This window comes from Saccopteryx leptura, chromosome 10 (assembly GCF_036850995.1).
Source record: "Saccopteryx leptura isolate mSacLep1 chromosome 10, mSacLep1_pri_phased_curated, whole genome shotgun sequence".
Classification (NCBI taxonomy): Eukaryota; Metazoa; Chordata; class Mammalia; order Chiroptera; family Emballonuridae; genus Saccopteryx; species Saccopteryx leptura.
In genome coordinates, this window is record NC_089512.1 from 38,341,218 (window position 1) to 38,411,721 (window position 70,504).

At 51.4% G+C, this 70,504-nt stretch overlaps 1 protein-coding gene and 1 long non-coding RNA gene across 2 annotated transcripts; one reads left to right on the plus strand and one right to left on the minus strand.

Annotated features, from left to right (window-relative positions):
- The first annotated feature begins 427 nt into the window (after positions 1-427).
- On the plus strand, positions 428-2,941 carry LOC136382203 (uncharacterized). Its single transcript, XR_010747215.1, has 3 exons — positions 428-550; positions 1,248-1,331; positions 2,879-2,941. It is a non-coding gene; the product is annotated as an uncharacterized lncRNA (long non-coding RNA).
- Positions 2,942-6,491: 3,550 nt separating this feature from the next.
- On the minus strand, positions 6,492-52,194 carry KY (kyphoscoliosis peptidase). The gene is made up of 11 exons (XM_066351239.1): positions 51,752-52,194; positions 48,583-48,645; positions 44,024-44,086; positions 30,790-30,864; positions 29,000-29,062; positions 26,039-26,121; positions 22,936-23,044; positions 21,468-21,585; positions 12,302-12,490; positions 10,871-11,061; positions 6,492-7,393 (listed from the first exon to the last, which is right to left on the minus strand). The coding sequence occupies exons 1-11, from the start codon at positions 51,885-51,887 to the stop codon at positions 6,498-6,500; spliced, it is 1,986 nt and encodes a 661-aa protein (XP_066207336.1). The 5' UTR covers positions 51,888-52,194; the 3' UTR covers positions 6,492-6,497.
- Between the last annotated feature and the right edge of the window lie 18,310 nt (positions 52,195-70,504).

Sequence of the window (70,504 nt, forward strand, 5' to 3'; positions counted from 1 at the left end):
TAGTCTTTATGGTCAACAGTCACATAAATAAATCCAGTGATGTATTCATTTTTGAAACGACAAATTGATGTCACTTCAAAAATGCACTGATCACTTATTCTAAATGCAAGGTATTGTGTGATCGTGGAGATGAAGTAGTAAACAAGGTTGGTCTGGGCCCCTTCCTGATGGAGAGGTATGTCTGAGCATTTGTGGGCTCCAGGTGGGTATGCTGAGCGGCGTCCTCCTGGAGCCCAGAGGTGGTCAGGAGGCCACCCGCGCATCCTTGGACCCACGGTTTGGTAGCTGACTGGCTGTCAGTCACTGGGCTAGGTTGCTGGGAAGCCAGTGCTCACCCGCTGATCTGAATAATCGCCTTTTACTCTTAGCCTGATGTGGCTGCCTGTGAGTCAGGATTGGCAAATGCCTGGCACACCTCCTCCTTCAATCAAGTGTCTGTGGACAACTAGCTACTCACAACACTCTTTCCCGCAGAGCTTGTTGTAATCTCAGAATCCTTCTTAACCCTGTGCTCCAGGCAACGGCCAGACATCCGGAGCGCTGGTTTAAGGTAAGGCATGAAACCTCTCTGCAGAACCCTGGCCGGTTTCCTTCTCATTCCCAAACCCTCATGACTCAGCTCTGCCACCGGATTCACCGAGAACCTCAAGGCTGTGTCTCTGACACCTTGTTCTGCAGGTGCTCCCCTACAGAGGCCCCCAGCCTTGAGGAAACCTCGCTCACAGAACCCCAAGCCTTGCGTGTTCACTTGAACATTGTTTTCTAAAATAGCAACTCTCCTAAAGATAGTCCCACATATGGTAGAAAATGTTTATGCCTTTTGGCCATAAATAACCAAAGAGTTGCCATTCCACAGCTCTTTCCTAAGATAACACGCTCTCCTGGGGATTCAGAGCTTCTCTGCAGAAAGGCTTGTGTGTTGGGCTCTGTGGGGGTGGGTGGGGGTGGGACCAGCAAATGCCTTCAGCTCTGTGTGCTTTTCAACAGAAGCACCAAGCTTAGCTTACAGGATCTCCTTTAAACAGGGTTCGGGTGGGGGGAAATCTGGGCAGAACTCATAATTAGGTTGAGAAAAGGAAATTCCATAAAACTATTCATGGCCCCAAAGAGTCCCTGACCATCCTCTGCCACCCACTGTCACCAGCAGGGTGGCCATTCTGCTCTGGTGGCCGTTCTCCTGCGGACAGTCTGACTTACAAGGAGCAGCCTGCTCACCTTCAGGCCTGCACCATTGCATCCTGTCTCAGGTCTCCCTCCGGCTGTGCTGCTGCTAAGAGCCATCCCAGGCATGATCGCTGAGGAGTGAAGGCTGCAGCATCTTGCCTCTTAAGGTAAAAAAAAAAAAGAAAAAAAAAAAAGAGAGAGAGTTCTGGGATTGTTCCTACCTCCCGGTTAAAACTAGTTTCTGTTTGAAGATCGAGATTTTCCACTAGTGCCTGCCACAGATTATGCCTTCTCCATTGGTGGTCAACTTCTTCTGGAAGGCTTTCTGGAAGGCTTTCGTGGAAACCTTGTCTTCACACAGTCCTGGTGTTCATATAAGAGGAAACATGGAGGGTCATGGGGCAGGGGAGGGTTCACGCCGTCACAGCAAGGATTCACAGCAGTGTGACCTAGCGATGACGATGGCTGGGATTATGGCAAAGGCTGTGCAATGGAGCAGACATGGAGTTGCAGGAGTAGCAGGTCAGACATGAGGCACAGACAACACTGACCAGATCTCACCACTCAGGGGGATGAAGGAGGCCCTAGTGGCCACCACGAGTTTGTCTTCGGTACCTGGAGGTGTGGGGACGTAGCTACTGCTTTGGAGGCCCAGGAGGAGTTGGCAGTAATCGAGGGGGAGATAAATGACTTTGGTTCAGTATCTTTTGACTCCGGGAGCCTATGGGACATCCAAGATATGACATCGTGGTTCCTGCCTTTCAGTTTTCTTTAGTTCTGCTTGCAAAATCAGAGCGAAGCAACGTGCTATCAGGGGCTGTTGCTTCCACCTTTGGTCCCTCAGCTGGGTTCTCCCCAGCCCCTCGACCTCAGGCAAGAGAGAAGCCAGTAGCACAGTCTGCTGGGGGCTGCAGGGCAGGCTTTTAACACAGTGGGGCCCTTCAGATGTTCTGTAAGTGACAATCCCAGGTCTACCGCCTGCCAGCATCTGTTCTTGGAGACACAGCATCACAGACTCTTCGGACTGCAAGGGACATTATAGAGGTCACCCATTCCAGCCTTGGGATTGGCATTTTCAGACTGTTTTGATAATTCAAGAGTTCCTCCTTCTTTTATGAGAAAGACTTGTTTCTTCTGATTTCTCTTAACATGCTGTTAAAGATATGGTCTACCCGTGGGCCTCCTTCCTAAAGAGAACTTGTGCTGGGACTTGTGGTCGTGGATGGGGCCGCAGTTGGGAACACAAGCTCTTCTCGTTCTTTGCACCACAGCTAGGAGAAATGGTCTCCATGGTTACAGCAGCTTCCTAGAGGTGTCTAGATTTTCATTTTCTATATTTCCCTAAATGTCTAATTTATGAACAATCTGTTTAGGAAGATTGCTGGAAAGTTTCTGCATGTACATGAATATCAAGAAATTTATATCTATTCAAAACAACAATAAAAAGTATGGTGATAGGCATTTTGGGTAGATGTTTTTCCCCCACCCACTTACAAACAGAAATTAGGATTGACTTTAAAATTTTCAGGTTAAACAAGATTCAATGAAAGAAAGACTGCCTTCATGTTCTTCAAAGGCGTGTGAGCCGGAGAGGGGCTGGAGCTAACCTAATTATGTTTTCTTTAATGTGAAATAGCTATTTGCCTGACATTCTATTTGCATCTCACCATCACATTCAAATGGCTGGGACATTGATTTTCTTTTCTTCCCCTAGGGCTTCCTTTGAACATGAAAGTGTTTCCTCCTGTGTGTGTGTGTTTTTCTTCCCCTCTTGTGAGAACAGTGATAAGAACGGATCGATAATTACATTGTCGGATAAAAATGAATATAAATTTTATTGAAAAACAACACCAGCAACAATGTGGGAAAAGCATACTCAACAGCCACCGGCCCACACAACTCAATGCACGCGTCATGAAAAGTAATCACCTCTTAAGATGTCCAACTACTTGTTCCAAAGGAAAAGAAATGCCAGACCTCAGGTACATGGATGTGGGACACAAAGGCGCACCGCCTTTGAACGCTCTGCCAGCGGCAAAGGACGCCGCCATACCATTCGCCCTGTGTTTGCTGTGGGCGATCAAGTGTGTTTCAAGACTCGCTGGTTGGGAGGGAACCCAGCCCTTGCAGTTTGCGTGGCTTCCAAATCCTCAGACCACTGGGAAAACCTTTCCACTTTCCAAGTCCTTTGAGAAGAGGATTTCTTTTGTCCCTCCTACTCCACAACAGGAAACAGTTCCTTATGTCTAGCCTAAATCCTTCATGCTTCAGTTAATCTATTTATTTCCCTTTCATCTCGGCAGGCGCTGTGTGCGGAGTGTGTCCTGGTGGGACAATGTAACATATGGGGAACTCACAATGATTATAATCAGACTGAAAACGGAGTCCAGCTGTGCTGGTGCCGCTTGGGAAACAAGCTGAAAAGAAGATAATTGCCCTTGTGGTGGTAGCCCCTTTGCCCCTGCACTTTCCCTCCTTTCTGAACCCTCCCACCTGTGGCCTGAGGACTGGCCATCCTGGGACCTGCCCCCCAAACCTCTCTGAGTTTCATCAGCTTCAGTCCTTCATTGGCATAGTAATGAGTGAGGTCAAAGCTGTCCCATGCAGTCCTGTGTCCGGTGTTTCTGCTTCAAGACGGATTTCCGGGCCAAGCACGCCCCAATCCTATTATATTCTGTGTCTTCTCGCCAGACAGTCCCCCAGGCTCGCTTCACAGCTTGTCCGCGGCAAAATGGTGCTCGAAGGAAGCATTGAGAAGCCACGTGAGAGCACCAAGTGAATTTAACATAAACATCTCAGCAGCATTTTTCAAATTCTGCGGAAAAACCCTTGTGATCGGTTCCTCCTCGCGGAGTGCAGCAACGGCAGCTCCGCACATTGGGCACCAGGGGGCGCCCGTGCATTTCCACCGGCCGCTGGGATTCGTGGACTGGGAAACAAAGATGGGGATTTGAATAAAAGACTTCAAAATGCAACCCCAAATTCTTCCCTGAGCAGCATGCGTGTAAAAATTCATGAATATGGGATTTCATTTCATGTATTTTTACTTCCATGGAAAGAAATGCAGGTGATTTTCTGACCGTGTCTACAGCTGTCTCTACAAAGAGGAGGCCCGATTAAATGATGAGGGAGGGGCACGCGGATGCTCCGCAGGCACTTGGAGAGGCTGGGCCTCCGTCTCTGGTCTCCGGACAGCTCCTATTTTGCTGGGTGGCATCCTCTGCATGCTCCAGAATATATTGTTTTAAAAAAAGATGCATGTCCTTCTCAGCAGGAGGCAGCCAGCTCTGAGTCTAGTGAATGACACGAGTCATTGAAGGCACTTATTATTTTGATGAAACAGCACATTTCTTTCAGCCCATTAAATCAAAGGTGTGAGAAAAGGCCGTTTTCAGGGTGTAAACACCCCCCTTGTTTCCCGGTCGCGGTGCACAGCAGCTAATTCTCTGGAGCCTTTGTGCGTTTTCTAGCGAGTGACATGGTGCTGAATGCCTGGGTGGCAGAGTCTGCCAGAAGGCACTGGACACCAGCCAGGGCAGCTCGGCCCCCACGGGGGTACTCCCCTCTGTCCCAGGGCCTCCAGCCTGGTGGAGGATGGGCATGCTGCGCCGATGCTCTGGGCCAGGACCATGCTGGGTGGCAGTGGGGACCGTTGGGGAGGGAGCCTCGGGGGATGATAGATGGAAGTGTTGGGAGCATGCAACTTCAGACAGGCCTCGACGAGGAGTCTGCTGCCACCCACCCTGCGCTCTGGGATGGCAGGGGCAGAGCCCTCTTTGTTCCCCCTGTAGCTCTAGCATGTAGCACATTACTTGGTGCTTATTAAGTGCCCACAAACATTGGCTGAATACACAACTATGCGAATGAAGGCAGAGGAGGCTGTGAGAACCCCTCCTTGGCTGGCCCTGGCTGTGGCTGAGCCTGGGGGCCGTTGGAGCAGCAGTAGGGGGAGAGTGCTGGGCAGCGCTGCCTGCAGGGGTGGGGACGCTGAGATAGGCAGGGGCCATAGAGCTGGAGAAGCCAGGAGGTCAGCAGGGACCACCCCGAGTGTCTCCATGTGCCAGGATGGTGCTGCATTCTCCAGCCTTCCCTCTCCACTGCCCTCGCTGGAGCCAGCCTTTCCACAGTTGCCATGGCAACGTCTGTCAGAGGTGCTGCTGAGGGCCAGCTAGGCAGTCGAGGCTCCTCAGACCTGAGCAAGCAAGGGGCGCTGAACTGTCCTCACAGAAGGTGGGGTCCTGAGGGTCTCTCTTGTCAGCGAAAGGCTGGAAGGGAGAGGGAATAGGGACAAACACAAAAACCGCTCCAGGGGCAGGTTGAGGTCCCCTAGCTGTGGCTTTGCTGGCTGGGACTCCTGGGGGCCGGCAGAGCCCTAGTATGTGGGAGTCTCCCTGTCATTGCAGCGTACCGTTGCTCCCTCACCTGTCCTCTCTGCTCAGGTCTGCACTTAGGGTTCTCCACAGGCTCCCCGGAGCTGACAGGCCTCTCGAGGCTCTCTGTGCAGGGGGCAGGCTCTGGGCGAGCCTGGAAGGTCACCCCCAACTAAACCAACTGTCTGGCAGTCTTCCATGACAGCACAGTCAGGGGGCTTGTCCCTGGGACTCAGGCAGTGGGACTGCCATGGCGCCCCACCCAGGTCACCCAGGAGGGGGCACTGGCTTCTCTCTGCTGTGCAGTCTCCTCCTCCTTCTCTGTTGCCACATTCCCAGTATACACAGGGATTGTGGGGACCACCAGCCTCCAGCCTGTTGGGGGCGCTACCTTCCTCTCCACTCCACTCCTTCCTTTCCCCCAGGGCTCTTGAAGAGCAAGAAACATCTAATGCAGAGGCAGAGCAAGAATGCAGAAGACAGTCAGGTCTGGGAAAAAATGATAGCCCAACCTTCCCAGGGGTCCAGGAGTGGGTGAGAAACACTGTGTGCTGCTTGTGGGAGGGGGCTCTACCGTTCCAGATGACTCAGCCTTGCAAATCATGTCCCTCTGGGGCCTGAAGTAGAATTAATTCTCTCACCATCACGTGACTGCGCTCTCATCAACCCTATAACAACAACAACAGCATTAATACGAGAAGGGGGCATCTGGGCAGTGGTGTACAGTTTACAATACCTTGGATATACATAGCACCTTTTTCTTCCAAAGGGCCTTTGCCTCTGTCCCCTCGGCCCTCGCCACAACTGAGTGAAGGCATCAGAACACAAACGTCACCGCTCCTGCGGCAGAGCAGGGAGACGGAGGCAGGGGCCTAGAAGTGATTTCATGCAGACTCAGTGGTGTCCAGGGCTCTCTGCACTTCCCTCGGGCGCTCCCTGGATGGGTGACCGGGGCGCAGGCCCTCACTGGTCATTCACTTTATATTTCAGGATGTAGGAATAGAAGTTGTGGTTGGCATTCTCCAGCACCATGACATAGACTTCTTGGCAGCCAGCCGTGCTACAGCTGCCCTCCCAGTAGCCCTCACCGTTCAGGGTCAGGGGCCACGTGTCCTGCCCCTTCACCAGGGCTTTGGCGACACCGTGCAGCTTCAACTTGAACGGGACGTTCCGGTTGGCAGGAAGCACGCCCGACAGAGGCTCCAGCAGCTCATTGTCCTGCCCCCAGTTGCCGAAGCTCTCGGGGAACATCGGCCAGTTCACCTTGGTGTTGCTGCAGCACAGGAGATAATTGAAGACAAAGACGTAGTTGCCCGCTTCCTGCCTCTTCTTGACGAAGATCTTGAGGGCGAACTTGCCGGCCCGGGGCAGCTGGACTTTCAGCTCTGTCTGCTTCTCCCGGTGCAGCTGGAAGATGTAGCGGCGCTGGGTCTCCTCGGTGATGAGGCCATCGTCCCCGTGCAGGGACGCCAGGACACTGATGCCCTCCTCCACGCCGAAGCTGACGGAGAAGCGCCCATCCGTGGTGTGGATGATGGGGTCGGGGTGGGAGGGCTTCAGAATGCCCATCTGCTCGGAGAACCAGCTGGGGCCCACGGGCTGGAGCAGCTCGGCGGGCAGCCGGACGCCCACGTCCACGTAGTTACACTTGATCGTGTACTCCAGCACCGAGCTGTAGATGTCCGAGCTGCCTTTGGCGAAGATCTGCAGCTTGTGGGTGCCCATGGCCGGAGGGTAGACATCCAGCTTCATGCCGTTCTTCTGGAGGCTCAGCAGCCCGTGCTCCTGCTTGCCGTCGAGCATGAACATGAACAGCGTCGGGGCGCAGCTCTCCACGGTGATTGTGGCCTTGCCGTTCACTGTGGAGAGGAAGCCAAGGTCAGGTGAGACGGGGCCAGCCTGTGATGATGTGCTGGTAAATGTTTAACGACCGGCTCTCTGGATGAAAAAGCCCTGACTTGTAGCGTTTGCTTATTTCCATGGTGTAACTAATTCTTCCCACGATTGATGTTAAATAGCCGGTGTGACATCACTGAACAGGACATAAGACAGCTGCAGCACACCCTTGGAAGGGGCCCCTTCCCCCTTTTAGGTGGTTCTCTTTGAAGGAGTTGAAAGCTAGGATCTCAAGAAAAAAAAATATCTGCCCCCAGCTGTATGTGCTCACCTCACCCATTTGTTCCACATTAGACTCTAATGATTAGAGGAAGGCTGTGCAGAGGCCCAGGCTGATTCCAGAGCCCGGGCGGGGCCCCGGCTGGAGAGCCACTGACCATCTCCTCCCAGCCTCGAGCCTTGCTCTCACACTGCTCCCTCCAACATCTGTTCATTACGGTGTCAACAGCTGTCATGTCTACACATCGCCTACAAACTGTTTGGAATAGCTTCTCTCCTGGGGACTGTGCTCACAGCATGGCACTGCTTTCTTGCTGCACCCCCCACCCCACCCCGTGCTTCTCTCACGGGCATGTCTTAGCCATGTTTGTGAAGAGTCAGTGGGTGCACGGAGGGTCTTTGGCATCCACTCTGCCTTTCCCCTTTCCCTGCAGTTTTGTCTTCCTCTTTCCTGGTGATTTTTGGGGGGCACAGGTGGTCAGTTCTCTGGTCTTTGCAGCCCATAAGCACTACCCGACCTGGCCCTTGTCCCAGTAACCTCCCCAGCCCTGTTCTTAGCACACTGGAGGGAATCAGGCCGTGTGATCTGTGATCACTGTGACTTTACCCAAGATGGGGGTGCAGTGCTCTCGCTGGGGAGACAGAAAGCCATGCCAGGCTCTAGGCAAGTGGCCCCCGAGACTTCCTATCTGATCTGCCGTGAGTACCCTGATTCCAGGCTGCTCAGCTACTGCACGCAGGGCCAACTCCAGTTTGGGAATGACAATCCCCACACGGGCAGCAGGACAGGATGGGCGCTCAATGGCCCTGCCTCTCACCTTCCTCCCGGACTCCGGTGCCTGGAGAACTTCCCCGGCCTCTCGGGCACTGCCAACTCCTCACCTACCTCACACTCCCAGCACTCCCCACTGCACGTCCCCTCTACCCATTTGCTCTGCAATCTGGCCTCTCTCTGCACTCTCCAAGTCTTCAGAGACTTTCTTGGAGAACCTAGGCTACTGGCCACGCCCTCTGGAAGCCCTCTCTTCCCCCCGTACCGCCCCCTCTCCAGCCTGGCCCTCTTCCCACCCCTCTGACTGCTACCACATTGCTGCGGTCACCCCTTGCCTTTCTGTTACACTCACTATGGGGTGCTTTGTGCTTTTCGTGCTATTTTCTTTGTCTACATGCTTTGTCCATGGCCTTCAGCACCTGTGGGACATCTATCCCAAGGTGACCTCCAAAGAAAGTGACCAAGAATAATGAACTTGTTCCTCTACTTTGGTTGAAAGCCTCTCCTCTCACATCCTCGTCTAAACCCGCTCAGTGGGCAGAGGTATTCTCAGCCCTCAACTGCTCGGGGCCCCTGTCCTGCTCCACCTGGCATCCGAGCTGGCTGTGAGGTGCCCGTGCAGACCATGTTTGTGGTGTGGACACCGTGCAGCGCCCGCACGAGGCCGCCTGAGGGCTCCTGTGAAAACGTCCTCCCTGCCACTCCTGGGCTCACTGCTGCGGCCACCATCTAACCGGAGACCATTGGAGAGGCCTGTTCCCTCAGGGGCCTCCTTCTCGGGGCCACAGGGCATTCTCTCGTACCCTCCAGGGGTAGTCCCCTTTGCACCCCAGAACCTCTCCCCTGTTCGTCCCCTCCATTGATTCCCCAAACCTGGATATGACCTGACTGCAAGGAAGCCTTTCCAGATTCCTCAGGCGAGGCTGTGTGTCCTGGAGGCCTCTCTCCTGTCCTCTGTCCCTTTCAGGGAACTTAGCACGGCTGTCATCCATTAATTTTGTGTAACGTCTGTCCTCCCTGCTGGCCGTGGGCGCTGTGGTGCAGTGGCCCGCTGTCACCTTCCCTGCCTTGTTCCAGCGCCCCGCCCGGAGGGTTCTTGGCAAAGGCGAGGGGCACGGCTGGGAAGACTTCAGCTGGAGGGCTGGGGACCCCTCAGGACTGTAGAAGCCTGTTACCTCCTTTGCACCCGTTCTCCTCCTCCTTCCTCACCCCTCCTTAGCTCTCTGCTCTCGGTGGCTTTCCACCCACTGTCCTTGTCCTCGTCCTGTCCTACCTTTGTGCACCTCAGCATCCTTGTGCTTCCTTCCCATCCCCACTCTTATCACAGCTAACTCCAGCCAAGAGATCTTCCTTCAATATGTGTCATGAATACTGAATCAAACTTCAGATTACTCTCCATTAAAGCACCCAGTGTTTGTTTACATTTCTCCATCACGGGAAAAGGCAAATTCATCTCCGTGGCATTAGCTGGATGTTGGCGTGGCCTGGTACACTCTTCCCTGCGGCTCCCAGGCCCACCCACCACAGACACCAGGTTCCCCATCTGATAAGACCTGAGACGGTCAAGGCCTTCCTGCTTCAAGCTCAAGAAAGGCATTCTCCACAAGAGTGGTCTCACGCTATTATTTTAGCAGCAGGAGCCACCGGGTATTTGTAGTTTTATAAAGTATGCCAGAATTCAGCCGTGTTAAGGAAAACATTGTGAGGCAGAAGGAGCAGGCAGCTGGAACTGACGTGGGGACACCTGTGTTCCCAGGTGCTCTCGTCACCCCTGCTGTGTCCGTGGGGCTCCCATGGGCTCTGGGCCCACCCACAGGCTGTGCTACGGCTCATGCGAGCTCAGACCTTCCCCTGTAGCACGATGCCTGCTCTACTCCAGCTCCCAAGACCCAGTTCAGCAGCCATATTCCTCAGAGAGCCTCCCCCGACTCTCTGTCCCGGGAAACCCCTGTCACTCCCGGGCTATCTGGTTAGACCACTGACACACGGATACTGATTCAGCTGGGCCGACACGTGCTCTCTGCCAGGAGTTGGGGAAGAGAATGGCAGAGTAGACAGCTGCTGTTGGCACCTGAGTTGGGAGGGGTGTGGCCACGGCGAGCTGTCCTGGCCTGCTGTGTGATCCTGGGGAGGCTCAGCCACCTGGGGGGTTCACTCTGCCTCCCTGACAGGCTGGGCGGAGGAAAACCCACAGACTTCCTTCGCACCCCCTTCTTGGTTTGTGCTGGTTTGAAGGGGCTTCTGTCCCTGCAAGTGTGACGGATGGCTGCATCCTGCCCTGACGGCTTGACAGCTTTGCCTGCCTCTGTAGCTCCCCGCAGGCCCCCACAGAAAGCTCACACCGAGCTCATGGGCCCTGAAGGACAGTCCCAGGGGGCCCGCATGCCCAGAGGCACTGAGCAGGCTGCCCTCCCTGCTGCTGGTGCACGGCTGCTCGCTCCGGGGTTACCTGTTCTGATCACGGGGGTCGCCGGGTGGGCGCTCAGCATCCCCTTGTTGTAGAATTCACTCTTGTGATACATGTTGTTCTCAAACTGCCTCAGTGATTGAGGAGGTTTAAGCAGTTGCCAGTTCTTGTTGTCTGGGAAGTGGTCCTCGATGAACAGCGCGGGATGCGTCAGGAAGTAGAATTCATTGTAGCTGGAGCAGAGGAAAAGGTGGTCAGCGGGCTGGCAGGGCCAGCTCTGCGGAAAGGGAGGGGCCTCCGAGGGGGACCTCACGCCCACAGGGGGGTCCTGCCAATGCCCCGCATGGGAAGAGGCACCATCTCCACCCTGACACGGGCACTGGAGACTCCCTCTCTGCATCTGCTTCCAGGAACCGGAGCCACGGCAGGATCTGAGGCCCCGTCGGAGAAGGCCACAACCCACAGCTGTGTCCGGGGGGAACGGGCTCTCCTGCTTGAAAAGCCAGAGACTGGAAGGGAGGAGAAGGTGTGACCCGGGGGCCACGTGCCGGGCAGTGGAGTGGAGGGCAGGGAGAAAAACGCTCGGTGGGCCTGCTCTATCGCCCCTGCTAGTCTCCCTGCCTGAGCCTGAGCAGCTGTGTGGGTGGAGGCCCTTCTCTAGGTTCTAGGGTCCACCAGGCGGGGTTCTCTGGGGGTCAGCAATGGGGACAAGAAGAGAATGGACAGACTCATCTGAGATGGAGATGAGTGAGCAGTCCTGGGAGTGGACAGAGGTAAGGAGGCATGTGAGTGCACAGAGTGTGTGTGTGTGTGTGCGCGTGCGTGCGTGCGTGTGTGTATTTGTCCTGTGTGCAGGGTGGTCAAGATTTAAACTGAAAAGGTCAAAGATAACGCTCATTTTTCCATTGGATTTGAGCTGCCGATGGGCATCATAATCCATAATGAACGCCAGGACCTTCACTTAAGGCCAGGGTCAGCCAGAGCCTTGGAGGACAGTCATGTTCCAGCCCCCTGCACCCCAGTTTGGCTCAGTGACTCTGCACACCAACAGCACCCCTTCCTTCAAGATGTGATACAGCTGCGTTCAGCCCAGAGAGGAGGAGAGGAGCCCGGGTGTCAGCGGGAGCAGCAGGAGAGACCCTGGTGTCTGCATCAGGATAGTCAATGGGCCAAAGTCTGCAGAGAACCGCAGGGCGTTAGAGAAGGTTCTCAGCCCTGCCTTTGCTCACACATGGCCCGCAGCAAGTGCTGGAGGCTTTCGGAGCTTGGGTGTAGAGAGCAGAAGTTAGCCAAGGAGGGACTTAATGGAGGATGAGGTGACAAAAAATTCTGGGCCTTGATAACTGACCTGGAGCTGAGGAAGGGTGGGGGTGGCCACCCCAGTTCTCCTCCCCCACCCACCCCCTCTTTTAACCTTGGATCGCCCCCATTTCCACTGACCGGACACCCAGCAGAACTGAGGCTTGTACTTACAGGAAGGTGAATTTAGAGGTGGTGGTGTCCACCAGGCCGCTGCCCCAGGTGCTGTCCACCAGGTGCCACCTCCCCTCCAAGTACACGGCGTTCCAGGCGTGGTCAAACTCCCCAGAGAAGCTCTGCCCCGTCTGGTAGCCGAAGCCCTTGGAGTAGCCCGGCACGGTCATGCACTGCACTCCAGCGATTCTGGGGGTGGGGCAGGGCTCTGAGAGGCGGCTTCTGCTGAGCTGCTCCCCCCAAGTCTGCCTGTCCATGGCCCAGGCCCCAGGCACGCCTGTTGGCCGCGAGTCCCTCTGTGTCCCTTTCCTTGACTCTCCCAGAGCCACATATAGACGGTCTAAGGGCTTTAATCTCCAGGGCTGGCCTGGCCCGCTGGTGAAGGCTGGCTGTCCTGCAGCCTGCTCCTCCCGAGACAACACGTCTCTCCCCTGAGCCTGCCTGGGTGCTCGCCTGCAGCTCTCCCCGACAGTGAGGGCCACAGCGAGGGCAACCTCAAGACACAGGGACAAGGGACATGGTGACGTTCTGGAAGAACTAGAGCAGTTCTCACCATGGGTTGAGGTGACACAGGTGGGGTGTCAGGGAGGTGTGCTGGAAAGAAAGCTGAGCTCGACTCCCCCTGCTCCATCCTGCCCACGGACCTCTGTGTGGGGACACCCGAGGCAGGCCAGCCTGTGTCTCCAGCCCTGGCTCAGGAGGAAAAACTCGCTGCCAGGGTCGTTGTGGTCGGACCACCAGGGCCGCAATGGCGCATTAAGGTCGTTTGCTGATGATTGCTCTGGCAGTGGCTTTGGAGTCCCCATGGTTGTCCTTCGGGACGTGGAATACTGATCAGTCTTTATGAGTTCCTGGGCCTCTTTGACAGTGCACTGCCCCAGTGCTCACAGCAAGCTGGTGACGCTTTCTGGGGCCTGGACAGCAGGGGGTGGGTGCTGACCACATCTGGGAACCACAGAAATCACTGGCAAGCCACAATCTGTGTGTCTGTAGCTGAGATCCTGAGGCTCCTTTTTTTATTTTGAGAGAGAGCGTGTGTGTGGGGGGGAGATGAGAAGCATTAAGTTGTAGTTGTGTCACTTTAGTTGTTCATTGATTGCTTCTCATATGTGCCTTGATGGAGAGGGGTGAGGCCCAAGCTGAGCCAGTGACCTCTTGCTCAAGCCAGCAGCCTTGGCCTGAAGTCAGCGACTTTTGGGATCATGTTATTGATCCCACACTCAAGACAGTGACCTCAGGGTTTCGAACCTGGGTCCTCAGCGTCCCAAGTCGATGCTCTAGCCACTGTGCCACCACCAGTCAGGCTAGATGGGGCTTTTTGGAGCACAAGACAGCCTGCCTAGCCACCCTCCGCAGCAGTGCTGACCCTGCGCTCTGCTCAGATGAGCTGGTTCAGGGGCAAGGCCTCTGGTGGCCGGGGTCCATCCTCGAACCAGGTCTGCAGCCTCAGTTGCTCTGAGCAAGAGCACCGTGGAGCCTCGCAGGCACTGGGATGAAATGGCCACACATTCACTATGGGGATGGAAAATTCCCCTATAAAAATGGATGTTGAATTAACAATTTGCAGAATATTGGATTAAGTATTACTTCTCTGTGGCTACATATCATTTGTTGAGAGAGTCAACGAGGTGAGAAGTGGAGGCTGCAGGCTACCATACTCCACCCTGCCTGGCTGCTGCTTCACCTGCGGGGGACGACCCTGTTCCCACGTCCGCTTGGACTCCCCCCCCCCCCCCCCCGCAGGGAGCAGGCCGCTCGGTGGGGTTCCCGGTGGGCTTGGCTGTTCCGTGGCCCCGTGCTTCTGCCTGCAGCTCCACGTAGGGAGGTCAAGGCCTCGCAAGTGGGCTGAGGGAGAAGACCAGCTGGGCCGTGTGGGAAGGATTTCCGGAGCACGTGGGGGCTGGGGGCAGAAAGCAAGAGGGACTGGATCCTGATATCTAGATTTTCAGCTGCTCTTGTAAAACTGGGCACCTGAAACCTGTATAATTGTGTTAACCAGTGTCACCCTGTAAATTCAATGAAAAAACCCTGACTCAGAGCAGGAGGGGTGGCTCAGATGTTGGGCGGCCCGGGAGGCAGGGCCGGGAAGATGGAAGGCAGGCACGCCTGGGGGGCCCCTGCCTCGTGTCCCTGCACTCAGGGGGGGCGCTAAGTGGGTGCAGGGCCCGGGGCCTGTTCTCAGAATGAGGAGATCGGACGTGTTCATCGTCTTAGAGGAGCTGGCCAGCGAGGATGGAGGGTCAAAAGCAAGGCCAGAAGGGTGGGAGGGAGGTATGGGTGAGGTTGGGCTGCAACAGGAGGGTGCCATTTACTCAGAGTGGGTGAGGAGAAGAAATATGGTGAAAAATATTTAGTGAGGTAAGAAATGCTCCTGAAGCAGTGCTGATTGACAAGAGCCGATACCACTCTGTCATCAGTACACTCTGTGTGTGTGTGTGCGCGCATGACATACATGGAGGACGAGAGAGAGAGAGAGAGAGAGAGAGAGAGAGAGAGAGAGCAGAGAGAGCGACAGTGCAAAAGTCACCTGGTCTCTTGGGAATGGGATTATGGGTGATTTAACTTTTCTTCTTTGAACTTCTCTATATTTTCTAAAATTTCAGTAATGATGTGTTACTTTTAGAATTGGAAAATAATTCATACATACTACTTGAAGTTACTTTTTTCAGTGAGGTATTTTCCTGTCTTGCCCAGAACGTCTGTGCGTGTCGACCTCTAGTACAGTGTGGAGGGAGGAGGGGAGCCCGCCTGCTTTGCGGTCTGGTGCACTGAGTGGAGCCGTGCCCGCTGGACCTGCCGCCCCCTGGTGCCCGTCCTCTGCTCACAGCCACCTGGAGCCAGGGCAGGAAGGAGGCGCTCTACAGCGAGACGGGGCTGGCGCTGATGGCGGACTGCATGGCCAGCTCAAACCGGCCTGAGTGTCCTCCTAGGTGAAGTCGTGTCCCTGGACTGTGTGCCGGGATACCCTCCTGTGGATCAGATTTGAGAACCTGCCCAAGCCTGGGGAGCCCTTAATCTTGGGGTGCTCCAGGCTGGGTTGGGCAGTCATGGGCTGAGCCAGGAGATCTTAGCTCTACTCCCAGCTCTGATGGTCACCTCCAGGGTGACCGTGCCAGGCAAAAAGAAAAGCTGTCATTAAATAATGGGGGTTGATTCTCCTCTGGCAATCTGAGGAGGAAGTGGGAGGGCCATGGGGAATGCTGGGGGCAGAATAAAGATAAAAAAATAAACTCGGCTCTAAGCTCATGCCATGCTTGACTGTGATACAAGGGTGTTTTATTACTAAGCAGTGATGTGCAGGATGAACTGGACAAAGCTGTCGTAATATAAAGCATTGGTGTAATATTTTATAATTCCCATGCAAAAGTGTGGAACTAGTAATATCCAGTGGCTGGTAGCTAGTCAGGGTGACCTATGACCATTTCTTGCCATCAAGAGACCACGGCTGCATGCATGATGAGCAGAGTGCTGTGCCAGGCACCAGGGAATTACATCACAGCACATTATGCAATAAATACTATACTATAATAAAGTGTAACATTCCAAAAATAAAGCTCACTGGCTGCTTTGGATGTGCTCGGAGTTGGAAGGGGGCAGCTATGTGAACCGTCTCCAGAATGTAGTGATAAGCAAAGCCCTGGGACCCCCAGAGGAGGAGGCACTGGCTGGAAGGAGCTGGGAGAGCTTTGAAGCAGGGGCAGAGGACAAGAGACGTTTCTGCCTCCTAAAGAGCTCAGGCCAGCTGTCCGAGAGCCCCAAACAGCACCCAAGGAGACCTCATAACCTCGGGCTGCACAATCCTGGTTTTTACCTTTGACAGTTTTGAAAACCCCAAAGCCAATGCTATTAGTTGTGGAGGCAGAGGATCCAGACGGTGACTGTCATTTTGTACAGAGATGGTCCAGGCCCCGCTGTAGGAACCGCGTGATACTGCCTCAGCCCCACATGGACTCCCCGGCTCTGGTCCCCTCTCCCAGCATGTCTGAACCACGCAGGGAAGAGGGATGCAGGAGGGAGCGGGAAGGAAGGAAAGGTGGTGGTTGCAGGAGAGGCAATAAAGCCCACTTTTTTATATATTTTTTGATATCTGTGAAAAATATTGGGATTTCATATAATGAAATTAGGAAATAAGATTTTGTTAACGTTAAGCTCAAGGCTCCCTTTCACTGGGCAAGCATATGTGATTTAGAAGTCTTGGGGCCTTGCTGTTCCCAAAATGTTGGTCCTCAAGAAGGTTACTATTATTGCAATAAAGATGCATTCTAAACTGGCCACAGGATATTGGGATTTCCATTCTGCAGCAGGACAAGCATATCCATGATTTAATGTTTCACAATTTGCATGGTTGATTCTTGTAAATTTGGAAGTGTCTTTACATTTCTGCTACCTGCTTCCCTTTCCTTGTTCTTACATCACCCTATGCTGAGGTCAGGAAGTATAATCAGGGTAATAATTCTCTCTTGAAGGCCCTGTGTAGAGTCTCTTGGGGTGTGACCTCAGGGGCCTCCTCTCCAGCAGGTGAGGAGACAGCGGTGCAGAGAAGGAGGCTGAGTTGCCTGGACACACACACAGCCAGTCAGTGCCCAGGGCAGCACTCCATTGTCCTAACACCCAGTTTCAGAGGCTTTTCCTTGTACAAGCCCTTCCGTACACCAAGATACGTTTCAATCTAGAAATTTATGGGTGGTACACAGAGCAAAATTAAAGGGTAGTGTGCTGCAGTGGTATCGTTCGTATATGAAGGCTTTACATGAACGGTCAGACTTGGGGATAATATAAGGTTATCCAATGTATTTGCCTCTCTCAGGGAGCCGAGAAGGTCACTCCCTGGTGCTGAGGCCTTTGGAAACAAGAGATGTTTTGGTATCGTCCGGGACATTGTGCAAGGCAGAAGCATGTCACTATGCTTACTCTCTGTGACAGCTGAAGAATGGATGGAAAACAGACTGACATCTGATTGGTGACAACCAGTCCCCTCCACATCAAAGCCTCAAACCAGTAATAAGCTCCTGGTTTTATCAAAAGTGTCTGGAAAGCCAGCTAGCTGGCGCTGGAGCTGTGAGAAGAGGGTGAGGGCGTGTACTGCAGGCCGGTTCACTGCAGGAACCTGGGGAATTAAGCTTGGCCTCGCAAGGAAATGAAGCGATTCATTAGGGCTGTGATAATTGAGGCAAAGGGTGAGACAGGAGTGCTGGATGACGGAAAGTCAGAAAGAAAGCACACCAGCGGTTAGTTACAAGTGATAGCATCAATAAATAACCCCACGTCGGTGATTTGGGAAAGACGATGAGGAAATGAATGATGCTGGGGAAAAAAAAATCTGAATTCCTCACCAAATTACTTTATTTAATTAGTACTTAATGAGGCCATTGCAGGGGCAGAATGGACGGGCCGCAGTAACGATGGCCGCATGGGTACAACTCTTGCTAAGAGAACATTCTGACAACTAAGAAGAGATAAATCAGCAAGTGCGGGTTACATGTCTCTGGTTATTAAGGAATCAGCTAATGAATTTACCAAACCTTCAACAGTGATTTGAAAGGTAAGGGGAGTTAGAGGAGTGAGGCATAGACCAGGTTGGTGATCTTTAAAGTAAAAGTTCAAGTAATTCAAGGAACTGGGAGCTATTGTTAAACATCCTGAGCAATGTGAGAAGTCTTGCACCTTGATAACTGCCAGGTTGGCACCTATCTTTAAATGATGTAAAATGTTGGAATGTGTGTTAATGATCAGCTTCAGGCTGGAACATGGCTATTGTTAAGCTAAAAACGCTGACAGTTTCACTCAAGGCCAGTGTCAATTTTCTGTCTTTTGGAGTCTATATAGGTCTGTTGGAAAGTTCTACAGAGCAAAAGAACTTCAGTACTTAAGAAAGACAAGAACAGAGGTGGATTTAATGGTGGGCGCACCGGGCGCACACCCTGGGCTCCGACTTCTAAGGGCCCCGCAAAACCCCAACTTCACACATTTGTCTAATGACACCAAGTTTGGTTTCATATGTGCAATTTTAACATTAATAGTACATAATATTTTTCATTTATTTAAAAATATGGTTAACATGCATTTTTATTTTCCCAGTCTTTCCCTTTTTTTAAGGGGCCTAATATTTTCTTCTGCGCCAGGGGCCTCCACCTACTTTAATCCGCCTCTGGACAAGAAAGCTTAAAAAAACAATCCCAAAGTCAGGTTAGCAAACTGCATGTTCTCACTTAGCCCTACAGTCCTGCCTGCAGGCAACACAGTTCCAGTGTGCAGATGAGGAAACCGAGGCTCCGAGAGGCGAAGCGCCTTCCAAAAGGAACCAGACTAAGAAGTGGCAAATTAAGGACTCATACACTGAGGACCAGGGACATCTTTCTGGCTTTAAATCTGTCATTCCTTTTTTTTTTTTTTTTTTTTTTATATATTTTTTTTCTTTTCTTTTCTTTTTTTTTCATTTTTCTGAAGCTGGAAACAGGGAGAGACAGTCAGACAGACTCCTGCATGCCCCCGACCAGGATCCACCCGGCACGCCCACCAGGGGCGAGCTCTGCCCACCAGGGGGCGATGCTCTGCCCATCCTGGGCATCGCCATGTTGCGACCAGAGCCACTCTAGCGCCTGAGGCAGAGGCCACAGAGCCATCCCCAGCGCCTGGGCCATCTTTGCTCCAATGGAGCCTTGGCTGCGGGAGGGGAAGAGAGAGACAGAGAGGAAAGCGCAGCGGAGGGGTGGAGAAGCAAATGGGCACTTCTCCTGTGTGCCTTGGCCGGGAATCGAACCCGGGTCCTCCGCACGCTACTGTCATTCCTTTTATTTCATGCTAGAAAGCTTATACTGGATAGGGAAAAATATCCTCTGTGACTTAAAAAAACCCAGTATTTTAAATTTACAAATTTAGATGAAAATAATTACAGTCTGAAAGATGCTACACACAAATAGAGCTGAAGACAGACTGATGGCTAGTTCATATTTATAAAAGGTCCATTTCATACAAGTTTGCCGGAATGCCCTGTCTTTTTCCTGTCTTTGAGGGCCTACTGTGTGTAGAATTCTGAGACGGGTGGTCACAGAGGAAGCAGGGGGAGGGGTGGCTACTGAGAGATGAAGACGTATAAGACCTATAGACGTATCAAAGGAAATGAGCACATTTCTGTTTTATGATAGAACAAAGTCCAGAAAGAATAGGACAGAATGTTATCTCTATGTGGTCAGATGCAGGGTAATTTATTTTGCTTCCTTTTGTTTCTGTGAACTTTATAAATTACCTACAATTAAAAAGTATATATTTTTAATTTTTAAAAATTTTACTTCAGTGGGAGGTAGGGAGGCAGAGAGACAGACTCTCACATGCACCCTGACCAGGATCCACCCAGCAAGCCCACTAGGGAGCGATGCTCTGCCCCTCTGGGGCCTTTGCTCCATTGCTCTGCCATGGAGCCATCTTTTTTAGTGCCCAAGGCAGAGGCCACGGAGCCATCCTCAGTTCCTGAGGCCAATTCGCTCAAACCAATTGAACTATGGCTGCAGGAGAGGGGGTGGGGGAGGGAGAGAGAGAGAGAGAGAGGAGAAGTGGAGAAGCAGATGGTCCCTTCTCCTGTGTGCCCTGACAGGGAATCAAACCCAGAACATCTACAGGCCAGGTCAGCGTTCTACCACTGAGCCAGACTGGCCAAGACTATTTTTAATTTTGGAAGTATATTCAACACAAGCATAAGGCAAGGTGTGAGCTTGTGGGTAAGGTGCGCTGAGGCATCCTGGTGTGGGGCCTGGGAGGAGCATTAGGGAGAGGGGAGCGGAGTGAGCTCTGAAAGTGCGGGCGGCGTCAAAGGGTGCAGGGCTGGGGGGTGGTGAGGTCAGGTTTTGGAGGACTTTACAGATAATCTTGTTCAGGATCCTGGGGCCTGGGGAGCTTGGGCAGGGGGCTGGAGAGGATCCCGGTCCCTGGGGAGACCCAAAGGCAGGCACGTGGAGGCACCAGGTCTGGGGCGGGGGTGGCAGTGGGAACGTCTGGGGTGGTGAGGGCTGCTCTGGCTGAGGAAATGGGCGTGGAGGAGCCGGTGTCCTAGGGGTGGACAGCCCCTCTGGGGCTGTGGTCTCAGGGTGGGGGAGGAGCTTGGGGACTGGGGAAGGGAAGAGCAGGCAGGTCAGAGCAACACAGAGACCAGGCACATCGTGGTGGTCATGGGGGCTGGGAGGTAGACACCTGGGGCTCAGTCCAGGAATTGGTTGCGTGGATATCTAATGGAGTAGGACATCAGGTAGCTGCCTGTTCAACACAACATATCACAGCTGCCGCCTGTGGATTCCAAGTGTTTATTGCTACCCTTAGTTTGATGACCAGCAAACTAAAGTCCTGGGTGGGCGGCTGACATCTGGATGCCTGAGAAGACCCCTCCCAGAAGCCTGCAGAGACAGTGGATAGCAATGTGCCCCTCCCCTGGGGACCCATCCCTCCTTTTCCAGTGGCCCTTAGGGCTGGCTGACTGTTTCCTGGGGGGCCCAGCAGACCTTGGGGAGCAGGTCCAGGAAGCTGTCGGGATTAGTGGGGCTCCCTCGAGCTTTGAGTCTGTCTCAAGGAACCAGCAATGAGGACTCCAAACACAAATGGCTTCCTTACCGGCCACTCAGCCACTGTCAGCCACCCAGGCGGCCTGGCCAGGTGCTCACTCCCAGAGCAATGAGAACGGAGCCCAAGGCTCCAGGAGAGACACTGCTTCCTAGTTATTCCACGTCTCCTACTGACAGATCTCAGGTAGGAGAGTTTCTGTTTCACCCAAGAGAGGGCCCCTGTGCCAGACTTGAGGACAAGCCTTTCACAGTCCCTTTGGTGTCAGCAGCCACCGTCCTCCTGTTCCCAAATCTGCCATTCTTCTAACCTTCAGCTGCACAGAGATGGGAGAAGGTGGGAAAAGGGCCTTTTATAACCAAATTATCTCTGTGCATTCATCTGCCATTATGTTAATGCCTTGCGAAGCCCGGCAGATGGTACAAAGTCAATTATGCTGGTGTTAAAGCGGGAGAGATTGACCTTTCCAGGATTCACTTGGATTCCAGAGCAGAGTTTGCAAACTCAAGTTTCAGGGCTGTCACGTGGGTGGAGGCACTCGGCAGTTGGGAAGTGGGGCGGGCTGGGAGAGTGTGCGCGGCCCCAGCCCTGCCCGCCTGTGGCCGGACCCCTCTGGTACCTGCACATTTTCTCAAAGAGCCCTGCGTAGCCATCACAGTTGGTCTTCTGGGTTCGCAGGATCTCACTGGGTTTGAAGGCCTGGCGGTCCTTCTCCTGGGCAGCCTCGATGTCATACTCTGGAGGGCAGAGGAGGAGGCCATGAGGGACCAGGTCGTGGGAACCCACCAAGGCAGGTGCAGAGGAGACAGGGGTCCACAGCCCAGGGCACGGCCCCTACCTGGGCTGTGCTTCCAGCAGCATTGGTTTCGGCCTCCCTCGGGCCTGGGAGAAGCACTAGGGGTGGGGGGCTCTTCCCACATGTCCCCACTGCCACTCCGCTCTGCAGGTCGTTCCCGTTAAGCTGCTCCTGCCCCTGCTGTGGCCCCCAAAGTCAAGGCCTCACACTGATCCACAGTGGGCGCACTGAGCTACCATCAGCGTTTGCCCCAAGTAGAGAGGACTGACCTCCTACTGCCTGTCACTTCATTAACAAGAGAGCCGGGGCCTGTGCTGAGGCCCCGAGGCACAGTGGCCACTGAGGGCACAAGAATGTGTGTGTGAGTGTGTGTGTGTGTGTGTGTGTGTGGGTACAGTGAAAGAGTCCTATCAAACACTCTGTTTCTGACCCCGCCCTCTTAAAGCCCAGGCTGAGCTGCTGGGGCTAGTGGGGAGCAGGTGGCCCCTCAGGTCACATTCCTTACCTGTGTCAGGTGAGTTCATCCTAAGATGCATCACTAACTGATGCTTTGAGAAGACAAAGGAAAAGCCCAGGGGTAGCAGGTCAGGAGAGCCCCCTGGTTGTTATGTCCCAGGAAAAACACTGACAGTCCACCCACCGTCTGGTTCTTCCAGGACTGCAAGGGGAAGCATCCATTACCCCCTTAGCCACCAGCTGAGGGGCCTGTTGTGACCTGGTGGGACTGCTGAGATTGCCCTTTGAAGAGCTGTCGGCAGCTGTACAGGTCTAGGTCCCCTGAGGGGGCTCTGAGAATCTGGAGACTGGGCTGAGACTGGTGACCGAAGTCGCCAGGGTGGGAACAGGAGCGGGAAAGGAGAGCTCGCCCTTCCTGGCACTGTTACCTTACGCAACCTCTAGTTGCAAACACTTCAAATAGCTATGACTCCTCCCAACTGATGGTCATTATTTTTGAAGATGACCTTCTGTCCTGTGTTCTCATCTCTCTGGAGCAGGTTTACCAGGAAGCCAGGGCTGAGAAAAGGTGGCCGCTGGGTGAAGAGGCTCAGCTCTGGCCACTGGCCAGAGGGACCCCTTCCCCAGTGACCCTTTGTGGAGACTGTTAGAACATGGTGACTTTTATTCTGCTTGGTTATTCAATCTAGCCATCTGGGAGCCCCTGTCTCCATCTTCTGTCTCATTCCACACTCACTGGTGATTGAGCGAGTCCTAGAGATACTCCCTGGGAACAGGGGCCTGCAGGAGTGGCACCAAGGGGTCCTAGAACCAGTAACACCACAGGCGGTCCTACCTATGTGGTGGCAGATCCAGATCCAGATGGCACGGACCCTCTCCAGGTCACTGTGGGCCTCCTGGAGCAGGTCATCCACCAGCTCGTCCAGGCCACTCTTGACTACTACCTGGGGAGTGGGAGGGGGATGCTGTATCAGGGCCTGGGTGAGGGCTCTGGGGAGCTTGGCACCCTGCCACCTGCAGAGAGTGCTGGCTCTCCTCCAGGCAGAGGGGGAGGAGGAGAGGCACAGGGGGACAAAGGCTGGGCTGATGGCCACCCTTGGTGGCAGGGTGGGCTAGACATGGTGGGTATGGCTGACCAGCTGAATCACTGGCCCTGGAGCCACTACATGTTTTCTTTGTAGATTTGGGGGCCAGCCAGGTGGGTATCCGGGCAGCTTAGGCAGCCCCTAGTCATTGTCAATACTACCCAAAGCAATCAACAGCAGTAACACAATCTTTATAATATTCCTACAGTTTTGTTTGCAGAATTGGAAAAGCCATGCCTCAAGTTCATATGGAATTGCAAGGGGCCAGAATAACCAAAACTATTTTTAAAAAAAGAACAAAATTGGAAGACTCACATTTCTATATTTCAAAACTTACTACAATGCTATAGTAATCAAAATAGTGTGGTAGACAAATGGAATAGAAGTGAGAGTCCGAAAATATACCCATAATACATCTATGGCTAACTGATTTTTGACAAGGGTGCCAACTCCATTCAATAGGGAAAGAATTGTCTCTTTAACAAATGGTGTCAAATAACTGGATATCTACCTACAAAAGAATAAAGTTAGACCACTACCCCACACCATATAAAAAGTTAACTTAAAAAGTACCAATGACTTAAACATAAGAACTTAAACAATAAAACTCTTAGAAGAAAACACAAGGCTAAATCTCCATGACCTTGGATGTGGCAATGGACTTTTAGATATGATAACAAAACAAAGAAAAAATAGATTAACTAGGCTTCATAATAAAAAAAAAACAAAACTTTTTCACATCAAAGGACATCATTAAGAAAGTAAAAAGACAACTTATAAAAAATATTTGCAAATCACTTATCTGATAAGGGTTTAATATCTAGAATATATAAAGAAACTCCTACAACTCAACAATAAAAGACAATCTAATTTTAAAATGAGCAAAGGACTTGAATATACAATTTTCCAAAGATATATGAATGGCCAGTAAGCACTTGTAAAGATTTTCAACATCATTAGTCATTAGGGGAATGCAAATCCAAACCACAAGAAGGTAACCCCTTCACACCTACGAGGATAGCTATGGTTAAAAAGACAGACAAGTGTTAGAAAGAATGTGGAGACATTAGACCCTTGTACATTTCTGGTGGGAATGTAAAATGGTGCAGCTGCTGGGTAAATCAGTTTGGCAGTTCCTCAAAAAATTAAACAGAATTATCACATGGTCCAGTAACTCCACTCTGAGGTACATACACAAAAGAACTGAAGACAGGGACTCAAACAAATACTGTTTACAAGTGTTTACAGCAGCATTGTTCACAATAGCTGAAAGGCAGGAACGACCCAAGAGTCCATCACAAATGAATGGGTAAATAAAAGGTGATAGATCCATACAATGAAATAGTATTCATCCATTATAAGGAATGATGTTCTGATACGTGCTACAACAGGAATGAACCTTGAAAACAGGAGGCTAAGTGAAATAAGCCATAAATGGATGCAGATTGTATAATTCCATTTAAATGAAATATCTAGAATGAATAAATTCATAGAGAAAGTAAGTAAATTGGAGGTTACCTAGGGCAGGGGGTAGTTATTGTTTAATAGGTATAGAGTCTCTGATTTGGGAAGAAGATAGTGGTGATGGTTGTACAACATTGTGAAGATGATTAATGCAACTTAAAAAGGATTCAAACGGCAATTTTGTGTTATATATATTTTACCACAATGAGAAAAACAAAAAAAGGAAGGAACAAATTAGGTTTCCTTACAGGGCCCCTCAGGAGGAAACAGGGTTCAGTTTGCTGAAAAGGTGGCCCTGGCTTTATTCGATCTTTCTAGAGAAGTCACGGCAACTCTAACTCACATGGGCTAGAGTAGCCACACGTCCCTCAGCCCCCACCCTAGGGTACTCCTTGACCTATTCTCTCCTGGAACTGTTCCACGGCTTACGTCAGAACCCTGGGACTCACTCTCTGACCACAAGGAGGCCTCTGGGTCCCTCTGGGGTCTGCCACTCACCCTGCTGCTCTCTGCCTCTGTTTCTTTTACGTCCAGCTCCAACTCTACAACAGTCCTTGTCTCTGTCCCTCTCCCGGGGCCTAGAACACACTGCAGGTGCACATGAAGTTTTGGCTGACTCCTGACTTAACCCCAACCTTCAGTTCTGTGGCTTCTGGTCCACTGGTCCCCACCTCTGGCCCTTCCTGGACCTGGCTGGCTTCGACCGTCCACAGCTCTGGGGCTGTGTCTCTGGCCTCAGCTGGGCTTGCCAGCCTAGGATGCCTCACTCTACATCACCAGCAGGTCCAGCTCTGACCATTCCAATCCCAACTTTCTGTGGTGAGGGTCATACTTGACTCCTGTGGCCACAGTGTACCCCTAGCACCTGAGCTTTTGTAGCTGCCCATTCCCACCCCCGTGCCACATGTGCCCAAGCCCAGAGGTGTGAGAGCTTAGCAGCCTACGTGCTCAAGGGGTGAGCATGGCTACGGTCACAGTGGGTGCTGGCCACCGGCATCTGTGGTCCTCCTTCACCCCCTGGCTCCCTTCCTTCCTGGCTGGGGCTGGCATGGCCCAGTAGTAGCAATGTCCACATGGGCAGGGAGAGGGCAGGGTATGGCTGGGCAGAAGGGCCTGCTAATGGGGCGGCTTCAGGGCGTGCAGTCTATGGTGAGAACATAGGCTCATGGGTGTGGGGTGGGGTGAAGTGGCCGTTGGTCCTAGGCAGGGGCCTGCTGCCTTGGGCCTTTTGTCCCCCTATCCGTACACTGTGAAAAGGCACTCCGGGCCGTCCATCCAAGGGGCTCAGGACACATTCAGTAGAGGCCTGGGGAAAGGCTATGCTACTGTAGCTCAGGGAACTACACGCCACACTGGGAGACCTGTAGGCCGATGGGCTGGCTCTCCTACCTGTGAGGCATAGGCGTCCAGTTTCTCAAACTGCCGCAGGTCCAAGGGCATGGATTTCAGGCTGGACCGGTCCCAGGGGTAGGCTGGAAACACAGGGAGGCTTGGTCAGCTGCTGAGACCTGCTGACGAGGGCTGCCTGGCCCAGGCCTCCCTATCGTTTTTTTTTTTTTTTGAGAAGCTGCGACTGACTAACCTTCAACAGGATTCCTGGAGCCTGAAACTCTACTCCCAGGAGCTACATTTTCTAGAAAGTTTCCTTGGTCAAAATGGTTGGGGACTATGGCACTCGAGTACTCTTGGAGACTCGCAGGGCCCATAAGCCTGTTTGCAGACCCTATGGAAACGTCGCTATAGGAACTGGTTCACCTCAGTTAACGCAGCAGTCCCCTGACAGATTGATGATGGAATCCCCCTCTCCCCACCATTTAGTTTTCTGCAGAATTCCTGCTACTCTTTCTAGGAATGAGTGTTCTGCGGAAAGTGTCCAGGCCATGCTGCTAGCCCTTGATGAGCTCAACGAGGGAGGGTCCACGCCACGGCCATGGTGCTCCAGAGCATTCTGGGTGTGGGGAGAGGGCACGGCACAGCCAGGTCATCTGAGCCTCGCAGGATGTGGTAGGTTTGGCACCCAGATAGGCTTTCTCCCTCTCCCTCGTCAGCTGGAGCCTGGAGCACCCCAAGAAAGCCACGTGTTCTGAAAATAGGCACCTACAGTACTGTGGGGAGGCTGCTAAGGGAGGCTGCTGAGGGAGGCTGCACCCCAGAATCACTCATATATCCAGCCCTTCTCAGAGAAAGAAAGCCAGGACGCAGGACAGGCCCAGTCCAATGCTGCCGGGCTAGTGACCAGTGGTGAGACCAATCAATGGATGGCAGCAGCGCCCCGTCCCAGCCCAGCAGAGTCTGGACTCTGACAGGGTCCTCTTATTTAAGGCCGCCTGAGCCAGGATGACCAAAATCAGGCTAGCTGGGTGGGAGGGCTGGGAGGGGCGAGAGGAGGGTGGGTCATCGGTCCCCTGACTCACATGGACCCACCCAATTCTCAGCCAGCCTTCTCAGGGGACTGCAAGTGTTGGGTGAGTAAGGGGTGTGGGTAAGGTGCCAGGGTGCAGCAGCCGCCCACAAAGAGTACAGTGATGTAGGGAAATGCTTAGTGGGGTTCACAAGGCATGGGTTCTAGTTGAGGCCTAACCTCTACCTCACTGGGGGTGGGACTCAGCCACCAGGCCTCAGGCACACATCTGTGGGGCACCTGGGAGGGTGAATGAGATGGTGGTGTAAGGAGAATGGGTACGGAGCTTCTGTGCCATGTGCATTTGCCCACGTGTCCTGCAAGGGCCCTGAGAGCCCCGTACCCGGGTGCTATAGACCCCAGAGGTGTGGTGAGAAGGTGAGAATGGGGTGTCGCCACCAGCTCTGGCCCGAGCTGCTCCCTGGCCCTACCTGGGCCAGCACGGGACAAGTGGCTGTGCCCTTTGGTAGGCGGCGAGTCACGTCTAGGTGTCTGGGACAGGCCACAGGGATCCTTCCATATTTCCCCTCTGCTCCAAGGTCCCTTCCGATTAGGAACTGGGCCCTCTTCCTTCTCACCCCGACTGGCTTTGGCACCTTCCTCCAGGCCACCTCAGGCTGCTTCCTTGCTCCCTGCAGTCACACTGCAGCGGCCCCTTTTGGCCTGAAGCCTCTGACCCAGTTCCTGGTTAAGTGCAGATCATGGGCTCTGACACAGGCAGGGCCCCAGGGCTGCCCCTTTTCTAAGGGGAGAGGCTATGCGGTGTGCAGGCAGGCAGCACAGACCCTGCCAGGAAGCTGTGCTCTAGCATTTTCTTTCTTCTTCTGCTCCTTCTGCAAGGACTAAGACATTCCCTGGACCCCACGCCCCAAACCCTGCTGTCCTGCCCGGCCTTACACTAGTGCTCCCTTGAAGCCCGCACCATCATGGTTAGCCCAGTGGTGCCAGAGCTGGGGCTTCTTGTCTCCTGTGACTTAGGCCACCACCAGTCCCTATCCTGGGTGGTCTGAGTGCAGCCCTGGCCCAGCCAGCCCCACAGAAGGGCGCGGGGACCCCGTGGCAGGCCCAGCTCAGCTTCCCCACTTCTGCCACGCAATCTGGCTCCTGCTGTTCTCTGACAGGGGCCGTCAGGGCGACCTAAGTAGATATGAAGGGGACTTAGACATCAAACAATTTTTGCTCAGTGCAGCTCTGTAAATGAGGTCTCCCTGCCCCCATTTAGAAGAAAGATGGCATTTCTAAAGTAGGACTGAAAACACTATAACTAGTTTTACCCTGTCTTGGTTCTATTTTGCAATATCTGAACATTAAAATTACCCATCATGATTTATGCCTCATTAAGTTTACCTTCTGAGCAGATTATATAAATCTAAATATGATTTTGCACAAATACATTTAAAATACCAGTGGCATTAACTAAATTATTCTAATTTTAACATAAAATAATGGGAAGAAGTGCCCAGCTGTTAGCAAAGCTTAGATGCTATTTGGTCTACTGAGGGGGAAACTGAGGCCCAGGAAAGGTGAATGAGAAACAAAAGCAGGTTCAAACCCAGACTGTCTATCACCCCATCCGTGTTTCTTCCTCTCCCCCACCTTGCTGATTTACATGCCTCTACTCTTACAGATCATTAGCAGTCTATTTAAAGTTAACAAAATTCTAGATTCTTATTTTGTATGTTTCCCATAATGGGCTGCCCTGTTATAGGTGAGGTTTTTGCTTTAGCTTTGGGCTCACATCTGGTGTGTGAGCTTTTTATTTCTCCCCTTTGTCCATGGCAGACATTGCTAATCAATCATGATACTCCTCCCCCACCGAGCCCAGAGGTGGTCCCAGATTCTCAGCACAGTGACCCAGGGAGCTATAGTCAATTGACTGGAGATTTCCCATGAAGCTAAACCAATTCCTCATCTCAGAGAATGGCCCCAGAGAAGGCCCTGCAACTTACCATGGGCATCTTTCCCTCCAGGCTGCCGGGGTCTTGTGTTTCCATTTTTATCGCCTTGTAAACCTACAATATCCCAAAGGTCAGATGTAGAGACGCCTCAGAAGACAGGGAAATGCAAGCACAGACGGTTCTCTGTGGTGGCCTTGCTTCTGACCCCTCCCCTGCACTCTCCTTCTCAGAGGCTTCTTGCTCCCACCCCTATCTCCCACCAAATTGCTGTTGCAATTGCCCTGGACCTCCTGGTGGGGCAGAAGGAGGCCTGGGAATCAGGGATGGATGACAAGAAAGACACCTGCAGTCTGCTCCTGCCCTCCTCCCGACTCTCCTGCCATCCTGGAACACAGTTGAGGGTACCAAGAGCTGGGGGTACCATGAATTCATGCCGGATAACCCCGAACAAGAACTGACCATGGACAGAATGAAGATGAGCAAAGGGGAGGTGGTTCGTACGGAGCTGAAACCCAGAAAGGTCAAGCAATTATGAAAGTATTCTCTGGAAGGTTCAAGGGCAACCAAATCCTATAAACCCAGGACTGTTAAGGCAGAAGGGCTGCCAATAGTTCTTAGACTCCATGGATAATAGGAGAGGAACTCTTCCTGCTGATCAGAAAGCAGGTCAGGAAGATGCTCCTCCTGATGGAACCAGGAGGAGCCGGGGGTGCAGTGCCAAGGCCGGCGGTTTTCTCTCATGCCCTTGAAGGCCACCGTAGACTGTAAATATAACAACAGAAGGTTGCAGATGTACGTGGGTCATTTTGGGTAATAGTGAACAGTTTTTTGCACCTACATTTTCTTTCTTTCCATACACCTTCTTTGGTAGAATAATGGACGTCAAAACAGAAGCTAGCGTTTATTGTGTACTTACTATGCCTGGCTTGGGCTTTCTCTTGACTCTCTCACTTAACAAGAATCTTATGAGGGACGTTGAATTAGTTTCCTCCTTTTATAGATGAGGGAATAAAATAAGAGGTTAAGCCATTTGCTCAAGGTCCCAGAGCTGAGACCTCAGCCCAGCCTGTTGTTCCCCAGGGCCTGTCCTCTCGACATCTGCTTGCCCTCCTGAGACCCTGACTGTTGAGGGCGGGGGACCAGGCAGACTTGGAGGGTCTGCCTTGACTCACTGAGTGGACTAGGAGAGAACTGGAGCCTTGGCTGCTTGGCAGCCTCTGTTCCTTGACTGGCATTTCCCTAGACCCTTGCTTAGCCCTAAGATGGACGGATACAGGGAGAAGACAAGAAGGGAGGGGAGGAGACATCCCGGGCCTGGGCCTGGGCCTGGGCCTGTGCGCACTGCCCCGAGTCCAGCCAAGTGTAGTTGGTAGGAGCCCAGGCCTTAGTCGGACCTGGGTCTAACCCTCTTTCTGGCTGGTCAGTTAGTTCACCTTGTTGAGCCTCACTGTGCTGATCTAGAAAGTGGGTATAATACTGGTGTATGTCAAAGGGTTAAAAAGGTAACAAATGTAAAAAACTTAGCACTGTACATGCTACCTTTTAGATAGTCAATAAATAGTGTCTAAAAACAGTAACACTCTTGTGATGAAATTCATCTTTAGCTAAATGCCTTGTTTATTCATGCCTAATTGCAGACACTCGAGAACTGATTATTGGATGGGAAAAAGAAAGAGAATCCCCAGCACGAAGCTGTCATACCTTCGCCTCTTACCAGTGTGTGGGTCCAGGTCACTCCTCTCCTTACCCCAGAAGATGCCCAGGCTGGGCTCTGGCCCATTAAGTTGCCCTCCTTCCTCCCTGCCAGCCCTCCACACACGAGTAGCCCTGTACGTACGTACGTTTAGCCAAGGAAAACTTCTTGAGCAGCTGGGGCATGGCGTCTCGAGGGTGGACCTCGACAGTCAGCTGTGTCCCTGTAAAGGAATGCCGGGGACATTCTCACCCAGATGCTACTAGGAAAGGGTGCCACATCTCATGATGGATGTTTGAACAACAAAATGCAATTGGTTTTAGAGCTTTCTTCCAAATATACAAGTAGCCCTTGTTTAAAAAACAAATACAAAAACCAAGCTGTTTCCAGATCCAGCTGAGACTGAGTAAGCATACTCCACCTCATTTCTCCCACCAAATGCAACTATCTACCTTGGAAAGAATGCATAGGGCAACTATCATGCAATTACTGCATGACAGAAGGAATATTGGGGAAGAAGATTAGCATTTAAGGCATCACTAAATTGGCAGTGAGTTTATCATTCCCTTCCCCCTATGGTATTACTTAGACTGGACTCAACGGCAGCCCCAGACCCAGCAGTGCACAACGGATGCAGAGACAAAGTGCTCCAAGGGGAGCAATTCCTTCCGGCCTGTGGGGTGAAGAGAACCTCTAAGTAAGAGAATGGGGGCACTACCCTGTTGTTTCCACCCCCTTTCCTGGTACCTCCTCACTCAGCCTCCAGGACATTCTGTTGGTAGCAGTGCAGAGTGATTTTGGTGGCTAGGTACATACCTAGGTCTTTGAGGAAAGGCACGAGAGAAGCTATGATTCCCAAGAGTATGGGGGCAAATTCTTACTGTATTTTCGTTTTATCTCTCTCTCTTGGCTGATTGGCTCCATAAGCAGACACAGTTGGGAGAAGTGCCTGTCATGAGGGGAAAAACTGAAGCCCAGATTTTTGGCCAGAGGACTGGAATGAGGGTTGTGCAGAGGAGGGAGCTCAAGAAAGCAAATCCATAAAGTGATAGAGGAACCCCTGCGGTCACCTGTGAGTTGTGCAGGCTTGGATCTCATCTAAGCATCATACCACAATCTTTGAGAACTACACTGTGGGATAGATCGATGCTCAGAGGAGCCACTGGGTGGTGCATGGACAGGGCAGATCTGCACAGCACTGCAAAGGCTATAGTCCAAAATGACAGCTCAGCAGAGGCAGACCCAGGAAAATCTCAACTTGAAAAGGAAAAGATAATCGACCAATGCTAACCCTACGATGGTATAGATTAAGGGATTATCAGCCAAAAACTTTAAAAAAGCCATGCTCTAAAAAGTGAGGGCAAACAGTCCTGAGATAAATGTAAAAATACAAAGTTTCCATGAAAAAAAAAAAAAAGACACAAAGAAGAAACAAATATAAATTTTAGAACTGAAAAATATAGTAGTTTAAAATATTATCCAGATATGCTCAGTAGCAGAATTGAGATGACAGAAGATTCAGTGATCTTGAAGACAGATTTACAGAAACTATCCAATATGAACAGCAGAGATAAAAAGTGAACAGAGGCCCTGGCCGGTTGGCTCAGTGGTAGAGTGTCTGCCTGGCGTGCGGGGGACCCGGGTTCGATTTCCGGCCAGGGCACATAGGAGAAGCACCCATTTGCTTCTCCCCCCCCCCCCCCCCCCGCCTCCTTCCTCTCTATCTCTCTCTTCCCCTCCCGCAGCCAAGGCTCCATTGGAGCAAAGATGGCCCGGGCGCTGGGGATGGCTCCTTGGCCTCTGCCCCAGGTGCTAGAGTGGCTCTGGTCGCAACAGAGCGACGCCCCAGAGGGGCAGAGCATCGCCCCCTGGTGAGCAGAGCATGGCCCCTGGTGGGCGTGCCGGGTGGATCCCGGTCGGGCGCATGCGGGAGTCTGTCTGTCTCTCCCCGTTTCCAGCTTCAGAAAAAAAAAAAAAAAAAAAAAAGTGAACAGAGCTGTGGGCCCTGTGGGACAATGCCTAAAGGCTGAACGTTCTTGCACTTGAGGTACCAGAAGGAGAGGTCAAATAGCATGGTATAGAAAAAAATATTTGAAAAAATTAATGAGAGAATAATCAATGATACCAAAAGCTGGTTCTTTGAAAATATCAGTAAAATCGATAAACCTCTAATCAGACTGACAAAAAAAACCTAACAAACAAAATAGAGACATAAGACATAAATCAGAAATCAAGACTCCGATATCATGAATGAAATGGGTGATATCACTACAGATCCCTTACATGTTAAAATAACAATAAGGGAATACAAACAACTCTTATATACATAAATTCTACAACTTTGATGAAATAGACCAATTCCCTGAAAGCTACAAACTATACCAAAGCTCACCAAAGGAGTAGATAACCTAAATGCTCTTATATCTATTTCTAAAACTAAATTTGTAGTTCAAAGTCTTCCAAAAGCAAACAAACACCAGGCCCAGGTGGTTTCACTGGAAAATTCTAACAAACATTTATAAAGAAATAACTCAACTTTTTTCACAAATTTCTTCAGAAAATAGAAGAGCGAGAAATGTTTCATACTCATTTTATGAGACCAGCATTAATCTGATACCAAGACCAGAGAAAAACATATAAGAGCACTATAGACCAATATTCTTCATGAATACAAATATCCTCAACAAGATAATAGAAAATTAAATACAGCTATATCGCAAAAGAATAATACACCACAACTGAAGGTGGTTTATTTTGGGAATGCAAGGCTGGTTCAGTATTTGACAACCAATGAATATAATTCACTATATTGGCAGGCCAAAGAAGAAAATCACTCGGTAGTATCAGTGGATGCAGAAAAGGCTTTTTTTTTTTTTCTGAAGCTGGAAATGGGGAGAGACAGTCAGACAGACTCCCGCATGCGCCCGAGCGGGATCCACCCGGCATGCCCACCAGGGGTGACGCTCTGCCCACCAGGGGGCGATGCTCTGCCACTCTAGCGCCTGGGGCAGAGGCCAAGGAGCCATCCCCAGTGCCCGGGCCATCTTTGCTCCAATGGAGCCTTGGCTGCGGGAGGGGAAGAGAGAGACAGAGAGGAAGGGGGGGGGGGTGGAGAAGCAAATGGGCGCTTCTACTATGTGCCCTGGCCAGGAATCGAACCCGGGTCCCCCGCACGCTAGGCCGACGCTCTACCGCTGAGCCAACCGGCCAGGGCCCAGAAAAGGCATTTGCCAAAATTTAACATTGATTCATGATAAAACCTCTCAACAAACTAGGAATAGAAGGCAACTTCTTAGTCTGATAAAGGGCATCTACCAAAATTCTACAGCTAACAGCATATTTAATGGTAAGAATTAAAATCCTTTTCCTCTGAGATTGGGGACAAGATATGAATGTCCACTCTTTTTTTTTTTTTTTTTTACAGGGAGAGAGGGAGAGTCAGAGAGAGGGATAGACAAGGACAGACAGACAGGAACGAAGAGAGATGAGAAGCATCAATCATCAGTTTTTCGTTGTGAGACCTTAGTTGTTCATTGATTGCTTTCTCATATGTGCCTTGACCATGGGCCTTCAGCAGACCGAGTAACCCCTTGCTGGAGCCAACGACCTTGGGTCCAAGCTGGTGAGCTTTTGCTCAAACCAGATGAGCCTGCACTCAAGCTGGCGACCTCGGGTCTGAAACCTGGGTCCTCCTCATCCCAGTCCAATGCTCTATCCATTGCACCACCGCCTGGTCAGACAAATAAATGTCCACTCTTATCACTACTAATAAACATTGTGCTGGTAGGCCTAAATGTCCTTTAGTGGATGAATGGATAAACACCCTGTGGTATATCCATGTTAAGAAATACTTTTTCTTATTTATTTATTTATTTTAAAATTTTTCTGAAGTGAGAATTAGGGAGGCAGAGAGACAGACTTCTGCATGTGTCCCGACTGGGATCCAACCAGCAAGCCCCTTCTGGGGCTGTTGCTCCATTGCTCAGCAACTGAGCTATTTTAGTGCATGAGGCAAGGCCATGGAGTCATCCTCAGTGCCCGGGGACAAATTGCTCCAACTGAGCCATGGCTGTGGGAGGAGAAGAGAGAGAGGTAGGGGTGTAGAAGCAGATGGTCTTATCCTGTGTGTCCTGACCAGGAATTGAATCTGGGACGTCCATATACCAGGCTGATTCTCTACCACTTAGCCAACTGGCTAGGGCCCAAGAAATACTTTTTCAATAATACCAAGAGACTCTTATGGGTGATGGGAAGGTATGATTGCAAAAAGTCTTCACAAGACAATTTTGGAGGTAACAGAACTGTTCTGTAATCTGGTTGTGGTGGTGGTTTCATAAATCTATGAATATGTTAAAATTCACAATTTAAAATAAAGTAAAATTAAAAAAATCCCCAACTGAACAAAAAAGCCCAAACAGAATGTAAACAAAACAAAACCCAGGATGATACAGAAGAATATAAAATAGAAATTGAAAATCCAAAGTAGGATTATACTAATCATGCTTTTTGTAACCTGCTTTTTTTTACTTAAGTCTTTATAGGTCATTTGTAATCATTTTTACATGGCTGAATAGTACTCTATTCTAAATATAAAATAGAATATAGTCATTTGTCATCATTTTACATGGCTGCATCATACTCTATTCTATAGATTGTTTATAATCTATATGAGCAATCCCTTTTCGTTGGATAGTTAACTTTCCCCAAATGTTTTGCTATTATGAACATGTGATGTGATGAACATTCCAATACACACCTTTTTTCATACTTTTCAAATCAGCTCCTTTGAATGAATTCTTAAACATGGATTGAAAGGTATGAAGACTCTTAAGGCTTTTGTTAGATGTTGGCAAACTTTACCCATGAATGATTTTATCAGTTTATGGTCATACCTACAATGCAAGAGACTGCCCATTTTGCTCATCCTTGATGTTTGATTGCAAAATTGGCCACAATACTCTGTACTTCCTCCCATGGAGAGGTCTTTTGGGGTTGGCCTTATAAGTCAGTTTGGCCAGTTAGCATGGGGCAGAAGTGACGGTGTGCATGCAGGCATTGAGCCCAGACCTCGAGAGACCTTGCAGCTTCTGCTTTCTCTCCTGGGATTCCAGCCACAAGTGCCATGTGAATGAGTCCTGGCCAGCCTCCTGGAGGATGACAGACCACATGGAGCAGAGCAGAGCCATCTCAGGTGAGGCTGCCCTAAACCGGCAGGTTTCCAGGCAACCCTCCAGCCGACCACAACACATGAGCAAGCCCCGCCAGGACCCACAGTCAGCTGGGTGTGGGTCTGACAAGAATGTCCAGCCAGCCCTGGCCGGTTGGCTCAGCGGTAGAGCGTCGGCCTAGCGTGCGGAGGACCCGGGTTCGATTCCGGCCAGGGCACACAGGAGAAGCGCCCATTTGCTTCTCCACCCCTCCGCCGTGCTTTCCTCTCTGTCTCTCTCTTCCCCTCCCGCAGCCAAGGCTCCATTGGAGCAAAGATGGCCCGGGCGCTGGGGATGGCTCTGTGGCCTCTGCCCCAGGCGCTAGAGTGGCTCTGGTCGCAACATGGCGACGCCCAGGATGGGCAGAGCATCACCCCCTGGTGGGCAGAGCGTCGCCCCATGGTGGGCATGCCGGGTGGATCCCGGTCGGGCGCATGCGGGAGTCTGTCTGACTGTCTCTCCCTGTTTCCAGCTTCAGAAAAAATTAAAAAAAAAAAAAAAAAAAAAAGAAAGAATGTCCAGCCAACCTGTGCACTTCTGAGCGGGTAAAGGGTTATTGTTTTAAGCCTCTGAGTTTTGGAGTGATTTGTAATGTAAAACTAAATCACGACTACCCTCACTGAATAAATTCATTTGAATTTTATCAATTTTTAACTTTTTATTAATGAATAATGACATCTAGTTGTTTCTGTGCATTTCTTTCATTTTCAGTTTAGTATTTTCTACATATTTATTTGCCACTTTAAACGATTTTGTGGATCACCTTGTTTCCTACTGATATATTCCTTTCTTCCTTACTGATCTTGTAAGAGCTCTTTTTACTAACCCTTTGCCTCCTAAATGTGTTCCAATTATTTTTCACAGAATAGCAATGCCGATTTTCTTGTGCAGCTCATGAGTTTGCTCTGCATGCCCAAAGGAGTAATTCTCAAACAATTTAAAAAGATACAATGTGGCCTCTTGAGGCATTACTTTGAAGGGGTTCACACTCATTTTGAGTGTAGTTTCTAGAACAATTCATTTTCAAAGAAAATCAGCCAATGGCTTCAAAATGGTGACTTTCAGCCTTTCAGCATTAAAAGCACGGTTCAGTTTTGGTCTTAGGCTCGGGGGCCATTGCCATCAGTCACCAAGACTTCCTGTGTGTCTTTCCAGGATGGCCGAGGCCTGGGCCAGTTCTCCCTCTGTCTTTTCACCTGTCCACCTGAAACATGCTGAGGTGTTTTTCAAAGGGGGTGGCAGACTAGATCTATCCTTGGCTGCACGATACTTTGTGAAAACAAAACTCAAGAAACAGGCCCTCTCTTTCCCCTTTTGAAGGTGTTGGTACGCAACGCTTTGGAAAGTCCTGCAGCAAAGCAGTCTGTTGGCTTAAGTGCTATTTTGTCGAACACAATTTGGAAAATGCTGGACTAGGATAATCTCCAAAAGTTTAGAGAAAACGCAAAACTGAACAACTTGTTGGATTAGGGCTCAGTAACTAACCTCTTCTCTAAACTTCTAATGTCTAGGTACTTCCCACCACTCCCAACTTAGCCATAGCTCTTTGTCTGAGAATGAGCGAGCTGAAAAACCACTCTAAAATACCACTCAAGCCCTTCCAGGGGTGAGTGTTGAGGGAGTCTCCCTCGCGGAATGCAACCCTGGCTGGGAAGCTCCACCCATCGCCATTTCTCAGCCATCCCCTCCTTCCTGCACTTCCTCTTCTCTCTTGTCTCTTAGGGGGCCAATGTCTAACATTCTTCTGAGTCCCACTTTCTGGGTCTCCCCCAAAGTGGTGCTGCTGACCAGCCCCCACCCTCTTGAGGGAAACAGCAAAGCTCCCTGGCCTGCCTGACCTTTGTGGGCGTGTGACCCCAGCTGTCATTTACAGGCGTGTAAGGGCACTTCCGGAGGCTCTCTGCTCCACGTGCTGAGCCCGGGACTGGGCTTGTGGTCTCCAGGGGAGCAGCACTCACAGCTCAGCCCCGTGCTTCCTACATGTGTGAAATGGTACGAGTTTGCCGACTCCGGCATTCCTGTAGCAAATAAAACTCTTAATTTAAGGAAAAAGATTAATTTGACCAATCACCAATGATAAAGAGTGGAACATCATTTAGAACAAAATTTAAAGGAAGATCTCAACCCTAAGTACAGTCAGGTACCACTAAACAGTCACAACTAAACCCAAAGGTGGTCCTTGCTGGGACTTTAGGGCAGTGGTCCCCAACCCCCGGCTGTGGACCAGCACCGGTCCGTGGGCCATTTGGTACCGGTCCGCAGAGAAAGAATAAATAACTTACATTATTTTCGTTTTATTTATATTTAAGTCTGAACGATGTTTTATTTTTAAAAAATGACCAGGCCCTGGCCGGTTGGCTCAGCAGTAGAGTGTCAGCCTGGCGTGCAGGAGTCCTGGGTTCGATTCCCGGCCAGGGCACACAGGAGAAGCGCCCATCTGCTTCTCCACCCCTCCCCCTCTCCTTCCTCTCTGTCTCTCTCTTCCCCTCCCGCAGCCGAGGCTCCATTGGAGCAAAGTTGGCCCGGGTGCTGAGGATGGCTCTGTGGCCTCTGCCTCAGGCGCTGGAATGGCTCTGATTGCGGCAGAGCGATGTTCCAGATGGGCAGAGCATCGCCCCCTGGTGGGCAGAGCGTCGCCCCTGGTGGGCGTGCCAGGTGGATCCCGGTCGGGCGCATGCGGGAGTCTGTCTGACTGTCTCCCCGTTTCCAGCTTCGGAAAAATGGAAAAGAAAAAAAAAAATGACCAGATTCCCTCTGTTACATCCGTCTAAGACTCACTCTTGACGCTTGTCTCGGTCACGTGATACATTTATCCGTCTCACCCTAAAGGCTGGTCCGTGAAAATATTTTCTGACATTAAACCGGTCTGTGGCCCAAAAAAGGTTGGGGACCACTGCTTTAGGGCACCTGACTGGCTCTCTCATGACATCCCTCCCCAGTTCTACCCGTTGTCAGCCAAACAACATTTCTGAGGCTGCAGTTTGGCCGTCTTAGTGAAAGTGTATTAATGACTGTCTTTGGCCCTGCAGCTGTGGCTCCAGGTGCTCTTCCAGATGCTGTGGGTTCAGCCCCCTTCCTGCACCCTCTCAGGAAGGGAGGCGCAGCAGGCGAGTCCGAGCATGTCCCTGGGACACTGCTTTGGCCTCACGTACCCCTACCCCGTACCCCGTCGGGAGAGTTATCCTACCCAGAAGCTTGTCTCCAGGTCTCTGCAGGTTTGAACCAGGATTTGTCTTAAAGGTCTAATTTGCTCAGAATTACTAATGCAGAGATGGCAAACAGAGCTTGTGCTGTTCATTAACTCTGATTGGAAAGGGCTGCCTGGGGCACTGATCGGTCGGCCAAGATTGTCAGGCATGTGTGTGTATGAGTGTGGGCGGTGCGGGGGAGTGTACACACACGTAAGTGTAGGGCATGAGGGATTCATCTCATATATCTGCCATCGTTGACTCAAGGTGTTCGTTAACTCTTTCCATAACTGGCTGCCACATTTACAACCTGAATTCTTCGCCTTGGAATATTCTGCTGCGGCAGCCGAGCATCAGCAAACCTCAGCTGAAGCATTTAAAAAATACCCTTAAACAGACTCTAGCTAGGTGTTCAGCAGAGACTTGCTGTGGGTCCTGCCCCCGGAATGCAGTAGTCAGCTTTAAGTGCAGGACGTGGTGAGCTGTGACATCCCAGGGGCAGCATACTGGATGGTGACAAGGGAGAGTCCAGCTCTGCAGAATGCTCGCCGGGTACTGCTGAATGTGGTATGAAAGCCCCACTCAGCAGCTCTAGTTATGAGATGACAACTGAGTGTGCCAGAGCTCAGGGCTAAGACCAGTGGGGCCCCGGCCAGCGTGTGTGACGAAGGGCATCTCTTGTGGCCCTAACTGACCCAGCGTCCACTGGGCTCTTGAAAACACAGAGTCACTGGTGATTCCTTCTGCAGAGTCGAACTCCCCAGGGTGACCCAGGTCTGGAAACATAGCAGTTCTGACCCCAGTGCATGCATGCGTGGTCAAAGAAGACAGTGTCTGCATGGGGACGAGGGCAGATGACCCGGAAGGATGAAAGCCTCGACAGACAGAAAACTGACTTCAAGCATCACCATCGGGGTGCTGGGGAGCACTCACCTCTCCCTCAATCCCCACACTTGCTACAAACTAGTCCAAAGCCCCATTTCATGTGAAGATTTGAGATTCCAATGATCTTCTGTCACCACTTGCCTCCACTCCTCCTTTGAATGACAAGGTAAGGAGGAGGGGGAAAAGTAGGACCATTCTGAATGTCAAAGTTCTGGCTGAAATCTTGAATTTCTTGTCCAGCGGGAAGGTGGAGGGGGGGCCACACCCAACCTGTCCCCACCAGGTTGGTCCCTGCCCTGTGTGGAAGGGGGCAGATGGTGGAGTAGCTATGCCCACTGGTTTTGGAAGTGCACAGACATGTTTTTTTTTTGTTTTTTTTTTTGTATTTTTCTGAAGCTGGAAACGGGAAGAGACAGTCAGACAGACTCCCGCATTTGCCCGACCGGGATCCACCCAGCACGCCCACCAGCGGCGACGCTCTGCCCACCAGGGGGCGATGCTCTGCCCCTCCGGGGCGTCGCTCTGCCGCAACCAGAGCCACTCTAGCGCCTGGGGCAGAGGCCAAGGAGCCATCCCCAGCGCCCGGGCCAACTTTGCTCCAATGGAGCCTTGGCTACGGGAGGGGAAGAGAGAGACAGAGAGGAAGGAGGGGGGGGGTGGAGAAGCAAATGGGCGCTTCTCCTATGTGCCCTGGCCAGGAATCGAACCTGGGTCCCCCATATGTCAGGCCGACGCTCTACTGCTGAGCTAACCGGCCAGGGCCAGACATGGGTTTAACTTCCAGGCCTGGTACGTGCCAGCTGTGTAACTTCAGGGAAGTTACTAAAAATCTCTCTGGCCTCAGTTTTCCCATCTGTAAAATAGGGGTTATAACCTACACAGAAGGTGATTTGTGGGATCAATGAGATGACCCGTAAAAGGGGCTTCGGTCACTGATGGGGCCCCAATGAGTGTCCTTCCGGAGCCCTGTTATTACTCATATACAGAGCAGCCGGGAAAGCTGCTCTTGGGGCTGGAGTGGGCCACAGAACAGAGCTCAAGAGTTTCAAGGCTCACTGGATGAGCAGGAAAGTGGCACATGGAATACTGATGTCTCTGGTCACCATTCAAAATAGCAGCTATGTGGCTGTTCAGCATTGGCGTCAACTTCAACAAGGCCACATTGGAATTCTTCACTTTCTTTCCCTAAAATGTGCCTCCTGCAGCTCCTCCATCCTCTGCTCCCAGACCTCGACCCCTCTCTTCCTCTTACACCCCAATCGACACCATGGGAAGATCTCTTTGCCTGGATTATAATGTTTAAAACCAAGTGGTTTCCGATCGCACTCAGATTAGAAGCCAGCATGTGCAGGGCGGTCTCTCAGGCCCTGGGGGATCTGCCTGTGCCCTCCCTGACTCGTCTCTGCTACCCCCAGCTCACCCACACAGAGCCTCCAGCCAGAGACTTGCTCTGCGCTTACGGAACACACCAGGCCCTCACACCTGTGCTCCCCCTGCTGGAAGCCCTTCCTCAGATGCCCATATGGCTTGTTCCCTTACTCAAATGTCATCTTCTTGGGGAGGCCTTTTTCAACTACTCTATTTTAACTTGTCCCCTGTGGTAGGCTTCATAATGGCCCTTAAAGATATCCATGTCCCAATTCCAGAAACCTGTGAATGTTACCTGATATACCAAAGGGGATTGTGCAGAAGTGATTAAGTTAAGGCTCTCCAGATAGAAAGATTACCCTGGATTATCCAGGTGGGCCTAGTGTAATCACAAAGATTCTTATAAAATAAAGGCAGAGGACCTGACCGGTGGTGGCACAGTGGATAGAGTGTTGACCTGGGACACTGAGGTGCCAGGTTCAAAACCCTGAGGTTGCTGGTTTCAGTGCCGGCTCATCCGGTTTGAGCACAGGGTCCCCGACTTGAGCATGAGATCGTCGACATGATCCCATGGTCGCTGGCTTGAGCAAGGAGTCACTGGCTTGGCTAGAACCCCTGGTCAACACATGTATGAGAAGCAGTCAATGAACAACTAAAGTACTGCAAATGAGAGTTGATACTTCTCTCCCCCTTCCTGTCTGTCCTCTGTCTCACTAAATCAATCAATCAATCAATCAAACAAACAAAAAACCCTAAAACAAACAAACAACAACAACAACAAAAAGAGGCAGAGGTAGATTCAACCACTTATCTGGAGAAAAGGCAATGGGACAGTGGAGGCAGTGATTACAGTGATGCAGCTACAAGCCAAGGAGTGATGGCAGCCCCTAGAAGCTGGAAGAAGCAAGGGACAGATTCTGCTCATGAGCCTCTAAGAGGAACGTGTCCTGCCCACACTCTGACTTTAGCCCAGTGAGACTGATTTTAACTTGGGGTCTCTGGACCCATTTAAGAGAGTAAATGTGTGAGGAGTCACCGAGTGTGTGATAATTTGTCATAGCAGACACAGGGAACTAATACCCACCCCTATTCTCCTTCCTATTTTGTCTTCCCTCCAGCCTCATCTGACACCCTTTTAGGGCTATCTGTCTCTCTCACAAGGGTGTCAGCTCCATGGGGACAGGAGCTATTGTCTGTTTTCTTCTCTGATGGAGTCCCAGTGCCTGCATCAGGAACTGCTTGTGAAATGAATGAGTCAGTATCAGTGAGAACCCTGGCTAAGCCTCCAAAGAGGGGGAGTCTTCCTCTCGCTGTGACCTGGGCTTCCACAAGACCTTGCTGGGCTGGGCCCTCCCAATCTACACAGGGCTCCATACTTCTCATAGGACACCAAGGCTGCCCTCCTTCCTGCCCCTCTGGAAGCCTTGAATGCTGGGAGGTGGCACGTGAGTGGCAGGAACACTTGAGCCAGGGTACTCTGGGCCAGGTGCGGCTCTGGTGAGCGGCAGACCCCATCCTGCCTGTCTGTCAGAGATACTGGGGAGGCAGGGCAATGCAGAGGTATGACCCTAGAGCCGGGACTGAAGCCTCCCCAGCCTCACCTTTCTCCTGGGTGAACAGGGATAACACCATGGCTCCATCAAGGGGTGTGGCCAGAACTAAGTGAGAGGAGCGAGCGGCCCCTAATCCATTCTCATTTCAGTGAGGGAGTGCTTATTCTTGTTTTGCGGCCGGCTGTGTGCTGCTAGTCCAGAGAAGCAATGGGACCCAGGGTGGTCCTTGTGATGCTCAGGGCAGGTGGCAGGTAGGTCATGGTGGGCCCACCAAGAGGCTTTAGGACCTGTCCTGGAGCTGAACTCTCAAGAATTCTAGCTTAAAGGGGTACTGATCCAGGCGTCAGGAAGGGTCTGCTGCCTCAGGCCGGAAACCATCCACAGGAGCTTCCTGCGTGTGTTTCAGAGAGCAGCTCCCCGAGGCTCCCAATCCTCTGCGAGCCACTTTCCCCGGGTGCCATCACATAACCTCCCTACAGGTTAGGACAACAGTGCTTAGAGCACCAGCGGTGAACTCTTAGGGCCGAGCCTAGGAGAGCTCTCAGACATCTGCAATGCAGAGCGGGAAACTGAGGCAGGGGTGGGGGTCGGTAACCTGGCCTCGCCTCCAGCCTCAGTAGTGGAGCCCTCCTGCTCCTCATGAGTGGCCAGTTTTGTGGGAAGGGGGGCAGCTGTGGGGGAAGCAGACCTTTGAAGGTTAACAGCTCAGGACTTGGTGGTTGGCGGGAGTCAATTGCCCAGCTCTGAATCTTGCCGGCCGTTTGATCTTGAGCACATGCAAACCTTTCAAAGCCTCCGTGTACTTATATGTGAAGCGAGGATAGCAGGTGTACCAATCAAACAGGACTGTGGTGAAGCTTAATTTATATGAGAATAATTATGTAACTGGCTTGGCAAAATGCCTGGCACATGGTTAGCACTCAATAAGTGTTAGCTACAGTGACGGCAATGAGGGTGTTGATGATGACCGCAGGGAGTTCTGTGGCCCAAGGACTATCTCTCGACCCCTTGACACCATGCAGACTTTCATTGCTTCCCATGGGATGAGAGAAGAGGGGAAAGGGGCTCCCACATCCATGAAGCAGAGCAGATCCATCTCTCCACAGTCTGCGCTCTGCACTTGGCTGTCACTGGCACATAGGAGCTGGGGGAGAGGTCACGCCTGGTGGCGAATTCCTTACCTTGATTGTCGTAGGAAGTGATGACCTGGGTTTGCTGAGGATGCTGCTTCTCTGCCAGGTTTCCTATTTAAGGAAGACAGAGGGACCTGCAGTGACCATTGGGACCACAATGGAATTTTCCCTGGGCAGAGCGGGGAGCTGTGTGGATCAGCAAGAAAGGCAGGCTGGTGGGGCCAGTTCATCCCAGGCCTGGCTTCCACACACATGCACACCCACCTGCACAACCTCCCCACGTGCACACGCAGGACTTGGCAGTTACACACCTGAATGCAGAGACAAGTGGCTGGGGCCCTGTGTGTGCACCCTCACACCTCCCAGCAAGTGCCAACACAGATTTAAAAAACAATTTTACTTCTAGCTTCTTTTGATTATCAGAGTCACGGTTTTTAGTTTTTCTTATAGTTTTCAAAATATATATGTACAAATTTTTATAGCATTGTGAATGTAGCTCTTTGGCTTGTTTTTAAGGATACTAATGAGATTCTCTTCCTTTAATTTTTTTTTTTTAGTGAGTTTGTTGTGGTGACATTGGTTGATGAAATTATATAGATTTTAGGTGTACAATTTTATAATACATCATCTGTATATGGTATTGTGTGTTCACTACTCAAGTCAGATTCCTGAAAAGAAGCTAGGGACACCTCCATGGATTAAGTAACCACAACTTCAGACTTTGGTATTGCTGGGCACACTCTCCAAAGTGTATGAAATGCCCGATGTTCCCACCATTTTGTAGAGAGGGATGAGAGGTTCCTGTCCTGATTTTACAGCTAAGGGAACTGCTTGCAGCTTGGACTGGTTGACTTTTTTGCCAGAATGCAGTTAGGGAGCTGCAGACCTAAGGTTTGAACCGCAAGTCTCCTAACTCCTAGCTCAGCCTCCTGCCTCCTGCCTCCTGCCTCCTGCCTCCCTCCGAGAAGAATGGCCAGCCTGCTCCTACTCCAGCCTCGGAGCTGGGGTGACTTGCAGTTTGGTTCCGTTGCACAAACATTTGCAGGAATTCCACTATGTGAAAGTACTCTCCACGTGCTAGGAATATTTATGTCCCTGGGCCACGAAGCTGTCCTCAGAGCCTAATGGGGTCAAGCTGCTGTCAAGAGATGCCCCATTCTTGTTAACAGCCATGAGGAGGAACTGACAGGCTTACCTGGTCTTCCTATAGGAAGCACCATCTTTTTCCTACATCTCTCCTTTGACAGCTGCTGAAGCGTCCTGGTCTTGCTGAAGATGCCCCTGAATCTCTGCTTCAGAGAGGGGGGGCAGGGGCTGGGGAGGCCAGTTTGTGGCAGCTGGGGACGTACCCACCGCTACCATCCTGGACAGCCATCTTCTCCCCTGGCCTCCCACTGGTTTGTGCAAAGGCCGTTAGGCCTGCCACTGGGAAGTGACCACTGAGACCACTGTCTGGACCTGGAAACAACCATGACTCTAGGGTACTGGCTGATCAAGTCCCATTCGGATGAAGTTCCTCATGCACCCAACCAGATCTGCTACTCAGTGTTTCCCATGCCTGAGTCCAGGCAGAAGCCAGACATGGTGGGTGAGTGGGCACTGAGTGGGCTGGGCTTGCAAGCCACCTGGCAAGGTCTTGCCCTGGAGAAGTCTGCTGGTCCCAGCCTTCTGCTATAAGCAGAAGGGGCCAACCAGAACCCTGAGGGGCCGCTGTAAGTTGACTGGTTGAGGGCCAACTCTACAGGAGCTCCAATCCAGCATGATGTGGAATGCTGGGTTGGAGTTCCAGGCTAGACTCAGGCCAGGGAACAGGGAGGCCACCTCCTGTGGACACAGCTGGCTACATTTCTGCTGGGCTGGCCTAGGGAGGAAACAGGATCTGGGAAGGGAATCCTCAAGGAGGAGGATTAACGGGTGTAGCTGTTGTGGGGTATTTATAGTCAGGGCTGCACAACTGGTTTCCCTGTAGCTGTGGGGTGTCAGTCTCTTGCTGCTAGGCAGACTTCAGCCAGGACCAAGGAAAGCAGCCAATCACAGCAGGGGAAGCACGTTACTGGGCAAACTGTGGGGGTGGTTGGGGCGGCTCTGCCCTCCAAACACCAGCTGCCTGGAAAAGTTTGGAGCACTCCAAGCTCCCCTAACCTGCCAATGCCCCAGCCCAAGGAGTGCAGAGAGCAGCAAAAGGGGGCTCCTGTGCGCTTTGGATCAATCCCATGTTCAGCTACACTTGTGCACACGCCACCAGCACAAGCCGTCAGCTGCTTCCTTCTCAGATGAACACGCCATCCAGCTTCCAGGGCTGGGCGGTCTGCTGGTTACCAGGGCTGGGTGCCTTGAGCACCAGCAAGGCAACAGGTATGCAGAAAGTCACCATCAGAAAACACACCAAAAAAGCTACAACTTTAATGTCTGCGTGCATGTAAGTGTACCATTTAAAATAAATAAAGTTGTAGTTTAAGTTACGTATATTGGTGAGCAGGTTCCAGGCCTCTGCGGAGCCTTCCTTCAGCCCTGCATTTTCCCGAACTCTTAGTTTTTGCAAGAACTACTTTAATCATCCTTTTTATTGGCTGGCACATTATACTAAAACCCACTTCATGACTTTTAGAAGAGTCTTGGAACAGTTAACATGTCCCTTTGTGTTTTGTTGTATTTTTCCACTACACTTCTTCCGAACCAGGACCCCCGCAGATGGTAAAAAGAGGATGAATTCAATTTTATTTTTCTTTTTTTTTTTTTTTCATTTTTCTGAAGCTGGAAACAGGGAGAGACAGTCAGACAGACTCCCGCATGCGCCCGACCGGGATCCACCCGGCACGCCCACCATGGGGCGACGCTCTGCCCACCAGGGGGCGATGCTCTGCCCATCCTGGGTGTTGCCATGTTGCGACCAGAGCCACTCTAGCGCCTGAGGCAGAGGCCACAGAGCCATCCCCAGCGCCCGGGCCATCTTTGCTCCAGTGGAGCCTTGGCTGCGGGAGGGGAAGAGAGAGACAGAGAGGAAAGCACGGCGGAGGTGTGGAGAAGCAAATGGGCGCTTCTCCTGTGTGCCCTGGCCGGGAATCGAACCCGGGTCCTCCGCACGCTAGGCCGACGCTCTACCGCTGAGCCAACCGGCCAGGGCCGAATTCAATATATTTTAATGTTCTCCTGATGTAATAACACGCCCGAGAAGACATAAGATGAATTTCAGGCAACCGAGGCAAGGTTAGAGGGCTGCAAGAAACCAAGAGGCTACGTCTCTTTCCTTCTGCTGTGGTCAGTCGCCCACCTGCCTGTGCGCACACTGGCCAGGCACACGTGCCTGCATGGGCTAGGCCTTTCTGTGCCCGGCAGGTCTCTAGGGGTCTGAGTCTTTTCCTCATTCTCACAAGCCTACAGCATAGTTTCGCTAACTTTGGTGTCATCTTCAGTAGAGCTAGAGTAGGTGCGTCTCCCATTTGATGGCCTTAGAGCAAGGTGAAGGAAGCCATCCCACCCATGTGTGCCCGTCAGCTGGGATTCAGAAGGCTGGTCTCTAGGGATGTATGTCTTGAATGTGACTTGTTCCCATGCACAGGGCAGAGGACACAGGCAAACTCCTCACCTTCAGGCTGCTGAGACTCAACTGCACTGAATGGCATTATGATTACAATCATTTTAACGTAAACCCATGAGGGCAAAAGTTCTTGACTGTATTCTCTACTGTTTCACCCCCCCAAATTAGAACCCTGTCTGGCACAGAGTAAGCACTATAGACCTTTCCTGAGGGAATGAATGAATGAATTTACTTTTAGAACTTTATTCTTCCCTTTTGTTACTGTCAGAAGGATGGCAGAGCATAGCTGTTTGGTCTTGTTCAATTGTGGTTCTGTTTTCCCCTTTGTGGAGGGTCACGGAGGGGGGTTTCTTCACATTGGCATTTGATGAGTCAGTCCTCTGACCAGGGATCTGACTGAGCCCCTTATTGGGGCCCTGTGAGTGGAAGTCTGATTCTTACTAGAATTCTCATACACCCACAGCGCAGTTCTACTGATGTTTGTTCCTGGAGGCTGGACTAATGAATCTCTGAAGGGCACGGAACAAAACCCGATATAGATAGAGCATGCATCGAACTCCCAGAATATCCTGGGCCTGCAGAGCAACAAGCACCTGGCACCAGACAGAGGAGGCTTTGGAAGCTGACTTCTCTCATGGTATTCTGGGTCCCAGGCCAGCAGGTAGACACTGGCATCTCCCAGGCCTCAAGTAACGCTGCCTCAAGGCAGAACACTGTTCTTTCTATTCAGGAAAATATTTAAAGATGGGTGCTCTGCTTGACAGGAGCAGTCTCACCTCCGTGGGGACACACCTAAACCTCACATCCCAGATGATGCCAGTGAACAAGTGGGTGCAAAAGCTTAACGCATTGCCCCCCTCCAGCCTCCAGGAAATCGGGGACCTGATGCCAGGGAAAACTTTCCAGGGTCACAGTGGCCGCAGAGGCCTGGCTGAGTCACAAGCAGCCACTTCTGAGTGGCTAGATGACTACAGCCAGTCTTCAAACAAGTGAAACCCAATGTGTCCAGTCATTTCTCAACATGTTGAATTCTAGAGATTTAAAAATAAAATGAAAAAGAAGAATTTACCATATAGGCTGTTTCCTTCTAATTTCTGCCATTTCTGTATTCCGTTTCCGATGCCTCGAAGCCCTGTGGAATAACAAGGACTGGCATGAGGCTCTCTGTGGTGCAGAGACCCACACGACAAACAATGCGCTTGCTGCATATGTATCTGGGTTAAAGTGGGGCTGGTGGGACCCGACTCTCCTGGGATCTGAGGGAGGCTGCCCACGAATGAGATGCGCTTGGGAACATGAACATAACCCTCAATATTGAAAACTTTGAAACAAATATTAGAACAGTAGTTTTCAAGGGTGATGGTGTTGCTGACCAGAATCATCCGGGGGGAATTTTCACAATACAAATGCCCATTGTTCACCCCTACATCTCCACTGCATAAATATGGAAGGATTATTGTCGAAGACATTTGCCTTTCATTTTGCCTGCCTATTTCTGTATGTGGTGAACCTTCCACTTTTAGAGACTTGCTGTGGGGTGGGAGCGGGCAAAGATTGCCTATCCCTGTGGAACTGAAAGTGAGAGGTGCCTGCTCTCCCAGCCTCCCTTGCAGCTAGAGCGTGGCTGAGGCATAGCCAGTTGGTGTCCAGTTCTGTCTCGGGGCCTGGTGAGGCAATGGGGAAGGGAATGGAAGCACTCTCTCTCTCTCTCTCTCTCTCTCTGGTGACAGTTGGAAGTGGTGGCTACAAGGTCAGGTCCCTGGCACAGAGCAGGCATACATTCTGCAATAAAATCAAGTTCCTGGTGCGAAAGGCGCATCTAGTGCTCCTTGGCGGCAGCGAAGGTTTCCTCACCAGACCACCTCTGCCGCACAGCTCATGCTGCTGTCCCCGAAAGCCCAGCCTCAAGCCTTGTTCTCCCGCCCTTTCAGCCACTCCGAGGTCCCCAGGACCCCCTTCGGCAGAACCCGCCACAGTCAGTGTCTGGGACCCACCAGCTGGAATCTTACTGATAAACTTTTGGAGTGGAATGCACAGGTGACATCAACTTTGGAGATGAAACCTAGAACTCTGTGGCTCTTTCCGCCTTGGTGCGGGCGGCTTTAGGCCGCCTTGTCCACAGCCAGGGGAATACCTGAGAGGACTTGAGCACCTCCAGGCACAGTTTTGGGAAGCGCTGCACTAAGGCATGACTGGGAAAATGCTAGGGCCCTAGAGGAAAGGGAAGAGAGCACCTGAGGCTTTGCAGCCCAAATTTCTGGTGCCATACTCTTTGCCTCCTATCCTGTTGACTCTTTTCTACAATAACAACACAGCAGAAAGCCATCCGGTCACATCTTCCCTCAGTCCTCTGCATGGTGACAGTAACTGGGCTCAGGCCCCTCTTTTCAGAACTGAGGACCTGGAGCAGAGAGGAGACGGGAGAAGATGCCTAGAATTGGGCGCGGGTGAGTTTTGGATCTTGTGCACCAAAAAGAGGCCTTGGATCATGCAAGTCCTGCTCAGCATTTCCCCTCCTTAGGCTGCGTGAGCTCGCAGGCTGAGCCAGGGGTCTCCTGCACATCACCACTGCCCAGCAGACCTCAGAGGCTGGGCACACTCCCTATCCTCTGACCCGGTGCAGGACTGTCTGACTGAATATATGACACAGGTCTCTCCGCTCACATAGGGTCTGGGAGAAACATCTGTTAGGAAAACATTAGGAGAAAAATAGCAGAAAGGACTCAGCAAGCAGGGTCTTCTTTCGTGAGTGTGGAGTGCATTGGTCTGGAGTCAGTAGGGTCTGTGGTAGGTGTTTGACACCTTCCGGAGTAGTCCTGACCCCAGGCATTCCTGGGCCTTCTCTGTGTTCTTCTCCCTTTCTTCCTAGCGACAGAGCTTTGAGAAGAGATGTGATCAGAGTGGGAGAGGGAAGCGGGGACTCACGGGCTGACCCAGAGCTGTGCTTCGTGGGGGCCCTCTGGCTGTGTCACACACTGGGGGAGGCCTTCTGGACTGTAGTGTGCGTAGTAGAAGCAGTTTCATTTCTATCAGGGAGCCGGTGACCTCTGCCAGTTTCCTCATGATAAATACTCTGGGTGGGCATTTTCCCTTCTTCCAGAGAAGTTAGTTCTGAGAACTTAAAGAACCAAACCACCCAAACAACCGGTGACCCCCAAATTCCTCCGAGACGGGAGGTACCCATCAACCTTCTCGACTCTGCAGAAACTCCTATTCCCCCTGCTTTGCTTCCCTAAAGAGTCACCAGGAACTGTGGGACAGCTCCAGCCTGTGCAGGTGGTGGGGCAAAGCCACCCATGATATCATTGCTTCAGCGCGGCAGGTGGAAGGTGGGTGTTCAAAGTGCATGGGGGTTCTGGGGGCAGATGATCCCGGGCCAACTCGAAGGCACTCCGGAGCTGGAGGGGAGGCCGGAGGCAGGAGCCATTTTACCACGCGGACTGTCAAGCATCACTCTCAAAGCACTGATGTGCAGTTAGTCTATTGCGTGCACACACCTCTGCCAGGCTCCCAGAAATCTAAGGGCTTAGTTAACAATTATAATGCATGGATACCTTCTTCCCACTGTGTACTCTCCTCTGGAGAATGCAGGGAGGCCTAGGACCTGCTTTCCACAATCATTCTATAAGCAGTCACTTTATTTTAGCAGTCTACCCTTTACCAGGAAGTCTGAAGGAAATGAAAATTAATAGGTAAGTTAAGATGGGGAGAGCAGATTTCAAGCCTAACCTTATCCAAGCCTGTGTGAGCTTTACACCTTTTATGCCTTCTGTAGAAGAAAGGGAAACTGAGGCTATGAACTATGCAACGGCACTAAAGGGCGCTCCCCATCCTCAAGTCTGACCCAGATTTTCCTGGAGACCCTGCATCCTTCATATGCCGTGTGGGGAGCAGGTTTTGGCCACCAAGGAGTCAGGCCTGAGGCTCTGGACCCCGTTTTTCAGGACATCTTCCAACCCTGATCTGCACCTTTCAGAGAGTGGTTGGCGGAGACTGGCTGCGGGGGTTGATGGAAGCACCCACAGGCCTGCACAGGGAGTCAACTCGGGGCAATCACGGGGCTGCGCGTTGCCAAGGGACGCCAGAGCCACAGCGTGGAGACACAGGCAGCCATGGGGAGAGGGTCGGTGCCTCTGACCTCATTCGGGGGCGTGTAGAGCGCCCCCACCGCGGGCGAGCCCTAGGGCGAAGAAGCCGAGGTGCCGAGGCCTCCGGGGGTCTGGCCCAGAGCGCGTTACCTCCTCTGCGTTGCGGCAGCGCGCTCAGGTCCGCTTGCCGGTCCGAGTGCGTGCCCTGCAGAGCGCGCCGGTTCTCCGAGTGCACGATCAGCAGCATGTCGATGGCCACTGAGTTGCTGTCCTTCTTCAGCTCCATGGTGCCACCCCGCTCCCCGCCGGCGCGCCGCGGCCGCTCGCAAGGTTGCCTGTGCTGCAAATGGCCCCGTGCGCGCCGCTGCCCGGCGCGGGAGATGAGGGCGCGGGAGAGGGCGCTCCCCTGCCGCCTAGCCGCTGCGCGCAGCGTTTCGCTGACTCTGCCAAACACACCATTAGGGCCCGCCCGGGAGGGCGCTCCTCTAATGAAGCGGCTCTAAGTCACCTTTGAAAGGAAATCCCCGGCTGAGCCTAGACCTGCACCGAGGCCACCGGCCCAAGAGCTTCCCGCCCCGCGCCCCTGCCTGTCGTCCCCTGCTCTGGAAGCGCTTGTCCCGGACTCTAGGATTGTCCAGCTGGCCGCATGCCTCATCCCTGCCTTCTCCGAGGGGTTCCCCGAGAGGGCCCTAAGCAGACTTTCTCAGAAAGCCATGGCAAGTACAGAATCGCGCAGTGCCGCTAACCAGTGAGTCAGTTCAGGAAAAAGAAAAACAACAAGCGGGCTCCAGATTGAATTGCAAGGTGTGGAGATAATGGCCAACTCTTGGCCTTGGCCCCACTTCTTCCTGGGGTGGATTTTGGAGGTTGACAGCCCCCTCTCTAAGAAGGAAATGGATTGGGTCTTGGGATCAGAACCTTCCCCTGATTGTGGAACTTGGAACGTCCTCACTGGGCCTCAACTTAACAGTTCTCGCTGAAGTGAAAATCTTAACATCTCTGTTCCTTCTAGAAGCCTGGCTCCTGCAGGGTGGGGTGGGGGAGGGGAGGAGATTGGGGCGCAGCAGCCTGCCTGCTGTGGTCAGGGACCTGGACCTGAGAGCACAGCTATTTTTAGCGGGCCTGGCCCGGCCCGGCACCACAGCAGGGCCTTTGGCTCTAGGTCTCAGGAGTGTTTACAGCGGCATCTGCCTGATAGCCCTTGGCACGGTGAGCCCACCCCGCCCGAACCAGTCCCCTAACTTGAGTTTCCACCATTAATAAATGCCGAGCTCACGGAGGCCTTTGCTCTAAAATCCTTTCCAGCTTGGACTGTTGTGACCCCACTTTGCAGCACGGTGCCCGAGAGCTCCCTCCTTCCCCCAGGAGGCAAACTGCATCTCAGAGGCTTGGGTTCCAGTCCCAGCTCCACCACTTATTGCCTGTGTGACCTTGGACAAGCCATCTGCCCTCCGTTTTCTCACCCGTATCACAAGCACGTTACACATTCTCACAGGGCTGTGGTGAGAATGATGTGCACGTGAGGTGCCTGGCTCCTAATAATAATGGTAGCTGTCATTCTTACTTCATTTTAAGGGTGAGGAAACGGAGATGTAAAGTAACAGGCAAGAGACAGAGCTGAGGTTACACAGTTGTACCCTCAGACTCTGAAGATGTCTCCCCTCTGGCTGTGGCTCACAGGTGGGCTGCCCATAAAGGGGGCTGCCTCATTGCATCACCACCGCCCCGCCCCCACTCGGCAGCTGATGAAAGGATAGGTCATTGGCTTCTGACACTGTTGAACTGGAGTCCTTAGAGAGCTGAGCCAATGGACCAGTGGAGGTGGTTGACTCCCAGGGCAAGTTCCTCAGGTAGTGGGTCCTGTCCTCTCCTGTCCTATCTGCATTGGTGTGTGTGTGTGTGTGTGTGTGTGTGTGTGTGTGTGTGTGTGGCTGGGAGGTCGGCTAAGGCTTGCTACTCTCTAGACGGTTGGGGAAGTCAGAACTATGGATTATTCAAAGTTCTTGGGGACTTGGAGATTGATCAGGCAGCTCTTTCATCTCGGTGTACCCCCTTCTGACCTGGGACAGTGTGGCCTGCCTCCTTTTGAGGGTGCAGATCCCGACAGAAGCGCCTGTACAGTGCCTCTCCCTACCGGACGGGGCTGAGTGAGGAGGGCAGACAAGCTAAGGCCCAGTACCTGAAATTGGTGTTCCTGTCCCCCCACACACACTTCCCTGCTCCAGTCTCGTCTCACTCAGGATCTAGCTCACCATGGTGCCCCTTCACAGCTGCTTCTGAAGAAAGAGAGGATGACGTGGGGTGTGTGCCAGCCAGGATGCTTGAAAACAGATCCTTTGAGCAGGGCTTCTCATTGGTGGCACTAGGGACATTTGGGGCCAGATGATTCTTTGTTGTAGGGGGATGTCCTGTGTATTGTAGCTGCATCCCTGAGATCAACCTACTAGATGCCAGTAAGAACCACTTCCCAGTTGTGACAACCAGAATGTCTCCAGATGTTGACATATGTTTCTGGGGGACAAAAATGCAGTGAGAACACTGCTTTGGAGCAAAGCCGTGAAATGGGGGTGATGTTGCCTTAGTAGCTCTGGGAGATGCTGTTGCTCATGGACCCCTGAGCTCCCCAGAGCCGGGAGCCACTCTCCAAAGCTCCTCTCTGTGGCTCTCTGTCCAGCCGCCGGCGTCTTGGGTCTGCAGAGTTTCTCCTGCCAGGAGCGTGGGCAAAAAGATGAGATGCTCTTCTCACTGCCCACCCCCTCCTATGCCTGACCTTTGTTGACCCATCCCTTTATCCATACTACCTGAGAAGGAGACACCACACGGAAGGTGATGTGGCTGAGAGTATTTGGATGTATCCAGAAAGGGAGGAAAGGCAGTAGAGAAGACTGAGACTAGGATTATATAATTCAGAAGGTCTATTCCTTCTGCTCAACGCCCCCCCCCCCCCATTGTTTCCATAATGAATGGGACAAGGAACAGACTCTCAGCCCGTGTTTCACACCATGGGCTTCTACAGACCCATCTCTTCCTCTTTCGCTGACAACTCACACATGCTATGGCCACAGTCGTGTCCACTACTCCCTGCACGTATCTGGCCTTTCCCCTTCTAGGCTTTGCCCAACATACTAGTCCTTCCATCTTGCCACTGTCTTGAACAACATGGAATTCAAGAACCTCTGTATGCGCCTGACCAGGCGGTGGCGCAGTGGATAGAGCGTCGGACTGGAATGCGGAGGACCCAGGTTCGAGACCCCGAGGTCGCCAGTTTGAGCACAGGCTCATCTGGTTTGAGCAAAAGCTCACCAGCTTGGACCCAAGGTCTCTGGCTTGAGCGAGGGGTTACTCGGTCTGCTGTAGCCCCCAGGTCAAGGTACATGTGAGAAAGCAATCAATGAACAACTAAGGTGTCACAATGAAAAACTGATAATTGATGATTCTCATCTCTCTCCATTCCTGTCTGTCTGTCTGTCCCTGTCTATCTCTCTCTCTCTCTGTCTCAAAAAAAAAAAGAAAAAGAAAGAACCTCTGTATGTTGACCTAACTAATTAAGCTATATCCTTGTCCTAGGATCTGACAAACTAGGGGATATCTTCATTCTTGGGCAGAACCTTTAATTTTTTATTTATTTTTATTTTTTATTATTATTTTCTTTTACAGGGACAGAGAGTCAGAGAGAGGGATAGACAGGGACAGACAGGAACGGAGAGAGATGAGAAGCATCAATCATCAGTTTTTCGTTGCAGCACCTTAGTTGCTCATTGATTGCTTTCTCATATGTGCCTTGACTGTGGGCCTTCAGCAGACTGAGTGACCCCTTGCTCGAGCCAGCGACCTTGGGTCCAAGCTGGTGAGCTTTGCTCAAACCAGATGAGCCCGCGCTCAAGTTGGCGACCTCGGGGTCTCGAACCTGGGTCCTCTACATCCCAGTCTGATGCTCCATCCACTGTGCTACCACCTGGTCAGGCTAGAACCTTTAATTATTTTAATCACAATGATTTGGAAATTTCTGGGCACCAAAAGACAAAAAGAGTGGTCAAAATGGCTGTACTGTTGCCTTTATCTTCTATCACAGGTGATTCACAGTGATGATTTGGCATGTCTAGTGTCATTCACAGTGCCTTCCATCCCTTGGCTTAAAGGTGGGATTCATCAGCTGTCTAACTGGTTCTGGGCCCAGAGCTGACCTTGCGTGTTGGAGATAGGCAGTGAGCGACAGGGGGAGACTTGCTCTTAGTAGATGAGACCTTCACCAGAGAGGGGTATGCTTTGATTCACATTATTGTTTTATCTCAGAAATAGGTCTTCCTTGGGGCCCACCAGCCACAATTCTTTTAGGTCTCCAGAGATCCCAAGAGGCAAGCTTTGGCTCACAGAGACATATTGGGTAAGCCAATGCATGAAAAGCTTTGTAGCAGGCAATTTGTAGATATCACACACCTTTTTTCTATTGGTGTCATGGGGAAGGGGTGCACTGAGTCCCAGTTTCTCAACCCTTAGATGGGCAAACCATTACATGGAGGACTAGACACCTTTCCCAGAAATCTTTTTGACTTCTCATGGTGTGCTTAGCAGCCTGTTTTGGCTCACTTCCACTTCTGAGCCTTTGTTATTGCTGTCATCAGTTTCTGGAAGACCAGTTCCTTGACGGACTTCCCCGTAAGGAGAGTCTAGCCATCCCTCAAGGCCTGACACTGTTCCCACCTCCACCCTGGCCACCAAGTTCTCAGAGCTCCTAGAAAATGCCAGTTCATTGTGGTGCCTCTCTTTTTGATCATCCCAATAGTTAACAGGACTTAGAAGATTATTCCAGCTCTGGTCTCATGCTCATCACATTTAGAAAACCTGTCAATTCCCATTGGAGCCGTTATATCAGGCAATTGTATGTTTCCAGACTCTACCTCCTATCAGGGTGACTTGGCCACTATACCTAACCTTTCTAAGCTTGTCAAGTGGGTGAAGGTGTTGCTGAATTAAGTTAAATAAAATACTTGGGTATGACTTAGTTAAAGATGTTGCAGCTTCCTATATTCTGGTCAGGCGCCTGTCTGGGTCCTGCTCTGAGATGGGCCTCATGGTTGTGGTTTCACAGTTAGGGAGGAGGACAGAAGAAACTGGTGGCATCCCTGACCTTCCCTTCTGTGTCACTGTTATGTCACTCTCTGCTGTTATGTCGCTCTCACAGAGACACTCCGTGAGCCACAGGGGCCATTCCCGGCAGAACTGACATCAGATTTGTGCAGCAGCGCCCTCTGCAGCAGGAGGTGAGGCTTGGCACAGCCCCCCTGCCTCACACCCCACTACACTGTGGACAGTGTGTGCGCTCAGTGGGATGTGCTTCTGTACTCTCTCCGTTTTATATACGAGACAACTGAGGCTTAGAGGCCTATGATGACTTATTGCAGGTCCCGTAGCTATGTCATTGGTAGCAGGTGACACCCTAACTCTTGACACCCTACTTTATGTAACTCCAAAGCTCCTGTGCTGAGTGCCTCTCCTATGGCTCTCACATGCCTGTGAGCTGAGGCTGCTTAATGCCCCGGTCCAGGACCGGGTAGAGCAACTACCAGGCTGCAGGGAAGATGGTCTCAACGGTTATGCTGAACACACTTCGAGCCTGGGGCCTAAGATCTCTGCTGAGACTCTCAGAAAAATTCTTTGAGCTTAAGCCCTGACCTGGGCCTTTGGGGACAGATTTCCCAGGCTCTGTGGCATCAGTGGCCAAGAACCAGTGACAGAGGCTGTGGTCACAAGTTGGTGGTCGGATGCATCTGATAGCCTTTAGGAACAGGGAGGTGGCCCTGCCAGGCATGCAGAGGGAGGCGAAGGACTGCCATTTTCAGAGCCGTGACAAGGAAGTTCATGGGCTGCCATAGCTCCATAGCATTCTGCAGCGAGGATGGTTAAATCTTTTTTTTTTCCTTCTTAAATAATTTTATTTTTTTAATGGGGCGACATCAATAAATCAGGATACATATATTCAAAGATAACAAGTACAGGTTATCTTGTCGTTCAATTATGTTGCATACCCATCACCCAAAGTCAGATTGTCCTCTGTCACCTATTATCTAGTTTTCTTTGTGCCTCTCCCCCTCCCCCTTTCCCTCTCCCTCTCCCCCCTCCCCCTGTAACCACCACACTCTTATCAGTGTCTCTTAGTTTCACTTTTATGTCCCACCTACATATGGAATAATGCAGTTCCTGGTTTTTTCTGATTTACTTATTTCACTTTGTATAATGTTATCAAGATCCCACCATTTTGCTGTAAATGATCCGATGTCATCATTTCTTATGGCTGAGTAGTATTCCATAGTGTATATGTGCCACATCTTTATCCAGTCATCTATTGACGGGCTTTTTGGTTGTTTCCATGTCCTGGCCACTGTGAACAATGCTGCAATGAACATGGAGCTGCATGTGTCTTTACGTATCAATGTTTCTGAGTTTTGGGGGTATATACCCAGTAGAGGGATTGCTGGGTCATAAGGTAGTTCTATTTCAGTTTTTTGAGGAACCACCATACTTTCTTCCATAATGGTTGTACTACTTTACATTCCCACCAACAGTGTATGAGGGTTCCTTTTTCTCCACAGCCTCTCCAACATTTGTTATTACCTGTCTTGTTAATAATAGCTAATCTAACAGGTGTGAGGTGGTATCTCATTGTAGTTTTGATTTGCATTTCTCTAATAACTAACGAAGATGAGCATCTTTTCATATATCTGTTGGCCATTTGTATTTCTTCCTGGGAGAAGTGTCTATTCATGTCCTCTTCCCATTTTTTTCTTGGATTGTTTGTTTGTTTGTTGTTGAGTTTTATGAGTTCTTTGTATATTTTGGATATTAGGCCCTTATCTGAGCTGTTGTTTGAAAATATCATTGAGGATGGTTAAATCTTAAAGGGGGCTCCCCAGTTCTGTTTGGCCTGCCACCAAGATGCTGTCCAGCCCAGGCAGCAACTTGTTCCTGAGCCCCTACTATGTGCAGTGACATTTGAGTGAAACGACAGAGTGAGCACAGGAGAGGGCCACCTGTCCTCCTAGACAGGAGGGTCCAGGAAGGCGACTGGGTGGAGCTGACATCTAAACAGCGGCCTTGGGGGAGGGATGGGTAAGAGAGAGCTGTGGAAGAAGGGTGAGGGCTTTCCTGGCAGAGCAGGGGCCTGGGGTGGGGGGGCTGAGGGAGTGCGGGAGCTGAGAGAGAGATTGACAAGTTGCATGGATAGAAAGCAGGGCAGTCTGGCTGAGGCTGCAGTCAAAGGAGAAGGAAGAGGTCAGAGGGGAGCCAGAGAGCTGTCAGGGCCAGTTTGAGGCAGAACTGCTGGGGGTGGGGCTCCTGCTGCCAGCCTGAGCGGTGGTGGGACCTTTGTCAGCTGGGACAGGAGAGCAGAGAGTACACAGGGCAAGAGGCAGGTCTGATACAAGCCCTGCCACCGGAGACCGGCCTTTTGGAGAGGGTGCTAGGCAGAGGGGGATGATGGTATGAAGAGAGTCAAACACCACACATGTGCTGTGGGAGAAAATGGGCATCTGGGAGTGTGGCACCGGGTACCTAGAGACTGGGTGGCCAGGGTGTCAGAGCAGACGGGCAGGATGCAGTGCAGACCAGCCGAGTCCTCAGCACAGGCGACCGCTCTGGGTGAGCGAGGCCATGCAGCTCCCCAGGGGCAGTGAAACACGGCCCTCTATCAGACTCACGCTCATTATTGAACATTTAGGAATGCGAAAACTAGGTAAGGAAGAAAGTGAAACTCTCCAAATCCCACCATCTAGAGGTAATCATTTAAAACATTTCATTATTTAGCATTTCCTTCTATTACAAAATATGATATGTATTTACTACAACATATGATAAATGTGTATATGTTTGCATAGCTGCATATATGTATGTGTATATATATATATATATATACACACACACACATAAGCGTATATTGGTTTAAAAAATAAACTTGTGATTATACCATATACATTTGGTATCATGATTTTTTTCACCCAACGCATGTAATGAGTAGTTTATTAAAAAAAACTCATCAAAATCCCATTTAAAAGGCACATCACCCATTTTTTTGATGTGTTATAATCCATTTTTTTCTACTTGCTTATTGTTGGATTTTTATTTTGTTTTGCATTTTCTACTTTTATAAATAATGTGATGATAAATATCTGTGCGTTTATACCTTTGACCACATATCTGGTTATTTCTTTTTTCTTTCTTTTTTTTAGTGAGAGAGAGACAGGGACAAAGAGAGGACGGACAGGGACAGACAGGCAGGAAAGGAAAGAGATGAGAAGCATCAGTTCTTCGTTGCAGCACCTTAGTTGTTCATTGATTGCTTTCTCATATGTGTCTTGACTGAGGTGCTCCAGCAGAGCAAGTGACCTCTTGCTCAAGCCAGTGACCTTGGACTCAAGCCAACGACCTTGGGCTTCAAGTCAGTAACATTTGGGCTTAAGCCAGTGACCATGGGGCCATGTCTATGATCCCACACTCAAGCTAGCGACCCTGTGCTCAAGCTGGTGACCTTGGGGTTTTGAATCTGGGTCCTCTGCATCCCAGGCTGATGCTCTGCCCACTGCACCACCACCTTGTCAGGCTGGTTATTTTTTAGAGTAGATTGTGGGAAGTGGACTTACTGAGTTGAAGTTTATGATGATTTTATAGCTTTCTTATATATATAGTCTAGCTATTGTCCAGAGTGATTGTGCCTATTTATAAATTCACTAGCTGTATATGTCAACCTTCCATATAACATCACAAGCACTGAATGCTATTGTTACATAAACCTGTGCCAAAATATAGTAAAATATTGTTACATGGTAGCTCTTTCAAATTTTTATTCTTATCTCTACTGATATAGGGCAATATATTTTTACCTAAATTTTTGTGCATGTGCATGGGGGGGGGGGACGCATATGGTGATTTTTTTTGCATTCATATTTGTAGTTCCTATTTCCTACAGGAATGTCACAAACACTTAAATGGTCATTTTCAAAAACAATTACTCTTCCAAACTACTTTGGACCAAGTGAAGCTTTCTGAGGTCCAGGTCGTTGTCTCCCGGATTCCCGAGGCCTTCCCGCCTCCCCCCTCACTCACAGTGCTTTCTGCGGGTGTTGCACACAGGAGGTGCTCAATTGATGTTTGAATCAAATTGGACAGAATGAATGCTCCCAGCCAGCCAAGACTTCCCCTCTCGCCTGGAGGTATGACAGCCTCCCGCAGATTCGGAGCCTTTGCTCTTCTGCGTCTTTCTCTCAGGCCTTCCGGGAGTGCGGGCGAAGGAGGTTAAATTAGGACAAGCAGCTCTAAAGGTACCTTCCCCTGCTGCTGACAGACCATCTGGAGCACAAATTCGGGGAGAGCTTGGTTCTGACAGCACTGCCCAGTCCCACGAAGCCACCCCTCACCTCATCCCAATCAGGAGCCATAAGCTGTGACTTTTCTGTTAAACACAATTTGTGTTCTCCACCTTTCCCTGCGTCTCTCCCCAACTGGCCCGTCAGCTGTTCCCGTTTCAGTGTTTCTGTCCATGACACCTTCATTGGCTTTCTCTAGTGTTCTGTCCCTAGCTCATTTTAACCCCACTTCTTGCAGATAACGATATGCACATGTCTTTCAAATTCCAGGTAGTTTGAATTTGGAAATCTTTATACTCTACGGCAGTGGTCCCCAACCTTTTTTGGGCCATGGACCGGTTTAATGTCAGAAAATATTTTCACGGACTGGCCTTTAGGGTGGGACGGATAAATGTATCACATGACCGAGACAAGCGTCAAGAGTGAGTCTTAGACGGATGTAACAGAGGGAATCTGGTCATTTAAAAAAAAATAAAACATTGTTCAGACTTAAATATAAATAAAATGGAAATAATGTAAGTTATTTATTCTTTCTCTGCAGACCGGTACCAAATGGCCCACGGACCGGTACCGGTCCGCAGCCCGGGGGTTGGGGACCACTCACTGCTCTACGGCATTCCTGGCCTTTTCCTGTGGATGGAGATGATGAAAATCAATTTGCCTCTCATCACCACTTCCAAAATATCTCAGGCCATGCCAAGAGAGGTATCCAGTGGCACAAGAAAGCCCATGGAGAGATTACCTCTTTAGCTTCGCCAAGTGTTTATTGCGGCTATTGAAGTGCCCCTTGCTTGTTCCTCGATCCACCACTGTCTCCAATGGAAACGAGGAGTCCTCACACCCATAGTATGCACCAGAGTTTGCTCCCTGGCAGTCACTTACTTCTGTAGAGAATTCAGCATTTTTTATGTCCATGAACTCATGTAAGTCCTCGCCATAACCCAAGTCTGGGCTGATGCCTTTATGCCCATTTTGTTGACAGAGAAACAGAGGGTCAAGAAATCAATTCACACAGTTTTCCCAGTGAGTCTACACTGGCCCCTAGGTGGGCCTAGTCCTGGCACTAAACCTCACATACCTGCCTTCTGCATGTTTTAGTGAAAAGGGACACCGATGTCTTTTTTAAGAGCAGGCTGAGATTGGGGCGGGCCACTTGCAGGGCCCAGGGCAGTGCTCTGAGTGACACAGGTCTCCTGGGAGAGAGCTCTCCCACCTGGGTGTGGGCAGGCTGTCTAATGAGGTGGTGTGGAGGGCCACAGAAAATGGCTTTGGAATGTTTTAACCAAAACACAAATGAAGTCAGAACAGCCTTTTGCTCTTTGCCATAGACTCCCAGGAGGAGGGGATTGGTGCCCGTCTGCCCTAAGCCGGATAGGCCCTGTGGCCTGGATCCCAGGGGGCACAGGGAGCCAGCTTTTCACGTCAGCGCAGACTCCAGCCTTGCCTGTTCCTGGGGCAGAGCCTCTAATAGGAGCCATGGGTATTTTTAGTCTCACGTGTGCAGGCACAGGACAGGGCGAACTGGACAGGAACAGCTAATAAGCCACAGTCCGTGTGACGTTGGGAAGGATGAGATGAGGGGGAGGGCAGGGAACCTGGTGGAAACTTTTGCACATGCCTCGTTTTCAGAGAACTCTCTTTTCATAATTCAGAGAGAAAGATTGAGGGCAGGTGATTAGCACAGCCCCAGTTAGAGAAACCTGGAAGTGGAGCAGGTTCACCTTCTGTGGCCTGCCGATCCCCTCCCAACAGGTCTCTCTTTGCCCTCCAGGTTAGGAGGTTGGGCAGGAGGGGTGTCCAGCTTTGGGGCTTGAATATCAAGGCTTCTGGGGTGGGGATCCTCAAGAGGACCAGATTCAAAGCCGATTCGCTATGTGATCTGCACGGCTTCAGAAGATAGTCGAGCAGTGTCAATTCTTATCCTGACTTCACAGGTAAGGAAAAGGAGGTCCAGAGAGGTGCAGACACTTGTGCCAGGTCACACAGGAAGTGGCAGAGTTGGGATTCAAACTCAGTGTCCCAGATCAAGGTCTACCATTGTTCTCCAAGAGATTCCACATTCTCCCAAATGATGGTCGGTTGTGTCCAAGATTCGTTATCCATTTTATTTTACCACGAACATTTTTTTTTTCTATGACAACTCAGTGTCAGGAACTCTGTCACTGGAATGAGACGGTGAGAATGACACCGTTGCTGGTCTCCAGAGCTCTGGACTTAGTGAGGGCCACATGGAAGTGACTCCCAGCTGAACCTCAGCGTGGTCAGTGTACAAGCTAGCCCTGTGGGACAGTCAGGCAGGGAAGTGAAATGAACAGGTTTCTGACCTTTAGTGCTGATCATGAGGACAGTCAAAACTTTGCTAAGACAGACAATCCCCCTTCCGGATAGTATCTTCCGAGGGTGAGACTAGGGGACGTGGCCAGGGAGGGGCGAGTGTGCCCTCTGCACTCTCTCCAGTTCTGTAGCTCTGCACATTGTGATGCTTGGAGCCTGGGACAGGGCTCACAAAGTGAGGGCCTGGCAAAGCTAGAATGAAGGTATTACCCAAGCTCTGCTGCTGTCAGACCAGTGTGAGGTGCTGTTCCCTTCCTCTCCTGCCTTATCTTTACGGTTTGAGAGCAAAAGACAGAGTGAAAACATGGGTTTGAGATGAAAGCGTTGAAGTGAGTTCCTTGTACCTCCCTGCCTCAGTCCAAAGCGAACCAAGGCATGTGCCTCTGTCCATCTGTTTGTCTATCCCTCAACCCACCTTTCCTATCTACCACTCCATCTATCCACACTCTCATTCATTCATCTCACTTAGCCATTTGTTCACTCATCCCTCCTTCTCTACCTGAACATCTACCAATCCCATCCATCTATCCCTTCCATCCGACACGTTCCATGCATCCACTCATTCATCTACTTATCCATTTGTCTCCCATCCCCATCAGTTACTAACTCTTCCATCCCATCTGGAACCAGACATGGTGTTGCAGGCCTTATGTCTGGTGTTGTGGAGATGAAAGTCTCTCTCTTGAAGTCAGCCTAGAAAAAGCACGCAGATCCACTTATGCAAGAAATAGAAGAATTGAAGAGGATCCTGAGTGGAGTGACAGGAAGAAAATGGCTGAAGGAGAAGTGAAGGGGCTGAAGGGAGATCAGATGCTTGGACTCTGCTTTTGGGGAAGATAGATGAGGGAGAAGGAAGGAAGGAAGGAAGGAAGGAAGGAAGGAAGGAAGGCAGACATATTGAATACCCACTCTATGCTGGACCCAGTGTTGTGCTTTCATTAGTCTTAGTTAATTATCCCAACACCTTGGAGTAGTTATCTGCACTGTAGAGATGAGGAACTGGGGCTAAAGGCATCTACTTACCAGGAGTAAACATGAGGAGCAGGGCTAGGCTGAACATGCTTGAGAGCTTGAAGTGAACAGGACAATTGAAAAGCATGCTATTTGATGGTTAACTTTGGAGTGTGTTCTCTGAAGATGTGTGTGGACAGGAGCCACAGAGTCGATTGGGTCCTAGGATGCCTAGTGTGAAGGAGATGGAGGGGGTATGCCCAGCTATTGGAGTTTGACGCCAGGTCATATCTGTTTGACATGGAATTGGAGCACCCCTTGGTGGCTGTGCCAGATCCAGGGTCCTCCCGGGGGACTCTGGCCCCAGACTCTCTCTGCCAGGATGTACCAAGTACCTTCAGGTCAGATCTGCAGGCATTCACACAGCCAGGTCAGTGTCCACCTTTGCTTTGCTTTTCAGGTCCCAGATGATCTCCTGGGGGTGGAGGGCTTGGGAAGACCCTGTGGCGCTCCAAGAAGGAGCTCAGCTTCACCTCCCATCTGTTGGGCATTCAACCACGTCCCATATGAGTCCCAGCTTCAGGTCCCTTTGGCTCCCGGGATGTACAGGTTTCTGCTGACACATCATTCTTGGCACTTTCTCAATTCACACCCAATTCTCATTGTTTGAAGCCATCAAATTGTTTCCTGACTGTTCTGATGAATCTCCAAGGACCCCTGATTGACAACCTCTGTTTCAAGGTGTGGCCCAAGTAAACACAGGCTCTAATGACAACTCAGGGTGAGGGGCTTGGCTGGGGTGACGTAGGCCTGCAGTTTACCCAACAGATGCCCTCTAGCTGCAGAGTGTGTGGGATGAGGGCTCTGACAGGCTGGATGAGGGCAGCTGTACTAATTAGAGATTCTAGAATTACATGGTTCTCATTCACCTGAGCCCTGCTGCCTCCTACAAACTCGTGGGTCTTTGATTCTCTGAAGTCAGCCTGTCTTCTGCTGAGAAACTTAGGCTCTGCCTTTGCCTCCTCCGGAGAGCGGAGCTTGGGGGAATTGGAATTCAGGTGCCCAGATCTCGGTGTGGGCCCAGTGGGTCAGCCACAGGCATGCCGGGCCTGGAGCGGCCGAGGGGGAGAAGCGTGAGGAGAGCGGCTGCTCTGGGCCTGCGTTGCCTCGGCGTCCCTCCTCCCCAGCCTTCCCCTCAGCATGGGCGTGGCGGGGCCACCCACCTGCCAGCTCAGCTGTCTCCTTGCTCACCATGTAATCCCTGCCAGGAAAAGAGGGGGAAACATGAGCCGAGCGGGACTTCTCCCCCTGCCTCCTGCCCTCCCTCCCACCAGGAGGACGCAGGGAAGGGGTTGGGGCCGGGGGAGCGCGGGGCTCAGGGGCCTCCAGGATGTGTGAAAACCACAAAACAAAGGCGTCCCCTCTGGAGTCCACACACATGCTCTCATGCAGGGACCGTTCGGGTCTCCTCTGGAGGCTGGACACCCGCTAGGCCCCTTCGGACCAGCAGAGCCTCTCCTGCCTCCCCTGGGCTATGCCTTCCCCTTCACGTCACTGGGTCTGGGTAGGGTGTTTTGGTTTTCATCCTAAAAAGACCTCCTAGGAGTGAGTGAGCTTACTGCCAGGCCTGTCTGAGCCTGGGTCTCCTCATGTGTAATCCAGTGGCAATCACGTCCACTTTCCCAGGTGGAAGACACAGTGAGGTGGTGCGGAGTGTGGCCCAGCACACGCCAGCATGTGGTAAAGACTGTTCACAAGCAGTGTGGGGGCGGTCCCTGACCCTGGGAGGCAGCCACGGAGCTCACCGTCAGGGGCGTCTCCAGTGCGCTGGCGGGAAGAGCAAAGGCAGAAGCAGCCTGGACGTGCGCCTCACTGTGGATCTCGGGGACACTGGGGTGTGGCCCGTATACCTGCGTCTGTGGGAGCACTGCGGCCTGGGCCTGCCCTTCATCCATGTTTCCTAGAACAGCCTGCTTTTTGCACACGACAGGTGCTCCTTTAAGGCAATTTGTGGCCTGACCAGGCAGTGGCGCAGTGGATAGAGTGTCGGACTGGGATGTGGAGGACCCAGGTTCAAGACCCCAAGGTCGCCAGCTTGAGCGCAGGCTCATCTGGTTTGAGCAAGGCTCACCAGCTTGAGCCCAAGGTCGCTGGCTCGAGCAAGAAGTCACTCGGTCTGCTGTAGCCCCCTGGTCAAGGCACATATGAGAAATCAATCAATGAACAACTAAGGAGCCGCAATGAAGAACTGATGTTTCTCATCTCTCTTCCTTCCTGTCTGTCTGTCCCTATCTGTCCTTCTCTCTGACTTTCTCTGTCTCTGACACACACACACACACACACACACACACACAAAGGCAATTTGTGTATGGGCATGTGTGTGACAAGGCCTCTGTGGGTCCCCACTGGTGCTGTGAGACCTTGGGGGCGTCCTGTGGCTTCTCTGTGACTTGGTTTTCTTATCTGAAGAGTGGGTGTGTCAGTTCCTGCCTGATGCAGCTGTTCTGGATTCACAGCTGGCCCCCTGCATGGAACGTGCAGTGAGTCAGGGGTCCTGTGGCATCTGTCCCCTTTTCCCACCCAGTGCAGAGGTTTTCCTCAGGTTGCCTTGGGGGCTGCTCCAGGTCATGGTGGGGACACAGGGTGACTAACAGGGGGCTGGGGAGCACTGGCTTCTCACCAGAGACTGATGCTCTCTGCAGACGGAAGCGGGCCAGGGCTGGCCACAGTTCAGCAGCATAAGGCCACTTCTGGCCGCCCTGTAGGTCTGGGAAAAATCAGGCAGAGAGCTTTAGGATACCCTAACCAGCCAGGCTTCTTCTGTCCCCCCACTCTGACCACCCCCCACCATCTCCTGGCATGGGAAGGGGCCGAGGTCAAGGCCTTGATTGTGCTTCTTGGTGAGAGAGGTCAAGGCTGACCTGTGTCCACGGAGGACCCCTACCTCTCACTGTTGCCTCGGGGAAAGCCGAGGAAAAGCCCACTGGTTACAAGGCCCCCTCACTGTTCCCCGGAGGCAAGGCCTCTGGCCCCTGCTGTGGGTATTACATAAGTAAAGCAGGGAGCTTGGCCTCTCTCAGGGTTACCCAAGGCAGGCTGGGCTCCGGGCTGGGCCAGGCCCTGGATCAAAGTGGTGACAGCAGCCTGTTTGTGGCAGGACAGTTTGCACTCCCCAGATGGTTGCTGAAAAGCCACCACCGAGGGAAGAGCCTCTGTAATGACATGGGCCCCTGGCCAAGGTCTGACAGCCATCTGCTCCCAGTCTCCAGCCGGGGAGCCTCCGGGGAGGGAGAAGACAGGGAACGAAACAGAGGGAGAAACAGGGGCCAGAGACGGGCCATCGAAAAAGACACTGAGAGACACAGAGGCTGGGAGGGACAGAGACACTCAGACAGAAAGACAGAGAGACAGAGGGGCAGAGAGAGGAACAAAGAGCCACAGAAAGGCAGACAGAGAGATAGACAAGAGGAAAGATAGAAAGAAGCAGAACGAGAGGAACAGAGAGAAGAGACAGAGACAGAGACAGAGACCTGGGGAGAGAAATAGAAGGCAGGAAGCCAGAGAGACAAAGAGAGATAGAGAGAGAACAATAGGAACAGAGGAGCAAAGAGCAATTAAGGGACAGAGCGATGAGAGAGGGAGAGGTAGAGGAGAGAGACAGAGACAGGGAGACACCAGAGAGAGAGAATCAGAGAGATGGGAAGATGGACATGGGGAGAGAGAGAGACAGGCAGACAAACAGGCAAAGGTACTCTGGGAAACAGGTAAAGAGAACAGAGGGGGTATGTGCTGGAGTAGCTGGGGTTGTGGGGGTCAAGAGACAAAGATGCTCTGGTCCGGCTCTAGGTGGACGGAGAACGTCATGAACGAAGGTCCTTCTAGCCCCAGCACATTCAGAGAAAAGAAGTCATACTTGACCCTGGGCCCCTTGGTTCTCAGATGTTAGTAAGCAGCAGAATCACTGTGGGGCTTATTCAAGTTCAGGCCCATTTCCAGTCTGATGTGCTGGTCAAAGGGAGGCCAGACTCCGCATTTCTAGCAGGGTCCCCAGGAGATTCTATTGTGGGGTCACACCAATCACAGTCAGAGAGGCTGCAGAAGAGGCTGAAGAAGCCAGGGTGGGCCCCCTCTCCTTGTCCCTGCTCCCCCCACACTGTGGGCCCCTAGACGAGCAGGGGCCAGGGCTGGGAGGCTCTGAGGGAACTCCCTCCGTAGACGCGGAGGTTTCCTCCGTTCCTTTTGTTTCATCGGCAAGTGACTCTCAGGAAGAGTTGGGGGCCCTCTGCCTACCCCCCGGTGGGCAGACTGGGAGGCACCTGGCAGGCCCTGATTCACTCTGTGCAGGTGAGGAAACTCAGTGTCGGGGCAAGGCAGTAAGGATAACATGAGTGTAATTTCTCAAGCTCCTGCTCTGGCCCAGGCTCTGTGCTCAATATTGTTCACATCATCGGCTTAAATGCAGTAGGGGTCATCACTGAGTCCACTTTCAGGGTGAAGACAGAGGGGTCGGAGGTGACCAACCAGGTCACAATTCATCTATATGCTCCTTCTGGTCTTTTACCCCTCGCTGGTGAGAGTTCATCCCCAGAGGCATGAAATTCCCTGCGCGTCCGGGTTGTTACCTGCCTCCTCCTGTCGGAGCTGTTACAGCCCCCCAGCGGTGCGGGTGAGAGGCTGCGCCAAGCCGGGCCCCCACCCCGGGGCAGGCAGAGAGGGCTGGAGGCGTTAGGCGGTGAAGTGAAGTCACCACGGGCTCTCCTCGGATCAGGTGTGGAGTAAATTAGACAACGACATGCACACCAGTATGTGGAGTAAATTAGACAACGACATGCACACCAGTGTGTGGTTAAGTTTACATTGCACTTAGACATAGGCAGACTGGGGTCTGGGAGCACTTGCTGTGGTTTCTCGCTCTCACACTGAGACCACACCCATGGCACTTCTGATACCAGTATGGTGGGGTTTCTGCACCAAATACTTCTGACACTAACTGCCTGGAGCTAGTGGAGACCCTGCAGGTCAAAGGCTCAGTCCTGCAAGACTGCCCCCTCCCCCCACCAGATGCCAACCAAAAGTACCAGGTCTCAGGTTGCCCCCAACTTCCATCTGACTTGGTTACAAAAATGTTCCTACTACTCCCTCCTTGGGCTTAATAATTTGCTAGCGTGGCTCACAGAACCTAGGAAAAACGGTTAATTACTACTGCTGATTTATTACTAAGAGTGTTTTAAAGAGTACAGATGAACAGCTAGATGCAGAGATACACAGGGCAAGGGCTGCCAGGGTCCCAGGCGTGGAAGCTTCTGTCTCTGTGGAGCTGGGCTGTACCACCCTCTTGCGCATAGATGTGTTCACCAACCCAGAAGCCTCCTAAACCCCATGTTTTGGGATTTTTATGGAGGCTTCATCACAGAGCCGTGACTGATTACCAACTCATTTTTCAGCTCTTCACCCCTCTCTGTAAGTTCTAAGCTTCTAATCATGCTTGGTGTTTCTGGTGACCAGCCCCCACCCAGAGTCACTTCATTAAGACACCTGTCTTCCTACTGCCCAGGAAACTACAAGGGTTTAAGGAGCTCTGTGTCAGCAACTGGGCTCAAAGACCAAATGTTAGCAGGCACTGGGTGGGGCGGAAATGTGTGTGTGTGTGTGTGTGTGTGTGTGTGTGTGCGCGCGCGTGTGCCTGTGTGTGTGTTTTATATCTATATTCAGGGGTCCTTGTGTTACGACACAGTTCCATTCCTTCAACAGTGACGTAACCTGAATTTTGGTGTAAGCCGAAACACACCCTAGACTAAGTCACTTACCTATCCTAAAATAAAACCATAATCTAGAACATAAAAACACAACTAAGCCACAGAAAAAGGAAAAGACATAAATATACTGCATTGTACACTGTACTGTAGTAACAGAAAAAAAATGAGTGTAAAAAAATTCCTTACCTTTATTCCTGTGGTTGGCTTGCACACTGGAAGGGGCATTGCAAGGTGGGAGAGAGTGACCTATTGGGAGGAGGAAGCTGGAGAGACAGGAGAACCTGCAGAAGGTGCTGGAGATACTGGGTCAGGTGAATCAGGATTGCCTAAGGAACACGCAGGAGACGCTGGAGATGATTTTACCTGTACTACAAGTGTTTCATCTTGAGAAGCAGCTGATGTAGAGGGAATAGGATCTGTTGAAGGCCTCTCTACCTTCTTAAAGACTCATTCCAGGCTAGTCTGTAAGTATGACATAGTCCGTAAGTACGATGCTAACAGCGAAA

Coding starts and splice junctions, on each gene's coding strand:
- KY (XM_066351239.1), bottom strand. CDS start 51,887: ATGGAGCTGAAGAAGGACAGCAACTCAGTGGCCATCGACATGCTGCTG. Junction 21,586..22,935: donor CTGGATCTGCCACCACATAG/GTAGGACCGCCT, acceptor TCTGCCCTCCAG/AGTATGACATCGAGGCTGCC. Junction 11,062..12,301: donor ACCTCTAAATTCACCTTCCT/GTAAGTACAAGC, acceptor CCTCTGCTCCAG/CTACAATGAATTCTACTTCC.